This window comes from Amblyomma maculatum, chromosome 10 (assembly GCF_055883805.1).
Source record: "Amblyomma maculatum isolate TAMU_Amacu chromosome 10, ASM5588380v1, whole genome shotgun sequence".
Classification (NCBI taxonomy): Eukaryota; Metazoa; Arthropoda; class Arachnida; order Ixodida; family Ixodidae; genus Amblyomma; species Amblyomma maculatum.
Window position 1 is genome coordinate 38,820,372 of NC_139353.1, and position 62,870 is coordinate 38,883,241.

The 62,870-nt window shown below is 41.9% G+C and overlaps 1 protein-coding gene across 1 annotated transcript; it reads left to right on the forward strand.

Moving 5' to 3' along the window:
• The first annotated feature begins 33,498 nt into the window (after positions 1 to 33,498).
• LOC146176210 (uncharacterized) lies at positions 33,499 to 48,564 on the forward strand. The gene is made up of 6 exons (XM_084582525.1): positions 33,499 to 33,655; positions 36,225 to 36,272; positions 38,040 to 38,084; positions 42,895 to 42,942; positions 45,844 to 45,894; positions 48,405 to 48,564. Exons 1-6 carry the CDS (start codon positions 33,580 to 33,582, stop codon positions 48,503 to 48,505), a joined length of 369 nt encoding a protein of 122 aa, XP_084438651.1. The 5' UTR covers positions 33,499 to 33,579; the 3' UTR covers positions 48,506 to 48,564.
• Positions 48,565 to 62,870: the final 14,306 nt, after the last annotated feature.

Sequence of the window (62,870 nt, forward strand, 5' to 3'; positions counted from 1 at the left end):
CCGCCAGGCGCGTAAATACAGGGCACTCACGTAGAGCAGCGGTTGGTGATAAACGAAAGTGAACAAAATCGCTTGGTGCCTTACAATGATGCGGTTTTCTGGTGCAACGTCCTACTATGATTTCAGGGTACATTGTTTAGATCACAGATTTGAGCTCGGCTTCCGACATTAAACTCGTGGCGAACACGCCACACCTTTGCCTTACGGTGGCGCTACTGAAATTATGCAAATTCATGCGCCTCTAATCTACTCCCCAGCTATTACCTCGCCGTTAGCGGCGCTGCAGAGTAGCAGCTATTCACAAACGGCTAAGACAGACGCTGGATTGGCTCTCCGCCCATCCCTGGTGCAGGATGTTTTGTTATTCCTTACAATTCATCTTGATTGTTTTTTTTTTCAGTTATAGAATTAATAATGCTCTCTTCCCGAAGCCTGAAAAGGCGACGCACCACTTTGACGCATTTCTCGTAAATCTCGCTCGTGTAAGTTCCCGCCTAAATACACGGCCCCGCCAAAAGCAGGGACGTTGGAGAAAGGAAAACGTACAATTCAGAGACTGCCTCTGGAGAAAACAAACCTCGGTTAATGGCAGTCGCAAAAAGAGTGCGGATCAGTGTATCAGGTGGGGCCTAATTGAGCGCCTTCGGATGTGGGAGGCGATTTTTTTATATGTTGACTGCGATGATGGATCTGACTGAAAAACCATGAAGTAAGCCTAACGGTGTAAGAGACTGCGGAACTAGGCACCGCATAATCATGCATTTGATTAATATTCCCAGAAGGGCACATATGAATATGGCAGCAATACCGCTTTCTCAAAACATTGTAGACAGAACCTCGTAAGCAAGCACTAGTTTCAAAGCCTAATTATAAATTACAGCAGGCAGAAGATGACATAAAAAAGTGTACTAGACGCACCACACTTCAAGTTATAGGCTTACCACTTACCACACTTACCACCTAAAGTGGTAAGTAAAATGCTAAGAGGGAAAACACAATTACTTGACCGAGATAGCCATGAGCAAGTAAGTCCGTTTAAATCATGTGTCAAACGTTGAGGGGCAGTATCCTAATAAATGATGGGATGTGTAAAGGTGTTCTAGGCGGTAGCTTTGACAGGCTATGTTGACAGAAAGGATGTACTAAGTGAAAGCTGCTCTTATATTTTTTCGTGTAAAATTCCAGCTTTATTTACTTCAAGGATACGGTCTTTTGCGAGTTATTGCTGAATAAATGTTTCTTTCCTTGCTGCGAGTTTCTTACGAAGATGTAAACTGGTATTGTCACCTTCGGCAACTGATTGAGTGATTCTCGATAACATTTCCGAGCAGTTGTTAAAAGACATGCCCGAGCCAATGGCGTAGTCTACTTTCAGCGAGGAACTCGAAGAAGGCCCAATTCGAACATAATTGTGAAAAAAAAATTAACTTCCCTGAACGCAAACTAAGCTAGGTGGCCGCGGATTGATTGTAAGAAAAAGATAAGAGAATTTACGAAGTTCTACTTGTCACTGTAAAGCATGCAGCGGCACTCGGAATGTCGCTGCGACTGCGAGAACTCTTCATTTTGTCTTTGCATTCCAGGCCGAGGAGGTATCCGTGTTTTGGATTCGGGCAGGAACGACTCCGACCCCGTCTTTTTCTCATCGCTAGCGTGATGAATGGTTGCAAGTGAATGCAAATGGCCCTATTTTGCTGCGCCACCGGAACTGTTTCATGTGAAACATTTCATGTAGACTTGCCCACCAACTTATTTAGTGAAGCAACGCTCTCTAAGTAAAGTAGGCTTGCGGTCAGATCGTAAATGCGACTGTCGCAACTAGACACTGGATAATCGCTTTATCCAAAACTTTTGCAAATTTTAAGCGAGACCAGCCTACACTTCTTATAACATTCTCCAAATTGCCCTTCTCTTTCTCATTATGCCCAATGGCCAAAGTCTCAAATAAAAAAACATGGTCCCTCCTAGAGGATGGTGGCGTATCGTGGACACTAGAAAGGGCACGCGTGCTTAAAGTCACTGGCTCCACGCGATGGTTAAAGTAAATGTTGCTCGTGCGAATAAAAGTGTTAAGTACTTCATCGAGTCGAAGAAGAGGGTGCCTGTGGACAAAATAATACTCAGTATGTCAGCCGTTAGCTCACAAATAAATCCATTAACACTGTTCCTTACGTTTCACTGATTTGTTTCTACCTTAACAGTGAAAAAAAGCCGTTACAGGATTGATTTTGGTGCGTTAGCTCTACTGCGTTCATATGCGAGTTTCGCGCTCTTTCTGGACCTAGTACATCATGCGTTCCACCGATGGCGCCACGTACTCGTGCGCCGAATGTTGTTTCATCTCGCGCTGGTGCAGCCAACATTGTCGTCTTCAACTTTGTGCCCAAGCACAAGAACACTATGCTATCGCCGCAGCCGAACACGCCTCGTGTAAAACAGCAACGCAAGCTCGCGTTCTGCGGTAAACATCGTCGTCTTCATAGAATTCCAACTGCAACGCACTCTGGCGCTGTGCTTTAAACGTAGTCGTCTTCAGGATGTTCTATCTGCGCTGCTCCCTCATTGAACAGAAGAACTGAGCCATACACGCAGCCATCGTGCTAAATACAAAGACCCCAGCCATGCCAATTAGGTTGTCGAGACCATTGGTCAAGGAAGAGCTAGACTATACCGCAGCCAAGAAGCTTACCAAGTTGTGAAGCGAGCCAAGATCGAAGCGGCAGCAGCAATCGCAGCTGCGGCCGATGTCTAACGCTCCTGACTTGGTTGAATAGTTGCACCTCTAGAATTTTTCACACAGACCTGCATTCTGCCCTTGAACGTACATATACAAGGCCGTGCGGCCTTATTTGCTTACTGAGCAAATTTGGGTCAGTTGAACAAGAAAACTTCTTTTCGTTTCAACACACAAACTTTAAGGCATGCAGAAAAGTGGAGACAGAAATTCCCTCTCCAAGTGCAAATAAGTGGAAAGAGAGAAAGTTAGCTGCAATCCAAAACGATGAAAAATGAGGACGGGAGATTGTTTCAGACACCGGTAGAAGGGAACGCGAAACCTATGTTTGGTTGCAGCGTCAATAAGCGGTTGGGTTGTTACTGGGAAGCAAAGGGCGGACCAACCAATGCCAGTATTTTTAATAGGGGCTCCAGATTATGTAGACACCATTCGAAACCGTCTATCATCTTTTAAAGGATTATCCAGGGTATGTTTGCATACTGCAATGTTCGTCTCAGCAGTGTACTTATGTTCACTGAGTTTAAAATGATCAGGTACATATCGGAAATTTACCCTTACATATTTCAATACCCCTAGCAGTGTTGTAATAAACTATTTCAAACAGAGTCTTTCAACAATTATTACGTAAAAGTTAAAGTTTGGACACTCCATTTGGTTATAATTGTTAAGCTCTAGTGCCACCATGTGTTTATGATGATTAGATACATCAAGTGTTGTTGCGTTTTTGTATTTATTGTAAAGAATCGCACGTTTATCTTTGCATTTTAGAATTCGAAATCTTTATAAATGACGCAATCGTCCACAATAGATGAAGTCAAACAGATCAGGAAAGCAGGAAATGGAATATTATTTGTAGATGCAGAAATAAAGGAGATGCGATGATTGTCATTGATATATGCGCACTAAAATTAGTGCTCTATTTCATGAAACATATTTGCCTACTCTAACCCATTCCTTTTGATTTTGTATAAAGCGTTAAATCGACGACCCTATATTATAATCTATTTCACACGCTCATCACTTTATAATTATGGGAATTGCTTGAAACTGTATTGAGTTATTAGCATAAATTGTTATATATTATTGCATGTACTTGCCTGCCTTCAATGTTCGTGCTATATATGTCACGAAGTTTGGAATTGTTTTGTTAGAGCACGAAGTGCTACCAAAAACAATCCTGAGGGCCGTATTTTGGTTTATAAATGCTACACAACATATTCAAAGATTATGCCTGCCATCATTCTGCAGTTTGTTGTTAACCATGCAGGTCAATCGTCATTCAATTCAAATATCTTCCCGAAGTGCTACTCATCCGTCTTAGTGAACGCTTGAAACGTGTCTATGTAAGTTATCCAAGTAGTTATGACTCGATGGAGCATATAAACTTTAAAATCTGTTTGAGATATGATCAGGACTAAGAAGAGAACATTGAATGCTCTGGCTCCGGCACGAAGACATGATCAGTGTCATAAAGATTACCGCACCAAGATATACTGCGTAATTTCACCACGCACGTTCTAAAGATTCCAACTCTCAGTAATGCTCTACACAAACGAAGCATATTCAGTCCTTTATGTTGGCGCTGTACACTTGCTAACATTGGTGTGGCCGTACGTCGGTGCGGGAATCAAACATACGTGCTCATATATAGCAATAAGACCATCATGGTGGTAACTATCAGGGTCTGAAAATTCAGGGTAGTGCGAGTCGTTAGTACACAGTGCTTTTTGGCAAAACCCCTCTATGATAAGCCAAGCATAGAAAAAATCTTCATAATGAGTGAACTTGGGCGGCTATAATCAATAAAAAAGCGAAAGAAGGAAATAAATGCTAGTTTTGAAAAAGCGGGCACTGAGTCAGCTACTTTGGTCATCTGATGAGAAGAGATGAGTCGCTGGAGAAAGATTTGATGTTGGGAAAGGTTGAGGGTCACCGGAGAAGGGGTAGGCAGCGAACGCGATGGTTAGATGGCATCCTCGAGGCACTGCAGATGAAGTTATGTGATGTTAGGAAGATAGTGAGAGACCGGAAAGCGTGGCGTGATATGGTGTCCACAGGGTCACGAAGAGTGGGACATGACTGAACGACTGAACTGAACTGAGAGCCAGGCCCGAAGAATTATACGAACGTGAAATTTGAAATTTGAGTGGAAAGTTCACTCGGCAGCCAAAACAACCTTTCGCTAATGTTATCTCTTTTAATGAAAACAATTTTTATTTTTTTTTCTCAACGTGCCCAATTGTACCGGAAAACACGCATGCTGCAACCTTCTCAATTTGCCCGAGTGTCTTTAATCGGATAGGACGGAGGAATGGCAGGGATGGAGTACTAATGCGGTAGAAAAAGCTTCCACTCGTACAAATGCGCTTTTATGCATCGTCCTACTTGCTCACTCCTCTCGCATCTGATAATCACTGTCACCCTTGTTGCGCCTGAATAGCGCACTCGACCCCGGATCAATGGCTGCACGCGTCAGAGGTTCTCAGGCTGGGCGTCCCGACTCGAGCACTGCACACTTTGGATAAGCGCGATGCCGGTTTGTTTGCGCCCTCTTATCATACAAACAAATGTGCGGTTGTTTCATCTTTGCATAATAGAGCCTAATACGATGTGCTCGTAGGGGGTCGAATCACTTTGACAATGCCGTTTTTTGCTTCCCAGCGGAAATCACTGACTTTCCGGAAGCTGTGAGACGACGGTCCCTGGGATGCATGCGACTATTCCGACAATGAGCATATCATACAATACGATTGCATGAAATATCTTCGTTTTCTTTGTGGTTACCCATGATACTGCAAATGCAACTCAACCGTACTTATTCATGTAACAGGCTTGGGCAGGCCGCACTTCTTTATGATTCCTTTATTTTCAACGTGCCCTGGTTTTATAATCAATACCGGCGTTGTCATCGTCATATCTTCATCCACTGAGGGACAAGAGCCTTACGTATTACCGTGAAAGCACATATTTTTTGTCCAAATGGTAGCTCTAGTCTATTCTACATTTAATTTCTATGTTAACTGCAACGTGCGTCATTGAGAGCTTGTAGACAAAGGCTGAAGACGGAGAGCAAGTGTGAAGAATAATATAGGATATCTTTTCTGAGACACCAACTTTTTTTGCCAACGTCAACAAGGAGGGGGGGGGGGGGGGCGTCAAATGTTCAGTGAACTACTTTTAAATAGCGTGATACGTAATTCACCATTTGGACCTTCTTTGAGACAATGAACTGAGCATGTCTTGTCCCCTTCATATCCTCTGGTTGTAATTATATCTCCGGTAATTTGTCGTTAATCAGACTCCAACTAGTCCAGCAACAAGCACTGCAATACAGTGTGTCGTTAAAGCGAGATCATTTCGGCCAGTCAAATCTTTTTTCAAAGGTTACTCAAGCACCTCAGTTCTTTTTGGTTAGAGAGAACAGCACTGTTAGATTTCCACTCTCACTGGGTAAGAAAAGAGAGGAAACTGAATTGAATTTTTTTTTGTACACATAAAAATTTGGCACATGACCGGATGAAGCCAGTGCACTGTTCTAAAATACACGATAATCAAAGCAGCAAAGTTCGAGAGTATTTAAGTAGGATTGGTAGCTAAGAAGCTCCTCATCTGAGCAAGAAAGTGTCATGCTCGCAGCGTTTTGGGCTCTACTTTAAATAATGCAGAGATGGCACACAATTGGTAAGATTTAAGCTTTCAGAAGCTCAAATTTAGTTTAAATAGTGCAAGCAAGCAAACAACAATGCTGTACTGCGCAGCAGGAACACTCTCAGTTCAAGAGCTTCTCACTCCAGGCACTGGGTAAAAAAACGCTGGCAAGGTGTCATTTTTCCTCATAAGGGAAAACGCATTAATTGAACGAGCGCTTGCTAGATAATAGCGCTTTTCTCATTAATTACCGTATCAAATGCATACGTTTGTGATCCCCTCAAAGCCACACGCTGTTAAACTTGCAGTCGGCTCTGAGAGCGCGATCTCTCTGTGACACGCTCAAAATAGTGGTACAGGGCTCCCCTCTTTAGCTTTATAAAAAGATATAGACTTACAGAAATATGCAGCCACCACGGAGCACTCTTGTTTCAACGACCATAATTTGGCGCATGAACGCGCGAAATAATTATTGTTATCAGGAACGATGTATCACATACAATAAGCTGACTACCAACTAAAATGAGCCCGCGTGTTCTATAATGCCCAGGAAGTTTAGACCGATGATCTAAAGGCATGGCCTGCAGAGAAAATGCTTATTAGGGCAAATCAGATAATCCTGTAGAAAGGCGAAACTTCGGTGGCATGCGCAATTAGGCGCTCACCGGCTTCTTCGCCCCTGTCTCACATTCTCTATTGAGACTTGCTACCGAAATAAAAAAAAACGTTCAACGGAAGCGACGCTTAGTGATCTGCTCTCTGTGTAGAATTCTGAGCCGCTCTTGCGCTAGAGAGTTGGGCGAGTCCGGACCCACATTGACGCCGAAGCAAGCCCCACCTTATTAATCAGTCAGTAGCTGCAATGAACAGTTGAACAGTGGTAATCTCTTCACAATACGTGGCTTCGTTCCTTAAAGCTAAAAGTGGCTACATGCCATGTTTTGAGTGGAAAAATAGATACAAACCATAGTCCGCAAATAATGCAGGGATTTAAATTATTGCTCGATAAAGACGAGCGCGTTTCATATACGTTCCTTACAAACCCGCATTTCCTTCTAAAGAATGCCTATGCCGTTGAGGTCTGCTGTAGGTCGCGGCAGTGGCTTAACTGTCTATCTGGAATGTACTTCAATATCCCAGGGAAAGAATGCCCACCTAAGTGATGTTTGAAATATCAGCGGAAACGTGGTTAACTGGTGTAAAAATTATCCAGGCGATATATCACAATACCAGCGAAGTTTAAAGTTGCAGGAAGCCTGACCCTTCAATTATTTTTTAAAGACGAATGACGCAACCGAATCGCCCAAGTTACCCTTCACTTCTGGCAATAGTTCTCAGCGAGGTGCTCTTATCAATATTTTATATTGGAACACGGAAGCTTTAATGCATGGGTGCAGCTCCAAAAGAAAAAAGGAAAGAAAAAAAAGGGAGTTCGGCCTCGCCATCACTCTATTCCCAAAATCATTGAATGGTTTTCCTTAGAGTTCAAAAGCTGGTCTCGGGAACGTTGAGGTGTTCTGTTTTTTTCTCGACCCGAATAGGGGGCTGCGCTGCTGCGGCGGGGTTCATCATTATATCGAACGCGATCTGATTATTCCAAACGAAATGTTCGCACCAAGGCGACAGAGGGCGCACTCGACAGGCGTAGCAGTAGCAACGCTAATGGGACCCAGAGGGACAAATCTGAAAGAAATAGGGAAGTAAGGACTAGTGCACCGAAGTGCACGGTGGCACACTAGTATTTCCGAAGGAGCGGAATACACACAACAGCTAAACGTGGGAAAAGCTTTTTTTCTCTCCTTTTTTTTCTTTCCCCAAAACGGCCATTTCCCATTTCGTAGCGACCAACGGGCATTGTGAAGAAGTACGAATCAGGTAAACCGCGTTTAACGAGCGACAAAACAGGATAGGGAAGCCGAAATGCAAACTCGTGTGGAGAGACGTCAAGGGCTGGCGTCTCGACAAACCGCGTAACAGAGGAGGTCGGCGAACTCCCGGGAAGGCGGCTCAAGAAGCGAACTACCGCAGCGACGGCCTCGTTCGGGCAAGGCAGCGGAGAGCGGGTTGCCCTAGCCCTGCTGCCAAACGGGAGAGAGAGAGGGGTCTTTTTTCTCTGCGAGTTCTTTTCATATGACAGCCCGTTAAGCGCCCTCCCTATTGTGTCGAGGGCGTCCCCGTCAGTTCGCCTCACTCGCTATTCAAGTAGAGGCGCTTTGTGTCTGGACCCCTTCCCTTCTGATTTCAAGCTTTGTGATTTGGTGATTGTATGCGTGCGCTGTCCGCCAGCAGCGTGTTTAAATGTGCTCTCGCTTTTTCTCCGTGGGCTCGCTTTTATGGCTGGGTTCAGACTCGCGAAGTGTTGAGTAACACAGATGAATCTCTCTAGATGAGAACAATTGAAGAAATAGAAGTGAAGCGGTCTTCTTTTTCGCTGTCGCCTACGTAAAAAGGAACAAAAGAAAAGTATGCAGCATAAGCATGCAAGAGAGCCACTGAGACGATCATGACGCTAATTTATCAGCAATTTTTGACCCCGCTCTTGCAATGATTAAATATTGATCGCACAGACATACAGGTAGGCCGGATGGGTGTTTCGTGAGATGTCTCAAAGAAATGTCTAGCTGCCGAAAATTCTCAAATAATTGCAATTTCCCGAAGGAGCCATGGGCTCTGATGATGTGCAAGTACAAAAATCCTATAAAAGGTTGTCATACTTTGCACTCGATCAATAAACCTTCTTCAGAACACAGAGGAAGGCTAACGTTATCTCATGCGGCAGAAAACAAATAATTAAACATGCGCTGATATTAAGAGCAACGGTACAAATCACCGGTACCGCTTCAACAAAATTCCGGTGTAAAGCGCCTGCTAATTTACCGTTAACAAATAGGCTGATCTCAATAGTTAATGGCTCCGCAGGCTCACATGAGGACATATACTTCCTTATGAAAATTTCGTTTCCGGCAGTCTTGATCACGCGAAATAAAAAAGAGGAGTTATAAATGAAAGCAAAAACGGTCAGAAAAGAGAAGAAGTAAAATTAAAGCAAATTTTACTCAATACTCAAATGACCCTGACAACATTCATAAGTTTCTGATATACTCAACAATAAAAAGACTATCTTCTATAGCTTTTCATCAAGTCCAAGAGTAGCGCTCAACACCTGTGGCATGAAGCAGTGCTTTTGAACAGCCCTGCCGAGACTGCCGCCCGTGCACCGATTAAATCACTCCCGTAACTTCCAGTCAAGGACCGCATCCATGCATAGCGCGCACGAGAGCAGCTGGAGTCTAGGGCGTTCACATGTGTATGGTGGAGTAGGATGCCGCTCCGCCGTGCATGCCTAGATTTCTTTCGTTCAAACTTCTGTAGTATACTCTTCATATTGCTATGTATCTGCCTTGTCTACCTGGTTGCGAAAGCTGGGGCAATTTTGTAGCGATCGCTACACTACTGTAGGTTGTCAAGACGTCGGTGTGGCACCGTGAAAGAAGAAGAAGAAGAAGAAGAAGAAGAAGAAGAAGAAGAAGAAGAAGAAGAAGAAGAAGAAGAAGAAGAAGAAGAAGAAGAAGAAGAAGAAGAAGAAGAAGAAGAAGAAGAAGAAGAAGAAGAAGAAGAAGAAGAAGAAGAAGGAGAAGAAGAAGAAGAAGAAGAAGAAGAAGAAGAAGAAGAAGAAGAAGAAGAAGAAGAAGAAGAAGAAGAAGAAGAAGACAGATAACTCTGTAGTTGGTAGAGGCGAACGACAACATCGAGTTACTAGGACAGAAGGCTTGTTAGACCGCTGTGACGGTGGCACATTAAATACAGGTGTTCGCAGAAAACTTCGCTGCAACACTAACAGCTTCCGCTCTATCACCAGGTGCAAGCCATGCTTGAACCCCCACAATATTTTCTCGAAGCCGTAAGCTTGGCAGCACGCCCTTGGGCGTGAACACGCAAAATTTTATGATGCTCTGTAAATTCATTTTTTGTGGGTTGAAAGAGTAAGCTGGGTTATCGACAAATTATAGTGATTCCTCTTACCTTAAGAGCTTGCTTAACTAACAGTGATGTTTCAGGAATACAAATACCAACCACTGGGTGGCTTTAAAGAAATGTGTGCATTTGCTCGCAAAAATTAATATGCGGTATTTGGCGTCGCAAATTTGAGCAATCGTCCTTCTGTAAGACTTCACAGACTATTTAGGCGCGAGAAATTCTAATCAGTTCTTAAAAATGGCGAGCGGCACATGACAGGAGCAGTACTTGTTGTCGAGAAGGCTGTAGTAGTGAGTCGATGAATAAATACGCTCACTATTTTTTCTTCTCCAAACCACACTGCAGATGAGCAACGATAATATCGCTCGGGGGCGGCTGAGGCTGATTTAAGAATCAAATCGATCATGTGAAGCCGCTTCCACTTAATAAACAGCTGAAATAAAAGCTATTATTTGCCAAACTGATAGAATTGTGACTTTTTGCTGGATTGAATAAAATATAGTAATTAGTCATAAGTATTTTCTAGAGTTCCTACTCTTGCACTGCAGACGAGCAATGCGCATGCATAAAGATTGGCAGTGTTGGTCCTATTTTTTTTTAGGTCCCAGTGGTATTAAGCGTTTCTTCCTAAAAGTAATTAATTACTTGTATTTTAATTTGATTTTGGAAATGGGAAGCATAACTCAGCAGAGCAGTAACAAATTTGGCTGCAGGTGCTGAAGATGAGCTGTCCTCGGACAATGCTCTTAGACACGTGCACAGCAAAGTGCTTGATTAAACTGAACAGCATGCGTCACAGTTCTGTATTTCCTCTTCATGGTGATACATTCGATTTATTTTGTTTATGTACAGATATTAATTAGTTTAACCTGATTAGCAATTAAAATACAGATAAAGCTTATCTTGACTCCTCCCTGTGTCGGTGCAAGTGAGCTGTGCCATGTGAAGTACTGAAGCCTTATTCACCCACAGCCGCACTTAAGCTTTCCAAAGCACCTGCTTCTATTTCCCACTTTAACGGCATGCTCATGCATGGCCATTCAAGTGCGGCCGGTTGTGTGGGCGTACAATTTGGGCGCTTCACGGAGACTACACGAGCGGAAGTGATGACACGATGCCCCGGAGCTTCGATGCCCCGGGGCTTCGTGGAAGGCATTTGTCCAGGAGGTAATCTTTTTTTTTTTTTTTTTTTATCAGAGTTATATAATCGCGTGGTAGATATGTGAACCCAGGTGTGCCGACTCGTTTTCGACGCCGCGACCATCTGTATTTACCGGGTGAGGTGCTGCGCTTCCAGTGGCCTAAACTCACAAGAAAATTCCAGTGATTCTGCTATCCCCCTTCCCGTCGACACGGCGGGAGGACGAGCTCTCATCTCATCCGTGTCTCTTGCTGCACTCGTCTACAATCACCCCACCTCTGATTAGTTCTAGAGGTGAATTGCAATCTGTCGAGTGCGCTTTTGCGGTTTACCGCCGCGGGCGAGATTCTGATGTGGCATTTAAGTCATCTGCTTTTCTGTGTGGGCTTCTCACACCTCCTTCTCATGTTTTGGCTATTTATAGAGTTCCTTTCTCCTTTCTCCTTTCTCCTACCTACAGCTTCTTTCTCCTACCTAAGCGCTCGCCGCGCACATGCGCATGACGCAGGCTTTTTGTATAAATAATTGGAGCATAACAAGGTGCGGAACAATATACGAAAACCCTAACACAACCTCTTTTGACAGTGTAAAAGTCCACAAAAAATGCCTTTCGGAAGGCCAAACTCAAGAAAATGTGCCTTTTCATGACTTCTTATAGGCGGAGCCAGGCATGAAAGGTTGCATTGGGTAGGATGCGCTGGGCAAAACAGATTCGCAAATTCCTGGCAGAATTATAATGCTCAGTAAATAAGCATGATTATATTTTTCATGTCGCGAGAACATTGCTGAAGATCACTTGTACGTGGCATGTTTTCAGAGGACTATTTTCCTTCTTTACTTTACTAATTAGAGCCGTTAATATAGCATATTTATTGCTATTTTCTTTCCCGCCCCATGCACTGGTTAACAATATGTGCTTATATATATGTGCTTATATAACAATATATGTGCAGTAATCGGCTACCTTTCTCAATGTTTTATTTTACTGTCATTATCAAAAGCGGTAAATCGTTTCCCGAACACTCCTTCACCATCTTTTAGTGACATTTGTTCCTTGTTGACATTTTGTTTAGGTCTCTGCTTGGTGCATCTTTATCTTTTCGTTTCTTTGCGCTTGCTTCCTTGACTCTCCTTCGACGCCTGTTTTTTGAAGTGAGCTGAAGCCAATAACAATGAAAATAGGATTTTAATAACGGTTGTTTGGTTCCGTGACCTCATTAAAAACACACATTAAACATTAAAAACACGTCTGCGTTGCAAAAAAGAATAACTAAATTATTTATTGCATGCGCATGTAGCTTGTCTAGATTATATTCAGTTCTTCCTCCGATAATGCCAGCTGAATGTAGCCAACAACGCCAAGCGGATAAAGGTGTGTTTTCTTGCTCCGGAAGATCGAATTTTAGTCTTAGTTTGCAAATTAGGAAGTGCAGCTTCATTTTGCATTTCATCTCTATTTTTCATTGCAGATCATGGGAGATGACAAATAGATTATTTTACTGAATATCGACGGGGGTAACGCGAGAGCGCCTGCAGACGCCACTGCGCGCGTCTTTTTCCTTGTACAGCACAATATTATCTCCTCCTCTCCAGAATTCGAACGAAGCCCTCAGAATATTTTTTATCTGCTTACAATTATATCTTCAAGACTCAAGCGTGGCTTGTAAATATGCTATAGAAAAAAAAAACTTTGTGAGTAGTCAGAGAGTAGCCAGAAAGCCAAACTAAGGTTGTCGTCTTCAGATAGAGTCTTAAAGTAGTCTGCTTTTCGCAAGCAAGCCACCGAAGGTAACACTGCCTCGAAGTAAACTGATCCTTGCGTCAGTGGTGATTATGTAGCTCTAACAAGTTACATAATTTAATAGCATTGTATATACGTATTTAGTTGTTTTTAAATTGTTGTGTTGGACGGTCTTTTCCTCTCTGTTGCTCTTGCTACGAGTAAGCACTGAGGCCCGTTCTTCTCGATGGTCATCCTAGGTGTCGTTTTTTGTGGGCTATAAAAACGCTAACCGTAGCCGCATGGATAACCCACAGGTTCTAATACACTGATTCGCGCCTTCTCATTATTTTTAAGGCCCCAGCAAAGGCACATTTGTCGCCCCTAATCTCACCACGGGTGATTACATTGTTGGGATTGCACACTTAATAAATGACTATGAGCTGACGGCCACGACGACTTCATCACCTAATGGAACGCTAATGTCCCGCAATATCACCGCTATTCACCCCTACAAGTGTGTGACGCATGACCGAGGAAATGCATTTATGTGGCTGCGCTATTATTTCCGGATGCCGGCTTCAGTGGAAAGGCAATTTATCGTAACCCGGACGTATAAAGGAGGGTTGTTAACCTAGTTGATATCACCAGGATGCGATTTATCAACAGAATAAGCAATAGAAGGACAAAACGTAATTATTTTCCTGAGAAAAGTGAGTAGCATTCCACCCGACAGCATGTTGGCGATTCGCTCTCAAAAGCTTTGATATCTGAGTCGTAGCTGAATGGCGGGAATTTTTATTGTTAAATACTTCTGCCCCGTTTATTTCTCCCCTGAATGATCTTTCCCCTGTTCACTTAAACGGGGCGTCAGGAACAACATACCAAGCGATGTCGAGGGCTTTTTCATTCACGTGTGCCGCCTTTGGGCCAGTCATCAGTGCAGGGTCGGAACTCCACATCATAATTCACAGACGCCTGTTGTGAACAATGCCTTTACATGGGAGGTTTTTCATCGTGACAGTAGCTTTTGTGAAGCTTCGCTTCTCTGCCACCTCGAGGCTCTGTCTTTGGTATATTATGCTTTGTTGCGTATGTTCACGAGATCTTGTAATGAATATACGTCTGCGGGTGTCCGCTCAAACATGGTCCGAATGCGAAATGTCCATGAAATTACATATTAATAAGGTTAGCTTTGATGAAGCAACATACGCTTTCAAAAGGGTATCGATGTCCTTTATATGGCTGAGAAGCATTTGCTAAAAATTACTGTACCGTGGTATTTGTTAGCGTACAGCCACCGATAATGACTGGAAGAAATATGCTATGCATCATGTAGGCTGCAGCGTAACGAACTAACACATGGTCAATGAGAGGTGTCATACAATGGAACACGTTCGAATTGGCTGGACCACCTCAGTTTTTGTTTATTTCATAGTGCTCTGGCATCACACAGCAGACGAACGCTGTTCTACCTCGCTGTTCTCGGAAGTTCTTAGGGCTATGGCAGGCACTAAGAACTTCCGAGATGAAATCACAAATTCCGACATCCACAAGAAACAACATCTATGTGAACCCGATACCCAAGCACATGCACTATGAGTTACAGAAGGGTCGAAGGAAAGCCAGAGTCAAATCATTGGAAAAACAATTGTCTTAAGACGCGGAAGTTGTCTACATGGACATAGGGGCTTACGGCGAGCCCCTATGTCCGTCTGTGACTTCGGCGAGTGCTGTTTTCGTCAACATGCATTATTTTAATGTAAAAAATGGCGTTCTAATATTGGCTCCTAAATGTTAAAGTAATATTTGAATCACAACTATAAAACAAAACAGGATATAATTTCAATCATTGAGTGCCAGCACTTTTTCCCTTCTTCTTCCAGTAACCGTCTCTTTTCAATAACATTTCTTTGCAACTAGACCTTTGTGATGATGCCCATCGTAGGATGCAAGCACATCCCTAATATGTTGCTAGAACGTGTTGCTTATTATAAATTTGCTTTATCAATTATGAAAAACCCGTCGGCGATGGATATAAAAGGTTGACTCCGTGCTATTTTTTCAGAGGCGAGTGTAGGAATGACGCTGTATTATGAAGTTGCGATGTATTTTGGTCTTTGCAAAGGTTTCAAGCTGTGTACCGTCACGAGCAGTGGGCCTACATGCACGGGCAAGGTTGCTGTTAATTTTCACGAATGTTGCACTTATGTTACATACATGTTAGATTTTTGCTGTTTAAATGTTCATGGAAACATTATAACAATCTTTATATGTAACATTGCTAAAACATTACAAAACAAAGGACGTTAACAACATCAAAATAACGTTCGGCCGAAACAAGATTGTAACATTGGTCTAATATTTCGGTGCTACCTGGGGTAAGTTCGTTCGTCTGCAGGTGATAGGCGGTCGTCCTCCGCTGGCTTGTCTGGCTGTACATCAAGATGATTTGAGTGAGCTCCGAAGTAAATTCTGTTCCCCTGTCTGTGACGAGAACCTCGGGAGCGCCGTGTAGTAGGTGAATGCGCTCTACGAAAAACTTGCCGATTTCTCCTGCGGCACCATTAGACAGTGCTTTAGCTTCGGCGTGTTGGGTAAGGTAATCGGTGGCCATGGTGACCCGCTTGTTACCGTAGATAAAGTCGGGGAGGGGCCGAGGAGATCCATTCCAATTGCTGAAACGGTTTTATCAGGGCTGTTATGGGGTTCAGTAGCCCAGCAGGTCTGACCACAGACGTCTTGCGTGCTGACACTTGCAGCATGGCTTCACGTAATGGGCAACGTCGGCAGGCAACTGCGGCCAATAGCACTTCTCATGCAATAGATGCAGCGAGTGTGCCATCCCTAGATGTCATGCTGTCGGCTCATCGGGGAAAGCCAGCAAATTTTCTTTCGGAGTTTTTTTAGGCACGGCAAGGAGGTATGGGGTCATGTTGGGTGCGAACATCTTCTCCACATGGACATTGCTGCGCAAAGCGAATGTCAACAGCTGACGCCTGAAAAGAGTAGGAGGAGAAGCGATCTTGCCTTCTAGGTAATCTACTAGGTATCTCAACACAGGGTCCGAGCGCTGCTGCTGTCCAAAAGTGGTGGTGCTCATACTGGTCCCAAGAAGGAACGTCATTGCTTTCCTTCGGAGGCGCGTCAACAAGAGCCCGTGACAAGTAGTCTGCGTGAGAATGCTTGCGACAAGGCTTGCATACCACCGTAATATCGAATTATTGGAGGCATAAGCTCCATGGCGCACGGCGGCCGGAGAGGTATTTCAAACTGGCGAGCCAGCCGAGCGCGTGGTGATCGCTTACTAACTTGATAGGCCAACCGTAAAGGTATGGACGGAACTTCGGCGTGGCCCAGATGATTGCGAGGCATTATTTCTCAGTCATCGAGTAATTGGTTTCAACTTTTGAGAGGGACCTGCTAGCGTAAGCGATAAGGTTTATTACTCCGTCATTCCTCTGAATGAGGACAGCGCTTATACACACGCTGCTTGCGTCGGTATAGATTACCGTCTCAATGTTTTCGTCGAAATGACCGAGGACAGGTGGGGACTATGCGGGGCTTGAGTTCCTCGAAGGCATCTACTTGCAGTACTTTCCACCCAAATGGCACGTTTGCCTTTGAATGTAGGTTCAAAGGTTCGATAAGGTGAGAAAAGTTCTTGAATCGTTGGTAATGCGCGCACCGTCCGAGGAATCGGCGCACAGCTTTCTTGTCCCCTGGCTGCAGAAACTGCGCAATAGCAGCTGTTTTATTTGGGTCTGGACTAACACCATCCTTACTTACGATGTGGCCAAAGAACAGCAGGTCCTGGGCCACAGAATTAGGAATTAAGCAACTGGGCAGCTACGATAACAGCAATCATGTTCAGTCGTCAAACTGATAATGTCCGTCACACCCGTCAAAGCTCAGTTTAAAGGCAGCGAAGAAACATCTAAATAAAGCCACTAACGGTGATCAGCATAACTAGGAACATTATAGAAACCCATGGGAGTGGCTGGCAACCTTCTTACGCTAACAACCTTCCCATCAAATCCGCTGCGGGCTATGTAATGGGATGTAGCCATAGCCCATTATAAGATGTCACATGCTTTCATCATTAGACCAAGAATAGAATAATCTCTGCTTATAATTAAGTACCGACGGCTTCCGCAAAGACTTCAGGAGTGAAGAAAGACACGTGCGGGCCACCATCAGGATTCAGTCGTATTTATTTGCTTTTTTTTACTCACCATATTGCAACGCGATGTGGCATGAAAAACAGTACAAGAGGCCAACAGTTACCTTCAAGCACATCACCCCACGTTGATCTCATTGCGCTCTACACCACCCGAATGCTCCTCACAGATGCAAAAAACCCTGCTCAGCTGACACCAATCTACGTGCCATAAAAAAAAAATATATAGCTGTTAGGGGAAGCGTGCTTTGCTTCAATAATCGACGACATTTCAATTATTTATGTATATTTTATTATTACTACCTCAAATGCCCTTGGTGAGTGTATTACATAAGGCTCAAGCATCATGAGTGGTTTTGTATGATGCTTACATATTTGTCTAATCCACTCCTGCAATAGCCCCATAAAGCGCCTGCGGTATGTATGTATGTATGTATGTATGTATGTATGTATGTATGTATGTATGTATGTATGTATGTATGTATGTATGTATGTATGTATGTATGTATGTATGTATGTATGTATGTATGTATGTATGTATGTATGTATGTATGTATGTATGTATGTATGTATGTATGTATGTATGTATGTATGTATGTATGTATGTATGTATGTATGTATGTATGTATGTATGTATGTATGTATGTATGCATGCATGCATGCATGCATGTATGTATGTATGTATGTATGTATGTGTGTATGTATGTATGTATGTATGTATGTATGTATGTATGTATGTATGTATGTATGTATGTATGTATGTATGTATGTATGTATGTATGTATGTATGTATGTATGTATGTATGTATAAATATAACTGGACTTTCTTCTTTCTTACACACAAGCTTTTCATGACAATCTCTACTTTCGAAACAACCAACAATTTGAAACATTCGGCTTCGATATATCCAGGCTCGACTGTGTACCTAGACACAACGCCTCAGAGGAACAGAGATCACAGCAGACGTCTCCCGACACTTCGGGAATCTAGAGCATGTGGTGAGAGGTAAATGCCCAGCTGAGAAAACCATTCAGAAAGCTACGGACTTTTGACCAACGTTGTATACATATGATTCCATGATTTCTTCCTTTATGATATACTATAATTTAAAATTTGTTTACTGCTTACTTCCTCTCATCTCTCTCACGTGTGGTGCTTCAAGCGGATGTCTAGAAATGTTTCCCACCATATGCTTACTTCAATGGTTCTAATTTCCAGAAAAAGATGGCATTATGAATAACTATATGCATTCGATGGTTTAGTTTCTTTTTTGCGCACAGTGCTTATCTACATACACTGAAGGTTTTTCAGCCTGTGAAAGAAATACGAATTTTCTTCTCGCTTTTAGCATCAATGACGCTATGAACGAATACAAGTGCATCATATTGCGCTACAATAATCACACTTGCAATAAGCGCCAGTAGGAGAGCGCTTATTGTCATTACGCCTTCCTCCTTCTTTCTTTGCAGAGCGGATGATTCATTCAATTTATTGTCTTTCATTATATGGCAATTGAGTTCCATTGCTTGCTGCGAGGAAGGCTAACTCGGATTGTCCACCGGACGCGTTCCTTCGCTTGAGTGGAGTAGGATGCGGGGAGGGGAGGCACAGTATCAAAGGGTTGCCCGTGGTGCTCTCACCTCATTAACCCGCATTAAAGCCGAAGGGGAGCAGTCTGCTGCATCAGCGCGTGTATCTACGCTGTTCATTATCTCACTTTGCGGCGCTTAAGAGCCCGCTGCACTCGTCAGCGGCTTTTTTCGTGGCCATTGATTGGCGACCCTGCCTTTGGTAGCGAGATCCTTGGATTGAGATTCAAGGGAAGGCTTATGGAACGTGCGTTGCAAGGCGCGCTAAGTTCACCCGGAGGTTTCTGGGTAATTCTATTTATCGGAATATGCCCTGGGTGCCGCTCTTGCAAACCGTTTTTGCGGGATCTCCTACTTACTTGCTCACAGACATGAAATGACGCGCAACCCATGGACATAGTGAATTTTGCACTTAGACCGTTGGAAGTGATGGTTTTGAGCCTCTGTTGCATTTTGCCGGTTTAAAATAACGCTTCGAAGGTGCTCGATGACGACGGAAATCTAAGCGCTTACGCCTTCGAGTACCTCTATAATAAACGCTGCTAGTTGTGTTTTATGTTCGGAAAATTTGACTAGGCGACGATCCTTCTTTAAGCAGCATCAGTTAGCAGGCGTTTTGCTAAAGCACTATGACAGCGACACTGACTGGGTACTAGAGGCTCTATTGGTATATCATAGGAGAAAAAATAGACAGCCAGAGCCACAGATAAAGAGTAATATAAAATGTAGACACGCCTATCTTTAAGACGTATTCTGAAGTACCACTCCGTTTAAAGCATTGTTCTTATATGCCCTTTCGGTGTTTGAATTGCTTCACCTTTGTTGTCGGGATAACCGATCAAAAAAAAGTCCCTAGCTAGGAGTCACGAGAATCATGAGCCAAAGAGAATTTCTCAGAGAAACCACGAGCTTGGAGCCCCAGCCTCTTAGTTATTTTCTTCTGAAGATGAAGAGAATTTCTCAGAAGCAGAGAAAGATGAGACACAAACGAGTGCCGCATAGCTCACATCGATTCAAATCAAACACTTCGACAGAAAATTGCTTCCCTATCCATGCAGGGGTTCCCATGTCACAAAGAAGTCCCCGAGTTAGATGGCGGAACCTCAACTTCGTGTGTCGGGGCGGCTGCAGCATAAGTGATGTCATGGTCCCCCCCAGAGATTTTTCCTCCCTATAATGCTAAACAAAAGCAGCGTGTACATTATCAGCATACAGGTGTCTTGTGCATTGATTTATCATGTGCTACGAGACACCGAAGTTACGTGGACCTCATTTTTTTACCACCTGTTCTTTTTTTTCTTATACTGCATAGCAGATTTTTATTCAAACAAGCTCTTGAGAATAATAGCGATCTGAAGCATATGTCCGATTTTCTCCTTAACTCTTAGGTTTTGAAACTACTAATGAACTTCTGCCTAACACTTGTGGTTACATTGTAGCAACATGTTATTCAGCAAACGGTAGCAGATGGTACTGAGTACTAGCAAGACGAGCAATGTCGTGTCTGTTTGGCTTAAATACCGTTAAAAAGGTGGTTAGTTAGCATGAGGTTTTGCAAAATTCTGTGTTGGTAGCTGGTTTTTCATTCGCAAAGAAAGAAATGTCTAGCTTTTTATCTGTTGCCAAGCCTCAGAGACTACGCATCAAGTCTCAGTTTAAAAGAGGCTTGTATGTAATGGGTCACCTCAGAGAGCTGAAGGAAGAAATTAATTGCAGTCTCATCAGAATAGTAAAAAAAGTGTTGCGGATCTGTCTATATATACAACTGTAGATAAACTGATTCTTAGCACAATACGCGTTCAGCATGTGTATGCGCCTCGTAGATATTTCCTGGAATAGGAAATAAGATATTTTTGCTGGTCTGTGTAGTTTTCACAACAGTAAAACAGACAACAGTAACAAATGGACTCATAAAAAGATCGAAGCAGTCACAAGAAAAAGAAACATAACTCTGCCCCTATTCCTTCTAAACGTGCACGGCAGGGTGTTTTATGAACGTGTCCTGGCATTCATTGATATTTATAGTGTGGGAGCCATGGAGTTCCCCAGAGCGTCTCGTAAAAGCGTCTCTTCGGCACGACAATCTTCAGTTGCACACTCTGCGTCCAGGGTGGCCTCCGGTCGGCATCGTTTCCAGTCTAATTCTATTTACCCCCTGGCCTAGAGCGCCATCGATGGGTGGCGCTTTGGGAGCGCGGAATGACCAAATGGTTTCTTTTCTTCTCTCTTTCTTCTGGCAATATTTTTGCGTTTGTAGCGGTTTCGTACTAGGGAGGGGGACTTTGCTACAGACGATTGCGAAACAAAGGTGAGAGTTAAATGGAGGTCTGTCCGGATTGAACTGAATGTGACGAGTGTAGTCATGGGCAGAGGTGAACTGCGTGACCCTGAATGGGAAAGTGCGCGTTTTAAGAGGCTGCTGGGACTAGTTTTATGAGCTATTCACAGGAGTGTCGATCAAGATTGACTTCCTAGGCCTGACCTTCAATTTCAATGAATGTCAAGGTGGATGTCTTCCTGAAAGCCCGGACTGTAGTTTTCTGGTTTTGAAGCCGGAGGAATAAAGCCCTTTGGAGGGAGCTGAGATGGTGGGATAGGACACTGAGTAATTAGAAAGACAACAAGAGTAACGACAAAAATTTTTGTTACCTTTTGGGGGGATTTGGTAACAATTTTTCACTTTCAGAAGCGAATGCGCGTCATTATTAGTTGAGAATATAAAGCGAGACATTAAAATCATTTCACCGTTTTCGCAGTAGCTTTTTTACAAAAGGAAAAAAACGTGTTACCGAATATGCAAACGACGAAGTTTCTCCCTAAAATTTACTCTGAAAAAGCAAAGCCCAGTGATTTTATTATTTTTTTTTCAGGTTAAACCTCGTCGAGGCTCTGTATCATACCTCTGTTACCAGATTGGGTGGTTCCTGATCCCCAAGACCAATAGCTTTATTGGGGCTGTTTGAAGATTATTAGCCCTTCAAAGGTGTCTCAAACAATCCATAGCGCAGATTTGTCCAACGCTCCTCACAAAACCACGATTTAGGTACGAAATAGAAGGCTGGCTGGAACTGCTTCTGCATCTCTGAACAATGGGTAACTTGGTCAGGACTGGGAAGCTTCCAATGCACTAAAATCCAAGTTTCTTAACGTTATCTTTGACAGGCGTATCTCCCAACCATCAGCCTCTTTTGTTCAAAACGGAAATCTTAATCAAGAAGCGAGAAATGCTCCGGCTGCGTGATCAGGCGTAGCGGTGCGCTGAATGTAAGATTAGAGAGATTTAGCCTACCGTGATCCGCGATCCGCCACCGTGACTCTCTACCGCGCGTGGGCGGGGCGCTCAAGCTGATTGGTCTCGACGCGCCAGGTCGGTGTGCCGACATCCAGTATGTGGCGCCATCTGTCGGCGTCAAGGGGGGTCTGGGCATGCGCAGTAGAACGCGCGGTGGCGGATCATGGTAGCGGATCGCGGATCACGGCAAGCTAAAACTCTCTATTATGCAAGCCAAGTCGCGGTGGCTGCACGCTGACATCCGAGACATTTTCTTTCATTATCCAGAAACACACTCCGGTTTCTATCTTATCTCTTCGGCAACAACATTTGTAGCTGCACGTTGCATGTTAGGCCTTGTTTATCATCCTGAACATATGTGCCTTGAAACCAGAGTCAACCTAACGCAACTTCTTTGTTGATCGGGTGATGAAAACTGTTTCTGAGCTACGTAATATACATGCAAAAAACTTAATAGCGACGTTGTTTATTCTGGAACAGACAATGGCGATGGCACTCATTTTGTTTTTGTTTGTTGAGAATAAACATGTAGCGAAGGATGATTAAGGATTTACTTCAAGCTCAGTGTCTCGCAGCTTTGCAATTACTAGAGTTGTTAATTAATCAGGAATCATTTTGAAGAAGTTATAAAGACATTTTGGCAAATGCATAAATTACAAAATGAGTCGGTATTGCGCATTGCACGTTGTGTTCTTTGATTGTTCTCTGTTTTGAAGGCACTGCGCCTTACACTCGATGCCTTGTAGCTCGAAAATACCTCTTTCTTCATGTCTCCACAGTGGTGCCGGCCACTACCAAAGCCGCTTGCCCTACTGTTTGAAAGTAAGCGGTTCTTAAACCTCCAACACGCCTTCATTTTCGGATGGTTAAAAATGTTCACGTGATTTTAGCACTCAGAGCCCTCTTTCTGAATGTCATAAAAGTATTTCGTTGGCTCCAGTGTTTGTGCCGTCCTGACTCGCAACGATCTTTTCTGCCCTTGCTCGTAAGTTTGCTGCTGAACGTCACGATTAGGCAGACGCGGAAGAACTTGCGATCGTATTTGTATCTTACGTTATGTGCAATATTTCAACCAACAAATCAAAGCTTCAATCTGAGATACCTACTGAATTGAACACACACCTATGTCTTCTCCGAGGCTGATGAGTATGTTTTATTGTATGGCTCAAAAGATTATTTTCCGGACGCATAATTTGTTACCTTAATCGACGATACTCGCCGCTGTTCTCTCGCGGCCTTGCTAAGGCGAAACGTTGCGAGAGCGCATATGACGCAATGGTGAAGATAACGCGACTTCTTTCTATTTCATACGTATCCACCCTTTCTACCCCCGCTGCTGGTTCAGCTATTGCTTACGACCCGGGTCTTCTCAATGTCCCATCGTTACGCTCCGTCTCCCAACCCCTTCCTCTGGTCCGACTCATACGGATGTCCGCTGGTAGAGCACGCGCAAAAAGGGGGTGCACCGTCAGACGAGAGAACAAGCATCTGCACGCCCTGATGGGTTACGGTGCGCAAAAAATAGTATGTGTACCGGAGGAGCGTGCCTGCCTTTGTGTGCGTGCGAGTATAATATAAATAATTGCCACATAGCATTCCTTCTCGTAAAACCATCGCCTAGGGCAGTTGGGCGGATCCACCACTTTTTTATTGACATTCTCAGCTTCATGAGACGCCAAGGAATATATGTTTGGTCCTCTTATTGGATTCGCTGACCTTTCCTCAGCACATGAGCCTTGCTGCATCCAGCACACCTGACGAGTATCACCGCAGTATCACGTTTGTCACCATATATCGAACTAGCAGTTACGGATAGCTGACGCCTCTTCTATACATAGTCGGGAGCACGGGGATGTTGCCTCGCAACCTAGGGATGAATGTAAGACCCAGTAGAAAGCGCCATTGCTGTTGTTCAGTATGCATCCTGTGGAGAATAAATCTACACTAACACAAACAGCAAGGCTGAGAGCGTTAAGTAATCGGTAAACAGGGCGTGGAGATGTGATCATATGCAGTTTTTCCCGTGAAACTCTGAAAGTAGTTTTATTTTGAATATACGGCATGTCACCAGAGAAACGAAGTACATCACGGGTAGTAGTCGCACATACTAACCTCTGTTTAAGAGCTGTTAGAAGTAAGACGTGCTGCAAATCAATAGGCTATCGTGAAAGTGATGCCTGGCCAAAGCGTCAACATTATGATGGAAGTAAAATGTCGTGAGAGCATTGCGGCGGTGAGATATTTTCCACCGTCTGTGTATTTAACATTCGGGGCTTAGCTAGGTCGTTAAGAATTCTTGTTACACCAACAAGCATACGTTCAAGTGTCATCAATCTCGTATCGTCAGCTGCGGTGTCTGTCCTATTCCATGTGCAGTTTCGTGAAGTTACTTCTTACACACCGCAACATCGCTATCGTTACTTTGCGTCTTTGGCACATCAAACTGGCGCTACGGGTTTCGTTTGCATTATTTTACTTAGCTACAATGAGTCACAGAGCTATAGTATGCTGTAGAGTCAATCTAGAGTATCGGAAGAATATGCCTCTCTGATGGCAAGAATTTTCTCACTGTGAATGAAAAAACTCGACTGCTTGTTAGCTGTTGACGCTAAGCAAATATTTAAACACCCACCTGCTCTCGCATCATACATAAATATTGCTTTTAGTGATACTGGCGGCATGTCAAAATGTCCTGGCTACTAAAACGGCCAGTAAACGCGAAACACCTGATAAACGCTTCAACCATATTGCAAAGCTTGAAATATATCCGACCGTCACACACACGCTTCGTGTCCCTGCATTTTAAGCTGTCCGACTACCGACACCTTCTCGCTATCGTAACAAGGTTACGGTGCAAGTGATATCCGGGGAAACTTTACGATTCAGCCGGTGGCGGGAATTCCTGTTTTCTCGTTACGACCCATTTCGCTACTTTCGCTCCGCATAATATCCAATGTTTGCCGCCAAGAGTTGTTAATATTTTATTTCCTTGCCCCGGCTCTTCTCCCAGCATTCTCAGGGAAATGACTCTCTTTGGCCGCATTTGCTGCAATCACTCATAAATCGTAGAAGTTCCCATTAACAGGGCAACTATATGATCGATACCGGCTCGCCTGTGATGCCGACTCCAGAGTTATATGACTGGAGCGGGGCCTTGTTATTACTTAGACGTCAGTGCTTCTTATAGCAGCGTTACCGTCGTAATTGAGGAATAATCGGCCACTTCGCCTCAGATTGCTCGTCGATTTCTGTCCTTAAGTCCTGGTTACAATAGAAATAATTCCGTTCTGTGAATGTAACAACCAACATTTGTCTCGTATAAGCAACACAATCGTAAATTCCTCTTTGGTGGTAGTAAAGGACGTTTGGAGCGCTATAAAAACAGGGGTGGGATCTGTAATCTTTATCAATGTTCGACAATCGATTGCCGTTTTGATTTCTACAGGCTGCGGTCTCTCCTTCACTGGAGTCCTTCCACATGGTCGTGCTTAATTAGAATACAAGTGACTGATTAAAAAAGTCGATCATGCCGAATATTTCGGTCGTGTGTGAAACAAATGTCCAGTTCAGCGCTGCAGCTGTGTGTTCATGAGAAAGGCTGAGACTTAATCTCACCTAATATTATTTCCAGTTGAGTATTTATGATCCATTTTTTGATTGCGCTGTACTGCTTGACCATCATATGACAACAGGACGCGGTCCCCGGTCCCCGTCCTCGGTCTCCGTCCAACGCGCATTCTTGCTGCCTGCTCTCGGGTCATAATTACTTCACCATTTAACAACAAAACCATTTAACAACGCCGCTTTCCGGCGTTGAAAAGTGGCTGCTGAATACTCATGGCTGTACGCTACTATGGTGCAGCTGGAGATAGTTACTCTCTGTTTTGGAAAGAATACGGTGTCGGGGACAACCTATCGTCAGGTGGAAAGTTTTTCGGGGAGTATAGGCCAAGTCAAGTCAGTAAATTTAGGAGGCCAGCATTAATGTACGGCTTAAAGAGCCCACGTCTACGGGGTACGTTTGATTAGATTTGGAGCTGTGATACATTTCACGGTGGCATGAGAAAACCACCGTTTGAACACATTGCAAAATTACTCTTCCTGAAACTATCACCTGTGGCTACTGCGTGTAATGTGTTTTTATTTTGTTCATATGTTGCAATAAGTCGTTATCGGGTGATATCAATTGCCGCATATGACCTCTATCTATCCACTAACTTTCAACCTGCTGATATATAGAAAAAATATCTATGAAGATAATGACCATATTTGGGCTGTTTGAAGATATTCTTAAAGCGGTCCTTCATGCTGAAGATTATAGGAGCTAATTGTGACGTTATATCGTACGTTAATGCTGTTTAAAATACCAACTCAGCTTTCTCTCAAAATTTTCTCAAAAAACGAATCTATCAAACGATGTGTATGATCAGGTGCTTTGTTGGTGCATGCATCGTAAACATGTTGTAACGAGATACGTGCATAAGTGTATGCATTTGTTTCTAATTTTATAAATACAGCAGAGTCCACCCCAATATATTTCTACATATAAAATGTCTCTGGCATTCAGTGATCACCCAGGTGTCGTGGTCGCCTCTTCAATAAAGTAAACATTCCTTTGCGATGATTCGGTGGACCGCTGGCTCCTATTGCAAAATAAACTAACATAGTACGTTTTGCCGTTGTGCGATCTAACTAAGAACCACAGGTGCGTATTTTAAAACTTGGCATAGTCTTCAACGGTGTTCAGTAGTACGCGCACGTTCTCCGATCACGCAACGCAAAGCATAACACATAGTTATGACAGCAGTGATAGCATACAACGAGCGACATGTAGCCATGAGAAGATGTAGCCATTCATCCACTTTGGGCAAACAGCAAATGATGCATTATGCTGAAGTAAGGTTTGTGGCATTGCAAGAGATGAAGCTCGCATATTACAAGACGCCTATGTTTAAAAACGTCGCAGAGAAGTACAAATAACTGCAAAAAATAAAATAACAAGCATGAAGAATGCAGTTTTTTTTTTGTGTGGGTTCAAATAATACTTTCACTCCCTAAAAGGGGTGTTCATCCCTCACCTTACACCTCGATGTCATGATCCCACTAAACTGTTTTCTGCAGCAAATACAATGGGGAGCTCCGCTACAAATCGCGATACCCTCCGAGAAGGACTCGGATCCACCAATGCACATTTTAATCGACCGTAGTGGCTTCGACGCCATCCCACTGGTGAACTTGCTGTACAGTTTCCCCTTCTGGGCGTGTCTCCCACCCCGAGGTTTTGTCTCTGGATGGCTAGCGTTCCGCGTCATTGGCGCCTCGGTCGCCGAAATCTTATCGCACCACCCCCTGGAATGCGTCGCTATTTCTATTCGAAAGCAGAGACGCAAGAGCTTGAGGATTGAATCGGGACGACCTGCGATCGTTCCTTTTTTTTTTCATCGTTATTTTTTATTCTTGCTAATTAATGCTTCTGCAATCGTGCGATACCTCTTCCCCTTTTATGATTTCCACCCAACTCAGTAGCTCTGGCTGAAAAAGAATTAGAAGGGCTTATCAAGGGCTATTCGGCTTTAACCGATGCTTGAGTTTTGCCTCTTCCGATTTGTCAGCACCGGTAGCAATGGAGCGCTTGACTGCCACTATTACTGGCAGGGTTTATTAGTCGTGCCTCTGTCCGCTTCGTTGACTCTATAGCGGACGAAGGGAGGCGGCGAAGTTTCCCAGTGTGGCAAAGAGCCCAACGAAATGCCCGTTCCCAATGTTCACAGGTGGCAGCGGCTTAAGACGTCTTTCACTCCCCGCGAAGCCTGCTTAGGGATGCGATGATTGAAAAGGGATGCAAACTACTACTTGCATGTTTCTTGTTAAATTAATCACTTTTTGTTGTGTTTTTATTTAAAAACACTGTACTACTCTCGTGGCAGCCGTGGTAAGAAACAAATAACACGAATCTTCTTTGAATTGTAGAATATGATATCGGTGCTGAAAGAAGCACTTTAAGAAATATTTCATTTTCTGCTGTCACATTAGTTACGAATAAAAATATATATATCCGATCGATGACATCGTTATCGAAAGTGCCGCTTTAGTTGTCTCGTTGCACCTTGAAGCTAAACTGAGGGACTGAAATTACGGGATAGCGTTTGGCTTCGCTTAAGAGCTTAATGGCAAAAGCCTTTCATCAATTTCTTCTACTTCTAGAGTGCGTATTTATGCACTCGACATTATTTCATCTCTTTCTTTTCTTTGGTTTCACTGTCGGCAACATCATGGGAAACCTTGTTTCTTGCACGGCTCAATGTCCTCTTGACGTGTGTAGACCCTCCGTACATGCTCCACGATGCGTTTTGCACGGCCGGTTTGAATCGATTTCTCCCTTTCTACTGTAAATTGTAGCATTGCATTTTTGCAACCCTCGACCACATGTTATTTTCGCAGCTACGTATGAACCTGTGCCTTTTCAAACAGCTTGTTGGCAAGGAATAAATGAGTGTATTTTTACACACAATGCGGAGGTGTCACTCGTTGGGCGAGACCCTGAGCGAGTCTGCAGGCTTCCTGTATTGTCGTTCATTTAACCTGAACCCTTTTGTTTACCCTCCACCTTTCTGCCTCACAAGTACTTAACTCTAAGTTATTGTCGTCCATTTAACCTGAACCGTTTTGTTCACCCTCCACCTTTCTGCCTCACAAGTACTTAACTCTAAGTTACACTATGTACTTCACTATTGACAGATACTGGTGTGCTGCCATTCTGATCTAATAGTACATGCCAAATATGTCTTATCCGAATCTAATTCTTCTAGTTACTTCTCTTTCGTAGTCCGGACCTTCGTCCACCGCCTGTCTTTACTAGGCATATTCTCGCACCGCTTCCAGCATCTAGGTGCCCATAGTAAACTATATTTCTTTACGATGCCAATTGCAGTACATTGCTTTAGCCTTCTGTGCATTATTGTTCAGGACTATTCCGCTCTGCGCTGCCTCTCTAGGTCACTTCACAAACATTGAAATCAATCGCATTTGTTAAATAGCAGGCAATTAGACCAGTGGGCCGAAGATTACTGATGCATTTTCCGTAAAACTTTATTACTGGTTCCGATCTATGTCTCTGAATACTTTCTCTCTGCAAGCGGCGGATAATACCAGAGATATTGTTCATTCTTCCTTAACACTCCTCTCTGTGGGAACTGCGTGCCTTTCTTTACGGTAAGGTATGGTTGCGGTGAAGCCACTATCTTCCAGTCATTTTCTGAGTAGTACTTTCAAAAGACAGAGGTACGGAACATTCCTTAGTAGAAAACGGTTATGGATCCAAATGATTAACTTTTACCCAAAGGAAGCAGGACTGACCCAACATTATTTTCATATGAAAGGAAAACATGGGGTTCTGAACAATATTATATTAAAAAATATATTTGGCGGCTGCTCAAGCTTCCCCTTAGACTTAAAGGTGGTCGCACATTTTCGTTTTTTTGTTGTAACTTTTTCGTTGTACGCCACTCCTGTATGTACACATGCTATTATTTATGTACATAATAGCATGTACACATGCTATTATTTACCTCTCTGCTGTGGTGCAATGGCTTGAGCCTTTTGAATCTACATAGGGAGAAACTACAAATTGCTAATTTCCGCGAAAGAAGTGTATAGAAATTGTTGACATTGACATTCTGCTCAAATAATATTGTATTATGCGTAGGCTTATTAAACAACGTATCGAGCGCATGTATGGAAATTTGTCGTTTCTGCAGTGCCTCCTGGGCTAATTGCCAACAGATATTAATGTTCTATATTACTTTCTCGCATACATAGCCAGTAGCTTTTTTATTTCCCAAGTAGTTTTAATATTAGGCTGTAATTTTTTCTGCGTTGACAATCAGCTTATATTGATCTTGGATTCTGCGTCGGCATAATATGCGACTTTTCAAGCATATATGTATACAATTTTGTCGCCCCCGCAGCACAGCTTGAGATCATTTCTACCAATTTTAATAATCTGCACTTTTCTCTCCGCATGCAAAAGAGGTGGTTTTCAATTGTAAGTGAAATAAAAAGATTAAACTTTACATTTTTTATAAATGAGGCATAAAATTTGTGCGTTGCTTTGAATAAGTTTGCATGCATATAGAGAATTTTTGTGTAAATTCGAAGAAGCGATCAATGGTACCTACCAACAAAAATGGTCAGATTTTAATACTATGGCGAAACTAAGAAATTTCATTAGAGTTGAGTTACTCTCACGACTCATATCAGCTGGGCGGTTGAATGGTATCCTTGGCATACCGTAAATCCTACCATATTTTTTTTTTAAAGAAACATGTGACAACGGCTGGTAGTTTGCATCTGATCGTTTGTAATATGAATTTTGGCACTGCTCTATGCTGTCCATGTTTCGTCTCTTGACTAATAGGCAGATTTTTAACAAGATAAGTAGTATTATGGGAATACATTTTTATCGGCTCATTTATTTATGAATACAGCGTAGACGAGAACAAATGTTTCCCGCCTTAGGATACGAGTGTCTGTACGAAGAAGCGTCAAGTCGGTTCGGAAAGTTTATAGCCCGGCAGGCTTATTTCTAAGCCATGAAGTCAGGTTCACTTAGCAATTTTGGAAAACCTACTCTCTGGAAAAGGGAAGAACGAAAACTATCCTACTTTCAGGAGATTTCGAACATTGCAAGTGCAGTGCAAGGCATAGAAGCGCACTCTCAGAATCTAGATTTTTGACATAGGCTGCACGGCTTACTCTACAATTTGCGTTTTTGTTTGACACGGCTCCACCGCCCTTAAAAAAAAAAAAAAAAAAAAAAAAAAAAAAACTTGCAGAGTGCGCTTACGTCTGCAAACAGCGAAAATGGCGAAAGCCACTTTGCAGGACTGCTTTTATTAACTACACCATCATTCTCAATAACTACTATCATCATCAGCATCGCTACTATTACCATTATCCTCAACTACATGCGTCGGCACAGCCATTGGCATTATCATCATTATCATTATCACTAACGACACGTCATTGTCATAGATACTATAATCCTTACGCTAGACAATGAGTATTACAATCAGTTACTCTTGGTCTCGGCGTGGAGTAGTGCTTTGCGCCCTGGGCTGGCCATAGAAGGTATAGTGCTACGATTCCCGGTGGAGACGGCAGAATTTAAGAAAGCTGGCGCAGATTCCTTGGAGCGTGCGCTTACCTGCTGCGTTTTTGCAGGAACATTTCCCGCAACGCCGAACCTTTCAAGCAAATTAAAAAGGCTGATACTTTTTGAACGGGAAGCGCCACAAGTCTAAGCTTACATGGAACTTGACCAGCGCTTACAGTCCTCTTCTGTTCTTGAGCTCTTTGACCAAAACGTCGACAGAGAAAATTATACTGATAAAATCATGTTGGTCTAGGCGCCGTTCTCGATTAGAAAATTGATGTACAGGAAAAAGTTACCGCGGACGCTCAGAAAAAAAAAAATCTTACCGTTTAATGATAAAGAATATCTAGTCATCATTTTGGTCTCATAAGAAGTTTGCCCCTACTGGTCGGACGACCATTCAAAGTTGTCAGCGACCAGCACGCTCTATGGTGTCTCGCCAACTTAGAAGCTCACTCCGGCCACCTTGCTTGACAGAGCCTTAACCTTCAAGAAATGGACACCACTTTAGTTTATAAGTCTGACCTAAGACATTCAGACGCAGGTAGCTTTTCACTAGCTCCTCTTGAAGCGCCGCCCAAAGAAGATGACGACGACTCTCTCTTGTGACCGATAAGCGCAATCAGTTTCGCACAATAGCAGCGCTCGGATCCTGAGTTGCAAAATCTAGTTTATTACCTTGAAGGCAAGACCAATTAACCTCCTGTACTTTTCAGACGCCAGTTATCATCCTTCGCTTTAGCCAACGATGTCTTTGTAAAGAACAACTTCGCCCCCAAGAGGACCGCATACCGTCTTGTGGTGCCCAAAAGTCTAAGAGAAAAAAGAAAATCTGCAAGCGTTCCACGATGAGCCAACAGCAGGGCATCTCGCTTTTGCACGCACGTTATGCCGACTTATAGCCACGAAACATAGTACTTGAACCCACAAAGAACCACTATTGCTTAGCTCTGTGATTTAGTACTAATATTCGGTACTATACATGGAGCAATGACATTACAACTGATACTGTAATTAGTCAGCAACATTGCATGCTGCCGAAACGCCAATTCTATCGTGTCACCTCGTTAGCATAACTGAACTTCGGCTATTGTTTAGATTTACATATGCCGCAAGAAAACGTAGTTGCGGTGATGATAAAATGAAGTTAAGGGCTTCGAGTCATTTGCTAAGACTGTAGAGGTCCATGGAAAACAAGAATACCTGCAGTTAGAAAAATCATATCCCAGAGGACTCCGGCTCCCTATTATATCAGATTTAGATGTTAAGGGCGGAGATTTTGACTGCCATTGATTTGGTCGTATTTTATTGCCACTCTAAGATACCTCAGTTATGGTTGTGGTTGTCGACAGAGCACGTTGATTTGTATTCAGAAACGCTCTTTAAACGTTCCACGGCGGTGGTAACTCTTTGATGCGTTTAACATGACGAATTTTTGATTTTGAGCTCAAAAATTATTTTGCTGACGCTCCGCGACACTACTTAAAACAAAGATTAACCAACTATCTGCCGAATTTGTGATGCTTGTCTAGATTCCAGTCGCAAGGCTGCCTTCATCTTGTGGCTCAAAGTGGGAGAAAAATAAAAATGTCGATTCGAGAAACATCACAACCATCATTATTTAACTTTTATGAATAAGTAATTCATAAATCGAGACGTTTGCCCCATAAATACATAATACAATAGATTTCATTCTTTCTTACGTTCTAATAAGATAGATTTCACATCAACATACTATTACAATACTTGTAAAAATACAAAGGAAAATAAAGCGGCATGATGTTAAAAGGTCACATGACATTTTTTTTTGTGTCACCCATACTGACTACAGTATACTCTTGTGAAGAAATATTTTAAGTTCTCGCATACCAAGCTTTATGCAAAGCAGCTTTTTAAACGACGCAGGTAGTGCTTTAGGTAACTGCATTTAATATTTAATCGAAATTTTCTACTTACCATTTCACTTGATCATTTACATTCTTCCGACGGGCTCTCTTGTTGAGCGTTTTTTGCTGGTATAAATAAAATAGCTCCTGAGAAAAAGCTAAAATATACAGAAAATGCCGGGTTTACTTTGTATGTATAGGGCAGCGTGAAACACACAGAGCACAGTAGTCCTACTGCCTCCTCTGAGCAATCATGCGGACGCTACGCTTTGTTCTCTTTACGCTTGCTCTTTTCTTCCTGGCTGACTTGGCCGCCGCGAAAAAGAAGGGTAAGAATTTTGTATATACTCTATATAATGTAGTACACACGATGCACATTTCATAAAATGAAGATCATGGAACAGGATCTTCTTTCCACAAGTTCGCTTTCGTGGTCTAGTGCGGTCAACGTAGCTCAACGTAGGCCAACGTACGTTCCTGGGTTTAATACTATTTCAAGAATCGCGGCATTGGGGAGTCTTCGAGAATAATGGGTAACGATGACGAAGTATATCGCCCCTGAAAATAGAGAATTATCCCTGGCTGTAAAAAAGAATTGTTCCTTGGGTCACGTGTCATTCTAAACAGTCACTAAAAAGGGTAGCTAATTACTCTGTGACTGCCACTCAGACCACTATCGCTGGAGACTTTTACCGATGTTCACAGATCTTTAGTCAAAATCAAGGCATCATGGATGGATGGATGGCATGGATGGAATATAGGAGCGTCCCCTTTGAAACGGGGTGGTAGCAGTAGCTATCATGCTCATTTTTCTCCATTTATCTTAATTATTGATTTAGAATGGTTAACTAAACCATCATTCTATTTATTAAATTTTGCTCCTACATTACTAACATTATGTCACTTCTGTGCTTTTAAGCCACCAATTTTCCAGCCGTTTTTTTGCTAGTTTCCACCGTGATTTATTCGCCCGGCCACTGTTATCTCTAAACCCCAGAGCTTCAGGAACAGTGATTGCGCCTGCATCAACTTCCGGATGGATACCATTGCAGCCGAGTATAATATGGTCAATTGTTTCACTGGAGTTTCCACATACAGCACATGCGTCATCTCCATTGTTAAATTTCTTTTTGTAGCTGCGTGTTCTAAGGCACCCTGATCTAGCTTCAAAAAGTAGGGCACTGCCTCTTGAGTTATCAAAGAAATCTTCCTTCCTGATCTGCATTTTCCACTTTCGGTATAATTCCACACTCTGTTTCTTTTCCATCGAATTTATCCAATTTTTACCTTCTGTGTTTTTCCCCTGTTGCTTAATGCTCTTTATTTCTCCGTCCTCGTGACTAGCATACTTACTAGTTAGTTTCCTAGTTCTTTTTCTCCATTGTGAGTCAACGCTTTTCAGGTACAGGTATTTAAATACCTTAGCTGCCCATCTGTTACTCTCCAATTTCCTCAGGCGTTCCTCGTATAATATTTTACTCTGAGCTTCCTGTACTTCAATCAATGTCGGTGCCTATATGCATGCGGCAGTCCCAATCTCGCGCACCACTGATGTGCAAAGCTGCATGTTTTATAAAAACAAAATCTAAGTAATGCACTGCCCATTCCAGTTTTCTACTGATGCCATAGCCAGAGGAATCAATAGTAGCTCTCCTCGAATGGATAGACATAGTTCTCGAGAATAGCTGACTATGCCTATGTGGAATCGTTTCTTCCGATACCCTCGACTACTCCTGTTCAAATGGAAACACTTAAAATCATTTATTTCATGGTTTATTCTCTCTATAAATTTTTGGAGCTGTTTTGGTGAGATCTGAAGAGAAATTCCCCGCATGCTTTGCGTACAAGATGCCATGGTGCGTTTATTCTGTCATTCATTTTTATGCCACGGAGAAAAAGAATGCTTCAAATACTGCGTATGTAGATTTCACGCGCCCAATGCGTTGGCTGACAATTTGGTTCTCCACCAGTGTAAAATATTTGTAAACATGACGTCAGCGAAGGAACAACTGTACTGTCAGGTTAGCAGCTCGAATAAATTTATGCGATTTTGCAGGTAGTGGTGAGGGAAGTAATTTTTGGGGTCTTTAAATACGCCGAACCGAGAATAGTATTATATGGAGAGAATAAGTGACAAACAACATGTACTATATAAGGTATAAAATACGCTCGAAGACTGGCATTCACTGACTACACACTTCACATTGTCAGCGAACAAATATTTTGTTATGCTAGAGATACGTAAAAACTTTTATTCAGGTACACTGCATCAAACTACATTTCGGCAGAAGGCGAGAGATAAACAACTATGCACACTAAAAAGAAAAAGAAAAAAGAAACGAGCTCAAACAGAACCTTAGATTGTTTGCAGGTAAACTCTTACTACAAATTAACCTTGGTTTTAGCGGCTGATCGAAAAAAAAAGGATGTGGTACTGTGTGGAGGCAGTGCTTTGTTTGGATTTGCTCAAATGTTTTAATTTTTTTAACGAAGCAGTACAGTAGCACTGAGTATGCAAGCTAGCTATTATAGAAATTCCGGAAGGGTATACGTTTCGCACTGCGCTATTAAAACAAATTCAATAGCTATCACTTTATTGCCCATCAATTTCATTGTTCTCTGTTTAGGTGCCTTTTCCTATTTACTGAGTTCCATCCCTAAAGTGTGAAAAATAGGCCTATTATAGCACAGATGAGCAAGCGGCCACGCAAACAACCGTGAAAGCTTGACGAAAAGACCATGTGCAGACACCGACACATCCTAGTTTTGTTGTATGCCTAACAAATAATGTAAAAATTGGCCTGTAATTTTATTTCCCTAGTCAGCATACCTCAATCAGCTTAATTGTCCGCAGATAAAGGACGGCTGTCACAAAATTGTCTGGCTCTGATTTTACAGATCGAAAAAAGAAGGATCAGGATATATGGTCAGGTCCATTGGAAGTTGGTGAGTACGAACTTTGCTTAGATCAGTTTTTCTAGAAATACTGGTGAGAACAACAGACTGTTCACAAGCCTTGGAACGACATACTATTTGCAACGCATTCAGCTCACCAGGAACGCAAGTTGTAAATTGCGTAATTCAACGAATCTGCAGGAACGACAGCAAAAACAAAACAAAACATCGCAAAAAGCGCATAGTTTACAATTATGGTTCAGTTATGTCTAGAAAAACGTCTTCTTAGGCTGCTTGTGTTTTTCGGCTTTCAGCTGCAGGTCGCACAAAGCGAACAGGCACCGACAATACGTGGTGAAGAAATGAAGCCATATTTGTGTAAAAACGTTTAGTCCAATATGTATATCTGAAGAGGCTGAAGTCGTGTAGAGCCTTTCGACAGGTTATGACCTTTTTGTTCTCCTACATTTGCTCAAATCATTAACATTCTCGACGGTGCGATGGAAACTTTTTCAGCATATTACCAGAAGTTTCTAGATGAGCGGCATCTCTTTAGAATTTTCGTTCGGTCCGAAAAGAGTCGCAGTGCGCTGTGATCACAAACCGGTGGCAGAGAAGATACGAACCTTATTTCGTATCAAGATTCCGACGCAATTTTCTTTTGTGCAGCATTCAGGGTGGTGTCATACCAGTTTGATTTCCATTGAGCATTCATGTGCTAGCCCCGTTTTAAGCTGGTTTACGATAAGGATCCGAGAATATGGCATATCTGCCTCCAATTATATAGTGTTGACTTTAATTGTAGGTGTACTCTGAGAAAAGACTGAAACTGGACCTTTCTTTACCCAAGAAACAGACCCTCTAAACACGTTTATCGCATTAGAAAGTTCAGTGCCAGTGACGCAATGCCAAAAATTCGCAGAATGAAAAGACGGTGCATACCAAAACTGTTGGCATGTACTGCGAACTTCTTTTTTTATAAAGCAATTCGCAGTTTACATTTTCTAAAAGCGGTTGTAAAATGTGCTATCGCGTCTTTTTTTTTAAAGTATGCTTTAGCGCCCTCCCAATATTAGTAATATTTTCTTTTCATAATCAGGCAATGCGAAACACATTTAGTTTCAGGGCCAGGACTCCGAAAGAAACCAAACTAGCTTGCTGTGAGCAGTAACTTCCCGAGTAGGAATCAAATGAAAGATTCTCTTGTTTCAATTTTTCATGACAATACTCTAACAACAACGAATGTACCATTTGCCACAGCATATACATCGTAGATTTCTACGTCCATATCTTCCATACGGAGCTTAGCTTACAGCGGTTCTAAGAATAAAATATACCATAGCGTAGTACAGTATGTCATAGTGAAGTCTAGATGCAGCTTATTGTCGTTAGGCTGAGGTAAAATGATTCTGTTTTTTAATGGGCATTGCATTTACTATAAGGGCAGCTATCATTGGAAGGGTATCTTTTTGCGCCGTGGTATGAAGCGAATAATGACATTTCTCTCTTTACTAGCATTCAGTTTTACAGGGTTCTCAAATCGGGTAGCGTTTCGACATTTATTGAGTGCAGTTGCAGGACTGTGATAAAAAAGGTCTATATAGCCGGTACGATTAAGAGTCCACAAATACAACCATGAAAGGCTGACGAAACCCTATGTACAAACACCAACCTGTCCTAATCTCGTCGCATGACATACACATAGTGTAACAAGTAGCTTGTGATTTCATTTTCCTTGTCGGAATGCTACAGGGACCTTCTGCTTTTCGTAGGTAAAGGGTGAGCACCTCATCTTTGTTTCTGAATCTTATTTTACAGATCCCGACACTTATCCAGCAGCACGACCTCGCCAAAAGCGCGGTGGTAAGTTAGAAATTTGCTTCAATCTTTTGCCCAACCACAGTGGAGAGGGTGATGAACTATTTGCAACGCATTCGTCTCACCGAAAATACAAGAAGTAAATTTTATAACATCACGAACCTCACTAAAGCGACCTCATAGACGAAAACAAAGCATTGTAGAACGCGTATCCTTTCGTATTATTCCTCAGTTCCGTCCAGACAAACCTCTCCTCTGGCGCTCTTGGTTGCTTTTTGTTTTCGGCTTCCAGCGGAGGTCGTGTTCCACTGAGTAGGTTGAATTTTGCGCGCTGTTGAAAACATTTGTAAAATTAATTTTTCGTCCCAATTGGCTCATTTGGAATTGTCGCAATAGTGACATGTGTTTTGGCAGGGTATTGTTTAAGGCCTCTAAATACCACCCCCACAAATCTGTAATCTTCTCGATGTTGCGACTGCGGGCTCTTCAGCTAATTACCAGGAAGGCCTGAATGAGGGTTCTCACTGCGGAAAATTTTGTTACGTTCTCTGCGGTGAATAAGCCGATAGGTACCACCGACCAGCCTAATCTGAGCAAGTAAACCAGGTCACGTGGCGTTTTAAGTTTACAAACATGGTACAATACAAGGATTCTTCTTCTGTGGATTTCGGCTTCATAAGCTGACTTGGGTCAATGTCAGAGTGGGCTTCCATTTAACCTTGAAGGGACATGAGGACAAACTGCTGCTATGCGGTTCACGTCGCCCCTCTCTACATGTCGTCCGGCAGAAACACCTGCTTCGATGTTGGCCTCCCCCAGCTCGACTCCCTGATGTGGGCGCCTGGATGGCCACACACGGTTTAATTAGATTTTAATAAAAATCAGACCTGTATGCTGCAAGGCACACTATCGCAATAACAAAGGTGCCCATGTAAACATTGTAACACATACTGTGCCTTTCCTCTCCTATAAACCAACACACATATTCGGCCGCTTCACTTTCAAAGTGGTCGGACCTTCACCTGATTAAGTGTAGGCAACGCCTCGAGGCGCTAGTGTACCTTTTCACACTAAAGTGTACGGCGCTCTACTTTTCCAAAACCTAGCTTAGCTTTCATTCCCACCTTCCTGCTGCCTTACGGTTCAGGTGTCCACAGAAAGTGTGACAGAAACTGTGCCTTTACTATCCTATGAACAAATTACTAAATAATATAAAAAAAAAATATTAGCCCCGGTGCGATGGACGTGGTGGCGGTAACCACATTTATTGTAACAAAATGCAGGGGATGAGTTAAGGCAAGGGCGAGTCAAGAGTGGCCTCCAGTCAGGGGCGACCAGTTGAGCTGACATGATGACGCTAGTTGCGCTGTTTTTCTTAAACTGGCCAACAGCTTGATTCCTCCACCGAGGCAGCTGGCAAGCGTGCCGTTGCAGGGTAGTTTCAAGCGCATTGCCATAATATACGGTCTTGTGTGGCGTGCGTCCCGTCACCGCAGTGCCGGCATGCACGGGTGTATTCACCGTTTCTAATTAAAAATTATCGGTATGGACTACGAATGGCCTTTGTAGGCGTCTAAGTGTCGTGGCTTGTGGCCCATCCTGGTCAGGGTGAACCAGAGCTCTTCAATATTACCAGTTGCGAAACTTCCCATAGGGCGCATGTATAAAAAACGGCGGTTTTTATTGATAAAAATTTGGGTGTTTGCGAATGGTGGCGGCACCCATGGCCATTAAAGGAAATGCGTCTAACTACATTCTGATTGTTGATAAATACACGACGCTCATAGAAAATAAAAGTATTTGAAGACTTGCAGTAGTAAAAAATTCCTAAATATAACAGCTATATTGCCAATTAGGATGGAAAAAGAGAGAAAATTTATTTCGTAAGGCAATGATGGCAATCGAAAAAAGTTTTGGAAGAAGGTAGCAGAGCAGGTAACACCAACACAAAGCACAAGAGGCACACACACGCACACAAGGACAACGTGTGTGTGCCTGTTGTGCTTTGTATTGGTGTTACCTGCTCTGCTGCCTTCTTCCAAGAGATGTGTGACCAACTAGCTCATCGTTCGATTCTATTATAGAAAAAAACTTGTATTGATTGCTTCCAGATGACGCGATAATCCATAGACACCCGAAAAATGCATACACAAACAGGTCACTTTTTGAAGCGGAAGCGCGCTTATTATTCTTGGCGAAATTTTAAACTACGCTCTTCGCGTCGCTTGGAATAATTTTGGGGCGAGAATCCGCAAAGGCCCGAGCGATAATTGTCCATAAATGACATAATTGATCAGTAAAATAATAGTCGCGTAAAGTAGAGGATGAAAACTTGTCTATGAGCAAAATGTCGTTGATATGGAGCATTTAGTTAACTAAATGGAGTCAGAAAAATTATATCAGCCCGTAGTCAAAAAATAGTCATTGACGTCAATATAGTGTGCAGACGACAAAACAGGCATGGTATTCCCCGAAGTTCTCGAATGAAATGGCTGCAAAAGATGACGTAATTGTTCAATAATTGGTACAAAATTTGCGAAGTAGAAAATTGTTATCTCCTGCAAATATCGCAGATCTGCAGCTTTAATGCCACTTTGGATTAATAAACTGAAAATGGAAGGTAGGTAATTGCTCAAAAGACGTGATTGTTAAGTGATGCGGAAAACCTAGTACAGCGATAAAATAGTGTGCTAATATATAGAGAACGAGATTTGGTAGCAAAAGAGGTACGGGTGGTGAGGGGGACTGTCTGATTTTGTAAGCGTTGTGTAGGGGATAAATGCCAATGATAAGTATTTCCTCTCTGAGTGAGTCAGTCAGCTTACTCGAAATCCAATGAGTGAGGTGACTGTGTACAAACGAATAGTAGAAATATCAGACAAGGTTTCACAAAAAATATGAACATGCTTGAATCTTACCTAAAAGGCCAAAAATATATCGTTTTTATAAGATCAGCCATTGGACCTATAATTTAAGCGTAGTGTAGAAGCATGAATGGCGCCGTGAAAACTGGTGTTATCGGGAGTTGAAATAGTGCGAGGGCAAAGAGTTAACAATGGAGTGCAGGAAAAAAATTCCTGCGTGCTTTTGAAGACTCTAAATTTTGTTATAGCGCGACTTAGAGCTAACTGATTACTGTGACACCATCTTTTTGTTTTAAACTAAATGCTCTAGGTTACAACAGCATTGAAATAAAAATCAGGTTGTCAAAGAACCTGTTAAAATATAACATGGTATTATCGTCAGCGTACGAACCACAGTGAGTCGGACTAACAGAATCAAGAAGCTGATTAATAAACAGAATGGACAATAAAGGACTTATAATAAAGCGCAGAGAAACACCTTTATTATTAGCTTCAGTTTAAGATGCGGTTTTATGGATATTGATTATTTGATTATGATCTTTCAAGGGAGGCTTGCAAACGACGAGGTACGGGAATTGACAGGCTATGAAATTGAAGCTCTTTAGCAAAATGGAATGATTATTCGTGAAAGGCTTTTGCAGAATTCAAAGAAAAAGAGCCAGCAAATTTGCCGTTATTATTTCTGTGCATAATAAATACAGCAAACGAGACAAGAGCCAATTTAGTCAAGCTGCTGGACCGAAAAGCAAACCGACAGCGGATGATTATGTTACATTTATCTAGATAATTATCTAAGCTGCGAACTATCGAATTCTTCCTCTTACTGAGAGATTATAAAATAGATATGGAACCACAGGTAGAGATTAATTTCTTGCCAGCTTTCTTAAAAACTGGAATAACTTTTCTTGTTTTGACGCAAGCAGGGAAATTAGCAGTCTGTAAGTTGAGATGATAGTCTGAGATTATAGTTCAGGCACTAAATCATGAGGAACTGTTCTTAGGTGGTGTCAGAATATCGCATCTACTCATCGGCGGGTGTCCATGAGGCCATATAGACCAGCAAATCGATCTCAGGAAGGGAGACGGGTGAAAGAAAAAAAGGCTTCATTAGCGCGTTTTGAGATCATTTCTGGAATAAATGGATGGCTGTTCTGAAGCTGAGAAAGCATTCAATAAAAGCATTCGCAGTAGCATACGGTTTAGTGTAGACTGCGCCCATGAAGTAATTTCAGTAAGGACACTGTGCTGAGGAAAATCATCCGTTTCCAAGATTTCTTCGTAGTTTTTTCGATAGAGACAAACCATGCTGTCGAAATTGCATTACTGTCGAAAGACTATGCCTTCTACTTGTTAATGGAGCGTATATATAAAGCACCATATGCATTGCAGGCAAGGTGTAGTACATTTGAGTTCCGCCCATATATGTTGATAACAGTATCCTGTTTAGGTCCCGCTAATTGTTAACAACGCGTGCTGCTCGTGCAATTAGAGCAGAGTGTCCCTTCTCCCTGACATGATGCGTTTTAGCATACGCTCGAAAAGATGGTATTTTTGCAGCATTGGGACCTAGAAGTGCGTGGATTGTACAGCTTCCTACTTTTGAAATAATAGAATGGCATCTTGTATGTCAAGCGGGGGGAAGCAAAAGTCGACAACTGTCAGTTTTTGCAAATCATTTTTACACTGTTCTTCATTTAGGGTGCAATCGCCGGTCTGTGGCAAACGGGTCTGCCACAGTGTAATCACAGGACTTTAAAATTAGGCTATACAGCAGGGGACTGGTAAACGGCTGCGTACATAATCATGAGATATTGAAAAAAGACGATGTACAGACACGAACAGGTCATAATTCCCTGCCATAGCGACCACACACATGATGTAGCAGGAATCTATGTTTTTATTTTACCTGTCAGAATTCCCCAATGAGCCCAATGAGCTTCATTTGTCCATAGTTTAAGATGAGCATTTGTATCTACCTCTGATTTTACCAGATCGCAAAAACAATCCTCCGGATTTTTTGAATGGTCCGCTGCCCGTCGGTGAGTAGAAAATTTGCTTCAATATAAATTTGGGATGTAAATGTCTTTTGTCTATTGCGTCCTTCAAATTATTTGAATAACATTTCTGGCGGTCCACTGAAAACCGTCTTCTGGACTTTTAAAGCTGGTGCACCATTTCTTTTGGGGGTAGTCACACATACAGTCGTAATCAAGAAGCTGTCATCGGAGTGAGCCTTAGTTCTTTTGCTGTGTCTTCATCTGTTTCTGAATAATTTCCGCAGTAGACTATGCGTAGCTTTCTGATACTGTATACACTTCCCACATTACGTGAAACGCCACCCAACACAGATTAAAAACCACCTTAACCAAGCCGCGAAAAAATGACCGCATGACCTCGCTAGGGGTAACATGTCTCGTCCGATATCCAAGGCTAACGGTGTATTTCATTGTTATTTCACGCTCACATCAGAAAGTATCGGTCTTTGGCAGCTGATGTCATGTAATGTCATCCGCGGACGTCACACAACTCGTCGGACTATAAGGCCCTAGCCATGTCAACTGCCAATTACCACTTCCCTGGGCATGCCCTTAATTAATGAACATTACCTCTAATTTTGTGCCTCCGAAGCCCACAATGTAATGCAAGGGTAAAATTGCGTTTCTAGCTGTTCACCTCACACGCTTTTCTCACGCTGCATTTTTCGCAGCCTGTACAAAATAATGCTCACGCATTACAACATTACAACCGCTATGTGGAATGAGAGAAGAGTGTTGTGCATGAGCTAGCGGTAAAATGTGATAGCACATAGGTGGGACATAAAGGCGATGCATTAGTGACAAGATGCATGAGCTTGCAAATGCATTCCAGAGCTCTACAAAGAGCAAGCTGGCAGTCAGCTGTAGACATAGAGCTCCCAATCGAGCCTGGATGAGAGAACTGCTTCAAAAAGAAACAAAGAAAAAAAAAACAGCCAGGTGAAGTTGCAAGGCATTTACCAACACAAGAACAATGGCCTCCGAACCCATGTACTCAGTCTCATTGTGTCTATTTCGACTAGTTGATGTGAATCTATGCATACGTTTTGCAAAATCTGCTACGGAAAAGCGGCAATCTTGTTTCTGCCGGTAACAACGAACACTGTGGCTGGAACTTTAGCGAGAGTTAACTGAGAGAAGAAAATCTTCTATTGAAATACTTAGTGCATTGGTTGACAGCGTGCTTATGTGCGGACTGTATAGAACGAAATATTTAGCAAAAGTGAATGTTAAAGTATTTATTTGCACTATGATCGCAATTTCGGTAATTGCTTGTGGGCTTAGATCTAATTTTTACATTTGTAAAACAAATAAATATTTGATACTACTTTTTATAACCACGTATTTTCTCTAGCCTTCGCATAAATTAGAAAACAAAGTTTGGCGATAATAATAGTAAAATTAGCACAAAAGGTGATTCATTTCTTTAAAAATATATAATTTCTACAAAGAGTGAAATTGACTGAGGGACCATCATTCACCCATACAGTCCCCGCCTGAGAGACCGCTTTTCGACGGAGGCGGAAAGCAAGGCACCCGTGGGTTGTGCGATGTCAGCGCACGTTCAAAGAGCCCAGGTGGCTTAAATTTCTGGAGCCCTCCTGAGAGCTTTGGGAGTGTTAAACCCGATAAAGCAAACAAATCTCTCAAACAATGATCTAACTAAAAAACATGACAAAAAGGTCTAAGGCAACCAGATGAAAACAATGGTAATTTACATATAAAATGTTATAAATGATCTGCATCAGATGCTACGTGTCATCATAGGAAATTACAAAACTTCAAGGGCCTTTTTGAGTCAAGCACTCAATCACTCCGTATGCGCATTATTAAAATGTCAATGTGAAAGCACCTGCTTTTTTTAGTTCGGATCACAAACAAAGTCTAAAAAAAACCTACCAGCAATGTCACGGATGATTTATTGTGTGCATAAGAGGACACTTGCAACAGGTCTGTGTTCTCTACTCTGTCGTTAACAGGAAAACAAACTCGAGGAAAAAGAAACACAGTGGACTCTTTTTCGCTCACTGTTGTCTAACTACAGTACGCATTCTAAGCAAAAATATAATTAATTTCAAACTAAACTCACGTAGTTTTCTCGCACGTCTCCCTACTTCTTATTTTTCAGATATTTCCGAGATTAATACCAATCGCATAGAATTGGAATGCAATACTAGAAAAAGACTCAGTCAGAAATGAGAAATTGCGAAGGCTAATCGTCTGACAGTTTGAATAAATGTAAAGGCTAATAAAACGTCCCTCGTGCTACCTGTGATCCGGCAAGCGGTAATCTTTCCAGGTTACTGGGTATTCTGAGAGGATGAAGAGCACATGCCAATTCTCTATTAAGAAAGAACAGTTTTTCTAGGCTTGAGACACGAGGCATAAAACCGGCGCTGAATTTAAACAACGCATGAAAAATTCCTAGTCATTTCCTACAAAGCAGTTGTAAGGCGTTTTACTGATTGTGATTCCATTACTTATAAGGGGAACAAGGTAAACACCTGCGAAACACATTAGAGCCACACTAGGGCCGACGAGACTAATTAATGTGCGTGCACCTTCCAGTTGTAAGCGATCGCCTGTGTTATTCGTCCCTCGCTTTGTGCAAGGTTTGCATTGTTCTCTTTTAGGTAATACTAACCAACTAGCCCGCAGCAACACTCTCGTGAACTTATTCTATTATTGCTGCTTTGTCGGCGTATGATACCCTGGCGAAGCCATTTTACTAAAAAAACTCTGGAAAAGATTCTGCACAGTTTTTAGAAGGACAGTGACATATCACGAATGGGTTATTCTCTTGAAAGGTATGACAGACTGCAACGAAGCCTGGCAATATAGGACACTAGAAAAGAGGCCGATCAATGTTTTCAGTCTATCTCTTCTCTTTCTTTCTTTTTACAGAGGATGGCGCTCCAGTTCCTAGTGCGAGGTCTGATCTGTCTAGTTCTGAAGGTTGGTATTTACGAGAATTTATTCATTTTTGCCCAAAAAATATTATTCACACTGTTGAAGTTTAGGAATCTTGTATGGCCTGTACATTATTTCCTCCTAATTGTATGCTCTATTTCGCGTAAACACTGGCATCTTCATTGACGAGTTGTATTATGGGGTCCAACAAGGGTAACAAGATAAATTGACGAAAATCTACTGAGTTCTTTTAAGATTGATATCTGAAATGTGTAATGTACTGCTGTTGTGTTCATTTCTTTGCAAGTTAGAGTCCCTGTTAACACTTACAAAGTTACTGGAATGCTTCTCTTAGAACTCATGACGCATAATCAGGATGTTGAGGAGTTACGGTTCTCACTCATGAAGGCCATAAAACATGACAGTGTATGGGCTGATATCTTTATGGCTTAATGCTTTGCGTCACATTGCTTCGAGCTATTGTAAGGTTTTTCAGTACTCATGCATTGCTCTTACACTCGAAATAATGCAAACCCAGATGAAGATGAAGCTTCTGGCACCCCAGTAATTAAAACGCAACAACTCTCAGGTCGTGTACAAATTTTCACCTTCTAGGATACCGGTGGTACCCAATAACTAAACCGAAGTTTTTCCGATTAGTTATGTTCGAAAGTTACCGGAGTTTTCTATTTATAATTGTGCGTAACACTTTCAAAGAGGCAGGAAGGACCAGAGAGACATGTAAACTCCTCCTTAGGTGAAAGGCTCGATAGCTTTTATGATTCCCTTAAGTGGGCTAGGTACCTTTTTGGATATCACTAAGGAAGAACTATAGGTAGTAAGAATGACTCAATGGTTATGTTCAAATAGGTTATTATTTTATTTGCATGATTAATTTTATTTTACTTCTCTTATATAGCCAAATTTTCTCTTCACAGTGTATATAGTTTTAACTCCATATTTTCTTATAATGTCGGGACGCAGGGTATTTATTTTGCTTTCTTAATGTCTTTTGCATGGCTACATATTATGGAGGCTGCGTAAGTTTTCATGTACAGAGCGACGGCTGCACAGTTGTCGCTGTAGCTCAGTTGGTAGGAGCACTGAAAGCGGAATTCGATAGTCATAGATTCGGATACCACCAGTGACGTGCTGTATATATTTTATTTTGAATTCGCTCCATAATATTTTACCAGTGAAATGTTTACAGTACTAATCCATATCAACGGCAAAAAAAAAGCATCAAGAACAACATTGCGCTGTGCTTTCCTTGGCGTCGCAAACTTTTGAATTCTCTGCGTAGATGGTTTAAATTAGACCCTTGTTCTCCGGATTAGTCGCAGGGATCCCAGGCCGCCCAGTCGGAGTAGTAAAGTGATGTTAAAACAGGTCGTTATATCTATGTCTGCTGGTCTTCTGTATAATCTGGTAGCTTAGTCCTTTGTGCTGAGAAGAATGTGTGGGATAACAAAGGCAAAAATAAAATATTATAGACATGTTAGTAGCAAAGTGTATTTACGCTAGCTGACATCTGAAAAGAGAACCTGCAAAGGATATCTTCAGGAGCTGTCCACTCATAGCCTCAAAGGCGGACCCCTAGTTTTTCTGAATATAAACGAACTTTGAAATTTATAGTGACGAGATCGAAACACATAAAGACAAATTATTTCCTTTTGATCTTTCTCGGAAACTAAAGTAAATATGAAAGGTTCTGTATTTTCATAATGAGGACTTCGATTTGTTTGAAGAGGCTAAAATGTTTGTCTGTTCTCACAATTAATTCTAATATCTTGCACACAAGATCAAAAACATATTTAATAAAAAATGAACTACTTTGTTTAAAAGCTTTCACGTGCGACAAATGCTTTTATTGTGTTTGCCATCACGCAGTTTCTCTCGAAACTGTTAAGCCCGCCTACTTGATTAGAAGCAAAATAGCTGATTCGTACACCAGTGCTTACAAGTGATTAATTCAAGCATGCCTAAAAAAAGATATATGAGTGCATAGCTGTCATACTAAAAATCCTTGGGCTGAGCTCTCAGCAACGGTAATGTATAAAGTAATTCCCTGAATATTTGGCTTCCTAGGGGTTTCTTTTTTCAAACTTCTCCTTGTCCTGGCATAGTCTGTGTCTTGGCTGTAGGTCACTTGTGTAATCCTGTTTATTTAGATGATCGAAACTGCATTGCACTGTAACCTTAATTGTGGCCAAGAAAGTGGATGGACGGCAGAAGGGAAAGCGAGTCTAGATTGTTCAGTAAGCTTTCTGTTTAAAGCCACCTCTCGACGACTATTACCACTATTCTTACAAAAGCTGAGACAATATAAGCCTGTAGCGTTCCGTCATCAGGAATGTACAGTAATTAAAGAAAATTCACAATACATGCACCGATTGAATAGGTACCATCAGGAATGGTATTTGAACAGGTAAACGACATGCAGCCTGTTTTGAATTAGATTTCAACAGCGGCGGAACTGTGCTGCATGTATTGCTGTAAACAAACAGTGTAAGAAACGCAAGTTGTATGCTAAGCCTGCTTCGCATTTTTTCCAGGACCCAAGGACGTGGAGAAGGCAAAAAAGAATAAAAAGAAAGGAGGCAAAAAGAAAAAGGGCGGCAAAAAGCATGGCAAGAAGGATAAAAAACCTGAATAAGAATTTGGAGCATGGTCGGTTGAGAGCATGTCCGAAATAAATTGCATTGTCTCGACTAATTTATCAGTTTTTTCCTGATTGGGCGGTAACTTAGCCTCAAAATTATGGCGCCGAAATCTCATCATTTCGGCGCTCCATTTTCACGGTTACATTACAGTATATTCTCGTGTTATTGATAGCGATACAGCAATTTTACACACCGACAGGCTTGAAATGTCTAATAACGGCTTTGGCTGGAAGCAGAACACTATCGAAGCATTACATACGAGTCAGCGTTGGATAAAAGAATTGTTATACAGGGTGAGCGTGTACTGTGGGTTTCACACCTTTCGCCACACCTTTCAGTTACGGCTAATTCCCAGCTTGGTGCGCAAACGATGCAACCCGGCGATCAGCACAACGACGCTGCATTTGCAATAGCGCAGTGTCTGGAATGTCATTCGGCTCCTGCGGCAACCGCCCGCTCAAGCAATATAGTACGAATCGAGAATTTTGAAGCCTTCCGTGGGTCCCTTTCCCTAGCATCAGAAAGCGTGTCAGAAATTATGCCCTAAGATAAATTGTTGTAAGAAATCGAACTTATCTTGAAGATCGAAAAAAATCGATCGTTATTAGTCTTACTAAGATGAAAGATCGAAAGTTATTAGTCCTACGAAGATCGAAGATGGATCGTTATTAGTCATACGAGCACCTCGGTGCTCGCAGGACTAATAACGGCGATGACCTTTTATTCACAGACGCGGAGTAGTTACCGCCGGTTAGTCGCAGCTTATTCTGTATTCTTGTACGTACAGTCAGGGACAAAAGTTTTCGGGACGCGTATTTGTGGAAAAACATTTATTTCTTTTTTGCCTCGCTAGTTTGCATGTGTATTTTTTTTTCTCTGAATGGGGCGCGCATGTCCCCTCGTGACCAAGTAATTTCATTCTCCATATTTACGCGACCGAGCAGAAAAAAATATTTTCCCCTGAACTCGCGTCCCGTAAACTTTTGTCCTTGACTGTACGTTAGCTCATCTGCCGTATGGCGCCGTGATTAGACTTATATTTATGCCATTATGACAAAACAGCATTGACAGTAACGCACTTCTACAGCCGTTCAGTAGACTATTCACTCCAGCGAAGATCAATTTGAAAGCATCGTCTACTGTGGCTTCAGTGCGAATTTATATAAGCATAGCAACCATCAGAGAGCTGAGCATGCATAGCACCGTCGTCATCAAACCTGCTGGCAGGGAGGAACCTTTTGGGTAATCTCATGTGATCCGCAGGTGCGTTTGTTGTGAATGTGCCTGATTATCGTATTAAGCTCAATATTCTTGGCGTGTCGATCAACAACACATAGCGCAAATTATGGTGAAAATGATGGTGAGCCATTGTAAAGTACTCGAAAGTTGAGTAAAAGGGCAATGAGTTTGTAAGCGCTTGACCCTGTCCATTTTCTGGTTTCTCTCTAAACGTGATTTAGCACGTAAGGTATACTCTCTTAAAGCGAAGAAGCTGGTGCGCTTTTCGCCCACTCGTGCCATTCTCCGACATGCGCAAATGTCGATACTTCGCTTTCGCTGTGGAAGCACTCCACATTGTCGTTGCTTATGCAGATTTTGGAGCCACGAGTAGCTGCAATGAATGCGGCACAAGTGCAAGGTTTTCAAGACTGCTCCGATAATCAATAACTTTCTAAATTGAGCTGTCGAGCACGGGCAGCAAAAAATGGCACCCTGGAGCCTAAGATCCTGCTAATGAGCTCGCAAATCGCACGACAATCACGGGCTACAGCGCTAATTGCTCAGATGCCGATGATGACACTGGTGCGCTTTTTATTCGTGAAAAAAATTTCCGCTTCGTTTGTTTACATATTTTGCAAAAAAGATTTTTCAACGCAATAATATTACAAAACACAGCACAGATATCAATTTTTCCGAAACGTCCTTCAGCTTCAATTTAAGCGGACCCATTCCAGGAAAATTTAGAGTACTTTATGAGGTTCACGTTAAATGCCTTATGTATAGTAGAAATATTTTCGGTTTCTAATTGTCCCAAATGATTTGTTCTGTCAAAGCTTCTAAATTTCAATATTTATACAAAAGACATAATTACTGTTCGCACATCTTCAGATGTACTACATCAGCATGTGTCACTACAAAGCAAGCATTTTGTCGCAATGGCTGCGAGCGCATTGGATACTTGGAGAAATATTTCCCCAATGTGGGGAAATGTTTGTCTGGATCGTAGTTTCCGTGTTTACATTTTATTTATTCTTGTATTAATAATGCGCTAATTTCTGCAATTCGTGCATTTTTTGTTTGAAGTTCCTGTTTATTTTGAATTTACTTGCACTGTTTCTCGTTAGTATTGTATTATAGTTTTTCTCTGCAGGCCTGTATATTCTTTTCTTCACTGCCTAGTATGTTACCTGCTAATCTTATCCATTATGTCATAGGAGGTCCCCCGGTCAGTTTATACTTCGGGACCTCCTTCTGTAATACTGATAATCCATGCACATGTACCTCACAGTGAAAATAAAGATGAAAGATGATGATGAAAGACAATTGCCACAAGAGCTGAGAAGAACTGTTTTGTTTGTTTTTGGCAATGTCTAAAATCCACATAGTTTGGAAGTTGTAACGGTTTCAATCCCTAGATGAATGTGGATTGGTGGAAGGAAAAAAGATATTTGTCTAGAAAGCACGGTTAACCTTTGTTGCGGTGTGAAGACTATTATGAAAGGTCGTGTTTTGTAGTTGCGCACTGCATCAAGGGTAGGTAAACACATACTGAGGAGTTAATAAGAAGCCGTTACAAGCGCCACTTTCCACAAAAGGCCAGTATTGTGAACGGAAAAGAACGAGCTTGTCTCTCGCAAGAGCTAATTGTCAGGTTTGACGACCGGTTACTGATTGGTCTGCAGAATTTGAGAAGTAACAAATGCCTTATGGAATGCCCGAGTTGGCAGGAGTGAATACGTTGAGATGGCAAGGTGAGATAGGAATCGTACAAAATCCTTTGACCTAGATTGAATGTGCCAACGAAGGCCCGTTCGTACGACTTGGCAAGCGCGATGTTTTATATACATGGCTAATGGTTTGCATATACCCTAGTTACGAATGGATAGCAATAAATACCTATTCGATAACAGAAACACTAACTACATATTGAGTTTGTGACTAGGCGAATGTAAATTATATATTAAGTGAAATAGGATTCACAAGAGGTGCCGCACAAAGAAGCCGATAATAGTATCAAAGTGAAATTTGAGCATCCAATTTTTTTTTCAGCAAAATGAAAATCTTGGAGTCTGAAGAGCGCATTTATTAGAAATACTATATTAAACATTGGGCAGGAATATATAGAAGAGAACATTGCTCAAATTTATGTAGGCTGCTGAAAGAAAGAAGGAGGAGCGACAAAGATGATGACTGGTAGTCGAAATAAAGCTCGTAGCCTTAAGACCATTATGTTGCCCTGACAATAATCACTACGGTCGTGTTCTTCATTAAACACCATACTGTCGCCGCCTACACCAGTTCTCCCGCCACGGAGTGTTGCCGTGCTAAGCTACAACAAACCGACTGATTTTCGTCGACTAACCTCGTATCCTGCTGCGTCGTCTCTTCGCGAGAGAATACTGCATCAAGACACGCACCTGTCCCATGGTTCAATCTTAGCATATGTAGATGCCAGCACCCAGTACTGCGAAATAGCAACTGCAGTCAGCTGTACCTGCAAACCAGTGCTTCATAAGATTTCTACGAATCGATTCGCGGAACCTCCATCATTCTGTGCTGATCTGGTTGCTATCGAAGAAGCTCTTCGTTCTGTAGCCGCCATTACCCTGCTTCTTACGCCCCACCTTGTAATCCGCACTGACGTCCTTCGAGCAATATGCCTAATCCGACGCGTCCGTTGCAGCCCTGAAAACGCCAGGAAATACGTTGTCTGGCCGCTCACATCCCGAAACCTTGTACGAACTGAGCGGGTCCCACGTCATCAGCTAAGTTCACAAAGCTCTGCAGATTCAGCAACGCACCTTAGGACCCAACCTCATCAAGGCCTGAGTTCCCAAGTATGGATAATGCTACCCTCCTTCAAACAAGAAAGGAACACTTCGGGCGCCGCACATGTGCTCTCGTCCCTCCGTGCACGTAATGAAAGCGTTACGGACGGACGGACGTACATGATCCGTGCGCATGAGCCATTATATATAGGCTATCGCCTTAATAATTTCACGAAGGCACATCTGAGTGACTGCGCCGCGGAATTACGGAGCGCGGTACGGGCGAACTTTGTGGTCCGCAAGCAGGAAAGGACATTGAGAACAACATTTCTTTTAGGAAGTCGAGGGAGGACAATTTTTTACGAGTTTGTTGTAGTATTTTCATTTGATGGAGATTGGTGAATGTTCGAACACAGCCGTTCGCTTTGACTTCTTCATACTACCAATATGCCAGTATAGAAGCTCGTTCACTGAAATCATTTGAAGCCTCCTGAAAAAACTGATAACTTTACTCCTAAATTGCTGTGCAGCGCCTTTTTGTTGACTAGGGAAAGTATTGAAATTTATCAAATAATGGAAGTCAGTATCGCCAGTGGGCAGCAGGGATCTGTAAAGTTGTGGCAATAAACACTTAAGGAGTAACTTTTACGTCGTTAAAATAAATCGGGCAAGTCACTGCCTGACGAACTCCAAAGAAATTTTATTTTATCCGATGGCATTACTGTGCACATTGCAAAAAAAATTAAAAAAGGTGGCGCAATCGAATGCCACGTTGGACCGTTGTTGTTCTTAATATATGTAAATGATTTAATTAATGTTGTACCTACCGCTGTATCTGTTAAGTTATTCGCAGACGACTGCGTTCTGTTTAAAGAAATTTCATCCGGCAATGACCACAGCTCTGTACAAAAAGCAATTTTTAACATTGATCAGTGGTGTCTTAAATGGACTATGGAACTAAATACTGAAAAAACTGTTCCCTTACGAATAACAAAAAAAAAATCTCCCATTTTGCTTCCTTACTTCCTTCACGGCAGTATGATATTGGAAGTTAAAAAATATAAATATTTTGGTGTAACTCTTGACAATAGGTTAAATGGCAAGCACACATTACTAATATTTCTATAACTGCATTTCAAAAGCTATGGGTTTTACGATGAAAGCTAAAAACTGCCCCAGCACATATAAGAAAATTAGCTTATGAAACTTGCGTACGGTCTTCGCTTGAATACGCTTCAGTAGTTTGGGACCCGTACACGAAAAAAGATATAATGCTTCTTGAAAAAGTCAACAGGAAAACTGTTAGGTTTATATTTGGAAAATATAGAAGGGAGGACTCCCCTACACAGTTAATGAATTTAAATAACATTCATACACTGGAAACCCGCAGAAAGATTGCCCGATTGACATTCCTCTAACAGTTTAACAGGATAAAATAAAGTCAAGCTTCCAGAATGCCTTACGCGCCCACTAGTAAGAAGGACTCGCCGTGTTAATGAGCATTAACTTACTCCCATTTTTGTCAAAACTAACAGCTTTAAGTTCAGTTTTTTCCCTAGAACAGTACAATATTGGAATTTGTTACCAGCATCTGTTTTAACCTCACATAATTTTTCTGATCCATTACAACGTCTACTTACCTGCTAATATTGTTTTATGTATATTTTGCATTTGTGTGCTGCTAATATTGTATAATTTTATTCTTTTCATTATGTAACTATGTGAATTCACTCTTCCTTGGGCCGAGCAATGGCCTGCAGTATTTTCAAATAAATAAAATAAATTAATTAAATTACACATTGGTTGCGACAACTAACTTAATCTGCGACAGTACACACCTCAATTCTCGGTCCCGTCTTGCTACATTATGACACCATCAACCTCTTGTTCCGAAAGTATCCTAACCGAGCTGGGGAATACTGCGCTACTTGATAGACAGAGACACGTGGTAGACGACACACGAATGAAGCGCAAAGTTGATCATACCCAAGTATGATCAACCAACTGGCCCCCGTGTTTGCATTGTTGGATCCTAACCGAGTTTTCTGGGTGATTAGCAGGTGGTATCTAACAGGTGGTATGGCGGAGCGTTGTTGGGTCGGCGGGGTATGTCAAAGCCGAGTTGAAGGTGCCCTTATGGTGGTGTCCATGGTTCCGACGGCACCCACAGGGTTGTAACTAATGTTCACTGGGATAGTTTCGGTGCCTTACTACCGCTCTTACCGTATAGTTGGCAGCAGCCACTAGTTACTTTACACCAACACGCATTAAAAATTACGACCGCTAGACAGCGCAACTGAGCAGTCCTCCCAAGAACTAGTATACTAATAGCCAATAAGAAGATCTATTATTTGGCTTCACAGCATGCCACTAGTAAGTAGCACTACTACTCATAAATACAATATTAGCAATTGACTAACATCAGTTCTTAGAAAAATTGCATGCTCTCCATACGTCGACTTTATCGCATCGTCTCATTAGGATACTAAGGAGTCGTCTTTCAATTTGCTACTAGAAAATGCAATTGCGGTGATTGCTAGAGTGGCATTATTGGCGTCCAGCCGTTTGTGAGACGGTAGTTTTCTAGGCCAAAGAAGGATGCCTGAAGTGTGCGGAATAAATGCCGAACTTGTCCGCCTCCATGTCATCTGCGACTCCTTTGGCAACAGCGGATGTTTGCACAATTATGATGTTGGTGTATTTGCTTTCCGTCCTGAAAGACCTTAACTACAGTTTCAGTTGCCGAAAGAGTATGCTATATTTTGTAATCAAAAACGGTTTTTTGACATTTGATCGCAGTTCTGCGTTTAACATCAGTAAATTCTAGTTTTGAAAAGAACAAAAATGATTTCGTGACCTACCTCCATAATAATAAAAATAAACATTCGCCAAACCAATTTCATCAATATATGATGCGTGTCTCTCGATCCAACAAAAGCCTACCCTCATCAGTCAAATTCAGCTGACAACAAAAACTTCCTTTGCAGAAATACAGGAAGGAATATTTTTCACTTTTTCAGTGTATGTAATTAGGAAAATGAGACCTTTGCCACATAAATATACAATAAATTTGTATCAAGTCTTTGTTACATCTAAATAGGACGCATGTCACAGAGACACATGTTTCCATTGTTTTAAAGAAATATAAGGAAAAAGGTCTATGATATTATATGGTGGCACAACATTAACTTTTTGTTAGGGCTGTTCACCCATCTTTACTATTTTGTGCTCGTATGAACAGATATGTAAAGTTGTCCCATTTCAAACTTTATGTTCAGAACTTTTTAAACACGTTGAGTACTCCTTTTGTAATTAAAATCATTATTGAATAAAAATTTTCCGCTTGGCGTGTCACTTCTTTAATAATTATTCTTCTTTCCACACGTGTCCTTGTCCAATGTTTTTCGGAGCAAAGTAATGAATTCATGGGAAAATACGAAATAATGCCAACAATGACAGCTTTACCACCTATATATAATGCCGCCCGAAACCAGCCGAACACAGTTGTTCCGCTGCCTCCTTTAAAAAAACATGCTGACGCTGCGTGTTGCTGTATTTTCGCTTGCTGTTTGCTTCCTGGCTGACCTGGCCGAGGCAAAACCGAGTGAGTATATGCTCTTTTTTTGCACATAAGTTAAAATACTTCAAGATAATCGCTGAAATAACGGCCATGGCAAGGCACCTTTTTGTGCACTAGTAGGCTTCGACGAATATTATAGTGTGGGTAAATCAAGCGCTTCATAGCATTACAAGAGTGGCTGTATTGTGAATGTTCGGTTTAATGGGTGATGGGGTGGTACACCAGATTGCTGCACGAAGTAGGCGACGATCTCTGGCTACAAAAACAAAATCTAAATTACATTTGCAGCAAAGGCGAAGCAGCAGCTAAAAAGGGCAGCTACTTCATTTACACCGCCACCTCATCTGCACTCTTATTTATGTCCTCCAAAATAAATCTAAGTTAAAATGAAATTTCTTTCCGTAAGCAGAAATAGGGATTGTGTACTTGAGCATAAAAGCCATCGACATTTAGTAGTAAAAGTGAATCTACTCTTGAGGCCTCCAAATTATGCTTGAAAGCTAGCTGCGAATATAGCAGAAGCCTTCAGACTCTTATAGTTAGAAACGTTATAGACATCAAGTCTCCTATCGGTATAAGCATTTACCCTATTTGCTATCAGAGTTAGCGGGCGGCAATATTGGGAGCCCCGTATTGCGGAAGCCGCCGTAATTGTTAGTGATTTGAAACTAAGAGCACGAACTAAAATAATGTTTCCGACACGTTTTCGCCTATCTGCCGGCCCCTATAAGCGCCGCTCGATTACCTGGCCCCCGAGTTGATTAGCAACGTCGTCCGGCTGTGCAGACAAGCAGGGATTTTACGGATGCCGGCTCTACGAACGCCGTAGAAACTTTCTCTCTTTCTCTTTCTTTCTCTGATGTTGCGTCGTTAAGTGTACTAGATTGTCCTGTACACAATAGTGTGCGTGCTATTGTGGCCAGTAGAGGCGCAGTGACGTCGTCAAGGAACGTCAAGAAACACCTACGGTGTTTGCTGATACCGGCATCGATGAAAACCGAGCTCTGGTTGCAAGGTCGCACGGCGCTGAAAACAACTTGGGTTCCAGAGAACCGAGCCGGCAGGGAGAAGATGAAGTACTCGAATCTCACAGTGGCCGGCAGAGCGGCGACGAAGCGTAGGGAACATTATTTTTTGGTGCTTTTTGTTTAGCATTGCGGAACGCTATGGCGGCTTCCGGAAAGCAGCGTCACCACGATTGCCATCCGCTAAATCTGATGGTGAATAACGCGTATAAAAACGCCTATTTAACCAGACGATGCACGACACACAACATGCTTTAGTAAATCTAGCGTTTAGGCAAGTTGGTTACTTTGCTCCCATATAACTGCAGCGCGCAAAAAAGAGGACGAACACAAATGAATACAAAGGAAGGAAAGCAAGCTCTGTGCTAGTCTCCTTTTTTTCGCGCTGCAGTTAGGGGGAGGACATACAGCATGCCACTTGTGGCTGGTGTGGAACATTGGTGCTACGCTTTTGCTATATTTTATTGCCATCTGGGGTAAAGGGAACTTTCATGATTACTCAGCCCTGCAAACAAGAAAGCAAGTTGTTGGACACAACTTTTATTAGCCGTGGTATACTTTAACCCTTAATCAAAATTCTTCAGGAATGACAAAACAGGGCATTGAATTCTTGCAGAGAGAGTTCGCAAGTCCGCACCGAAATTGCAAGGCTATTCTGCAAGATTGGTTACAGCTGTTTATGATGTATGTATGTATGGATGGATGGATGAAATATAGGAGCGTTCCCTTTGAAACGGGGTGGTAGCAGTAGCTATCATGCTCATGTTTTTCCCCCACATCTTAATTATTGATTTAGAATGGTTAACTAAACCATCATTCTATTTATGAAATTTTTGTTCCTACATTACTAACATTATGTCACTTCTCTGCTTTTAAGCCACCAATCTTCCAGTCGTTTTTTGCTAGTTTCCACCGCCGGTTTATTCACCCGGCCACTGTTATCTCTAAACCCCAGAGCTTCAGGAACAGTGATTGCGCCTGCATCAACTTCCGGATAAATACCATTACATTCGAGTATATTATGGTCAATTGTTTCACTGGAGTTTCCACATACAGCACATGCGTCATCTCCATTGTTAAATTGCTTTTTGTAGCTGCGTGTTCTAAGGCACCCTGATCTAGCTTCAAAAAGTAGGGCACTGCCTCTTGAGTTATCAAAGAAATCTTCCTTCCTGATCTGCATTTTCCACTTTCGGTATAATTGCGATAAATCTGGTTTATGTTAGGCAAATGGGGAAATAAGAAAGTGATTAATAATTGACATCCACCCAAGCGCAGCCTTACGGATACAAGGCAGATCCATACAGCTTTCTCGGAAACTTCATCGTTAAAGAAAAATTCGTCCTGGTCTGATGATCGAACCCGGGACCACAACCTTTCCGAGGCACGTATTTTTCTTTAACTACTAATTTTAACTATTAACCACCATATTTCCGGGACACGAATTCACCTTTAAATACGAATTTCGCTTTCACTAGGAAGTTTCTGAGAAAGCTGTATTGCTTACATTTGCAGCCGTAAGGCTGCACTTGGGTGGATATTAATGAGTAATTACTCTACACCTTGTAAGATTCCCCAAAATACGTGATCGAACGGGGAAGTGTTTCAATCAACGCACCCGTAAGCACAACGTGACAACGAAGAGCAAGACTGGTGGTAACCAACCACTACACTGCAGCCGATGCGAAAACATCATTTCCTTGTTTCATCAAACTAAGTTTCTAGCCAAAGCTCGGAATAAGGCGGATATAGAGGTAATCGCAGTTATTTTCATCGTTTAAGAAAGGAAAAATACGGCAGCACACCTCCTATTCACCTATCTGAAAAAAAGCTGTCCTTTTTAGATGGTTACATCTAGCCTCTTATCCAAGTCAGTGCCTTTCGCTTCAGAGCGCTTTTACAAGTTTTACGTGACTATTATGTTGTTTTGCCATGATTTCACAGCTCAAAGTTTTAGTATGTATTCATAATTTTTTTTTTTTGCCGTCCTTTATACGGCTTTTCATTCGTTTTCATCTGTGATACATTTAATGCTGTTATTTATACATTTGAGCAGATGGGAATATGCTTTTATAAATGTTCGACACGTGTTGATAATTCATCTATTGCTCGGGTTGCTTTGTCATTGGTTCACGCATGCCTTCTTCCAGTTTGAAGGGTGGCTGTATCAAACGTTTTTTGATTGTTTAATTTGGAAGTTGCGCTTCTGTCCTGTCCTCTCTCCATTTTTTCTAGGAGGGTTTATTCAGGGCACAGCACTTCTTAATTATCATTTACCAACTAGCTCGTCAGAAAGTTTTACTGAGTTGTAGAAATCTTAAAAACACCTAATTCTATTAACTTACACGTTCAGGAAGTTCTAAGGAAACGTGGCTTCCAAACGATCGAATAATTTCTATGAAAAGTAGGATAAAATTATTATCTGGGAATTCACTATTTGTAAAGGTAACGGTGACAGAGCACAAATTCAGCGCATACAAAAAACTGAACAGGCTGTTTGAGTGTATAGTTTTAGAGAAACGCAGCTAAAAGTTCTCCAGATCGAGACCATATATGCGCATCCCTCTCCAATTAAAAGCTTGCACGGAAAAAGCTTTATATCACTGAAAAAGTAAAAAAACACTAATCAAAATCAAAACTCAAGGAATGAACACGTGCATGGTACCAGATTAGTATTCGTCATGTTGTAGACTAGGCAGTTCTTATGATTCTTTCAACCTGTTCATAGCTCTGATTTGGCTGTGAACCTCTTTTACTCGTTTCACAGTGCGCCGCATCAGGGCATTTTCTTATCCCTGAAATATGCCACAGGCCGAAGAATTGCTAAAATAACGTGCAACTTAAATTGTGCTTCGCGCCTAAGCGCATCATATAACAGGATCCAGGTCGAGAACTAAGGTTGATACACAGCCCATTAGAGACGAGGAAATGTACTTGATTATATTTCTACTATTTGAACAATAAGATACAGGCATTGTTTGCCACTCGTTCTTATCACTAGTAACAGAAGATTTATACAGTCGAATATCAATTGTATGAATATAATATTGTGTTATTTTTTTTTTGCTGTATTTTATTGTGTTTTACTTTCTTTAATTCAACCCCACTCCCCTCTGTAATGCCCTTGGGCCCTGAGGGTAAATTAATAAATAAAATAAATAAATAAACCGGAAGAGACCACGGGCCAATGAATTGAAGACCATTTTTTTTTTTCCATTTCTGCTTATCAGCGTGGTCTCGAGCAACTTCTCTTCCTGAACCCTGCTCCATTTTGGCTTTAGCGAAAGCCTTGTAGGAATGAGTCCGCAACGTCATTACGCGCTTTGTGAATAATGCAAAATTTCGGATAAATGTTTGTTTCATTCTGAGCGGCAGAATTCGTCCCTCATTTCTTAACAAGGGACCATTTTTTGCGTTTAACGAAAGTCGAAAACATTAAATATTTTTTATGTGCAACTGTGAGTTATGCTGCCCTTTACTATAAATTTTTTAGTAAGTACTTTTTTCGCATAATCTTTCCTTACTTTTTCTCAATATAGTAAGTCAGTTAGCGCCAATAGCAACTTTTAATCAATAGAACAGTAAGAAAATAAAAAGCCTACAATAAGAGAACTTCCCGCAGAGGAAACAAGTGAAGGATTTGCTTTCTGGATACACATTCATGGCGATACTTAACAAGACAGTTTATAAACTTTGCGGTTGCCTATTGTACATGTATCCTTAAATCTGCAGATATTTAGTTACATATCGCCCAAAATCAGTTATTTACAATTTAGTTAAGTTGTGTTACTCTGAAATGAAAAAAAAATTATGAGCCGTGTACAAGACAGCAGCATTGATCGAGGCGAAGCTGCAGAGCAAGCCTCCTAATCTACACTGCACATGCCAAGCCGCGGTCTAATCTGTATTTTCTGGCTTTAACAACGTTCTTTCGTTTAGGGACAAAAGGTCACCTTCCAAAATTCCACCTATAGTTCGAAAGAGAACTCGCAGTACTTATTTTAGCAATGTATAGAGAGGCTGGCTATTCATTTCAGGAAAGATAAAGAGCGTTTAGGAACAGCCCAAATCATGCACTGACATGGTGTTTAGGTGACTGGTTGGGCTGCGTGTTTGTTGAAGCAGCCGCGGTACTTCTTCGTAACATGTTTGGATGTTTTACATACAACGACGCTAATTAAAATGTTTTAATGAATCAACCAACTTGCATCTCCTCTCCGCCGCAATAGCGCGTTCAACGTTTTCAGCGGCGTCGCTACTTGATGTAGAAGCTACAACGCGAAAAGTAATAAAATATGTTTTGCTGATTTTTGTCTCGTGTGGCTAGTATAAAGGTTAATGAGAAAAATCGTACCCTGTTAAAATCATAACGACCGAATTCCTTGTACAGCATCTGGGACAGCCGATTCAAATTGCTGTTTTGTCCAGTTAAAAATAGTCAGCTCATAACAATTAGGAAATTTAAAGCATGTGAGGAAAGCGAGCTGCACTGTTACATTGATTACATAACTGGGAACGCACACGGTCTGGCTTGGAATGACGGCCACCTTAAGACACAATACGTATTTGTTCTCAGATAAAATAACGTCCAAGATTGTGTTCATACATTCAAAGAAACTACAAATATCTTCATTCGAAACGAAGTTGCGAAAAAACGTTGCCAGGAAAAAAACAAGAACTAAATGCATAGCCAAGCTGCACGTAAAGCCTTAAGTTTCACCTGGACAACATTAGTTCACAGTACGAAAATTATCAGATACACTTAAGATTCTCTTTAATGGTATTACGCTATTTAGTTAAGGGGTTCGTTCAGAGGCTGCCTTTGCATTGAATCATTCTCGTAAACGCAGTTTTTGGTCACCTCATTCCCGAGCCCTAACGTCTGTCCTGTAACATATCAGTGTTTCTTATTACCATACAGTACCACCAAACTACCACGTTATGAAGCTACCGGTCGTGAGCGATCAACTGGAATAGATATAAAGGCGCGCTTAATTATGCCGTTATAGATCGTACACACGAATAAGTAGTACAGTGGCTGATTCGGAATCAATGGACACTGGAAGGTTGATTCCCCTTCCACCCTCTCACCTCAGATGGTCAAAGCGATGTTGACAGCCCCTCCGTTACTACCTCCCACAGCATGTTGGGGGTTTTCATTGCTTCTTCTATTCTCTGGAAGTAGTGTTTTGCGGTGCTAATAAGCTCACAAAGTATAACTTCCATAAATGAATAATTTTATGCTCATTCATAGCACACGTAGTCACTATTAAAAGATTGAAAAACATCCTAATGCTTTCCCTCCCAGCTGTGCATAAATAGCCATTGATCACTGATTAACATTCAATTTTTGCCAGTGATAAAAACTAGGGCAGTTTTGGCATTTATTCAATGTGCTTGGTGGACTACAGCCAATATGGCTTCAATAGAAGACCTGCGTAAACATCCGTAGATTCTACCCCGAGGGAACGAAGCAAAAGTTCTAGACCGACACCACAAGATCCTAAAGCCAGCGCATGGGTAAAACATAGAACAATGCTCTTGTGAGTCTTATTCCGCCAAAGCACCAGAGAGACCTTCAATTACCCGTAAATGAAGGATAAGTGGCACAGCTTGATTCTGGTTTTTAAATTACAGATCCAGATAAAGGTAATACGGCAACATGGAGTGGCCCGGAGCCTGCTGGTGGGTATATGGGAAATCTTCTTCAATATTTTTGCCAAAACATGCTTGAAATAAAGACATACACTTTGCGACACTTTCG

Coding starts and splice junctions, on each gene's coding strand:
- LOC146176210 (XM_084582525.1), top strand. CDS start 33,580: ATGCGGACGCTACGCTTTGTTCTCTTTACGCTTGCTCTTTTCTTCCTG. Junction 38,085..42,894: donor ACCTCGCCAAAAGCGCGGTG/GTAAGTTAGAAA, acceptor TGATTTTACCAG/ATCGCAAAAACAATCCTCCG. Junction 45,895..48,404: donor TGATCTGTCTAGTTCTGAAG/GTTGGTATTTAC, acceptor CATTTTTTCCAG/GACCCAAGGACGTGGAGAAG.